Below are 72,089 nucleotides of genomic sequence, written 5' to 3' on the forward strand. Positions count from 1 at the left end.
CCTAGACAGGCTCCTGTAGCTTCTCCACCTGGCAGGATCCTGTAACTTCTCCATCTGGTAGGCTTCTGTATCGTCTCCACCTTGCAGGCTCCTGTAGCTTCTCCACCTGGCAGGCTCCTGCAGCTTCTTCACCTGGCAAGAACCTGTATCTTCCCCACCTTGCAGGTTCCTGCATCTTCCCCACCTTGCAGGCTCCTGTAGCTTCTCCACCTGGCAGGATCCTGTAGGTTCTCCATCTGGCAGGATCCTGTATCTTCCCCACCTTGCAGGCTCCTGTAGCTTCTCCACCTGGCAGGCTCCTGTAGTTTCTCCACCTGGCAGGCTCCTGTAGTTTCTCCACCTGGCAGGCTCCTGTAGTTTCTCCACCTGGCAGGCTCCTGTAGCTTCTCCACCTGGCAGGCTCCTGTAGTTTCTCCACCTGGCAGGCTCCTGTAGTTTCTCCACCTGGCAGGCTCCTGTAGCTTCTCCACCTGGCAGGATCCTGTAGCTTCTCCATCTTGCAGGATCCTGTATCTTCCCCACCTTGCAGGCTCCTGTAGCTTCTCCACCTGGTAGGCTCCTGTAGCTTCTCCACCTGGCAGGATCCTGTAGTTTCTCCTCCTGGCAGGCTCCTGTAGTTTCTCCACCTGGCAGGCTCCTGTAGTTTCTCCACCTGGCAGGCTCCTGTAGTTTCTCCACCTGGCATGCTCCTGTAGCTTCTCCACCTGGCAGGATCCTGTAGCTTCTCCATCTGGCAGGATCCTGTATCTTCCCCACCTTGCAGGCTCCTGTAGCTTCTCCACCTTTCAGGCTCCTGTAGCTTCTCCACCTGGCAGGATCCTGTAGTTTCTCCTCCTGGCAGGCTCCTGTAGTTTCTCCACCTGGCAGGCTCCTGTAGTTTCTCCACCAGGCAGGCTCCTGTAGCTTCTCCACCTGGCAGGATCCTGTAGCTTCTCCATCTTGCAGGATCCTGTATCTTACCCACCTTGCAGGCTAATGTAGCTTCTCCACCTGGCAGGCTCCCATAGTTTCTCCACAGGCAGGTTCCTGTAGCTTCTCCAGCTTGCCGGATCCTGTAGCTGCTCCACCTGGTAACATCCTGTAGCTTCTCCTCTTGGGAGGTTCAGGAACAGGGGAGAAATGGTTCTCCAACCTTGTCTCCTTTAGATTTAAAGGAATTTTCCATGTTATTTAAAAACTTGGCGCCACCAATAATGATAAAAAATAACAAAAAAATGTATGCTCACTTATTTAATCCCGGCTGCTCCAGCTCTGCACCGCTGTTCCTCCCTATAGGTTTTCTCTTTTCCCAGCTCCAGTATTGACGTTCTGTGTATGTCATGTGATTGCTGCAGCCAATCACTGTTCTTGTCAGTATACTGCATGAGAACACTCAAGCGAGTGACTGGCTGCAGCAGGCACGTGGGGTATACATACAGTCAGGTAAATAGATGGCCAGTAGGAAGGACAAGGGACAGGGTACTTAAATTATGTTCAGTAAATAGATGAGGATACATCTTTTTTCTTTTGCATCACTCTTGATGGCTGTGGCCAAGTTTTTTTAGAAAGTGAAAAACTCCTTTTATTTTTATTCTGTCACATGCAGAATTAGCATGGAGCCCATATCTTACCCGAGCAACAATATAATATATATTACAGACATGTTAAAGTGTACCACTATCTACATGCAGTTACAGTATAGCATAAATCTGTAGGTAAATCGTGTTACAATGCTGCCCCAGCAACTGACTGAAAGTGCAGCTACTGGGAGAAAGTGAACTTATTTCCTCCCAGGAGCCTCCGGCTTTCAGTCATTTAACTGCTTCAAGCTTCCAAAGACACCAAGTGGTTAAAGGAAGTGACCAGTGCACTTTTTTGGCGTTTTCCACTCTGAAGATTTCCTGTACATTATAATACAAATCAATGGGAAGGCTCAAAAGACGCCTGGAAGACGCCCAGGAGTCTTTCTTTGAGCACTTTGCCAGCCTTTTTGATTCAAAAACCGCTAGTGGTTGCTTCATTGTTTAATGGAGATGAAAAATGATCTGGAAAACAACAGCAAATAAAGATGTCCCAAAAAATACTGGAAGACTGCAAGAAAAAAGGCGAAAAAACATAACAGAATGAAAAAGTGCTCAGGAAATGACAAAAATAATCATTTTTTTGTCATTTCCTGAGCACTTTTTCATTTTTTGTTAAAACCCCCCCCCACCAATGATACAACTCTCCCTGAACTGTCACATATTGTTGAATGTATCCATAGGACCTCATTGACCAGACAGATGCCAAAAGAGTGTCCTTTTGTCATCTGTCAAATAGATAGACATCAGTGTGCCTTTTTGTTTTGCCACATAGGAAGTGTATTTTTGTTCCCAGGTAGAACAGGACAGCTGCTCCCTGAACATTTTACTGCTCTGATCAGTCTTTCTGCCTCTCCTTTTGGACATTTCTTTCATCTTAACTGCATGTTGAAGTTGGTCTCTTTAAACCATTATTTTCTGTTTTTACACTGCAGTGCTGCACATAGAAATATTCACCTATCTTCTGAATTTCTTCTTTATGCAGAATACCTGGAAAATGTGCTGGCAGATGCGCCCTCTTGTGGCCACATCACTTGTTCTGCTGAATGCAAGCCCCAGAACAGAAATGACCAACGTTACTGAATTCACACATTACAGCTTTTCTTACATTTGAGGCTTTGCAATATTTTAGTGCATTAGGCCAGCTTCCGACAAGCATATTATAGACTTATTTGTGCACCCGAATTACAGATGCAAGTCCTTGCCTGAACATGGGTCTACATACCTGAGCTGACACCTCTATTTATGATTTCTATCTTGTATTACTTATTTTACTCGCTATTAATTCCACAGCGCTTTACAGACATTATCATCGCTTTCCCCATTGGGACTCACAATCTACATTCCCTATCAGTATGTCTCTGGAGTGTGGGAGGAAACCGGAGAACCCGGAGGAAACCCACGCAGACACGGGGAGGACATACAAACTGGCTCTTTACAAAATTCATGTGAAATTGCCTTTAGTCTAATCTTTTAGCGAGCTTCAATGAACCCATGCTTTTATTACTTTTTTAAGTCCATCTATGTTTGCCTGAATTGTGGAGTTTTTTTGATTGAGACTTTTGTTGTAGAAAGGCTGCAGGAATAGCAGGAACATTTTGTAGAACAGTCCCTTTCTTCTACCCGTTCTTCCCCGTGCCATAATAGAACTTTATGAGAAGTAGATGTCTACATATTAAGTCAGAGTCATGTTTCTTATGGCTCATAGATAGAGATGTAGACAACAAAAGGTTTTTGTTTTATCACTCTTTGGTCATACTAATGCTCCCAGATCTGCCAATACTGAGTTTTAAGGCATAATCTAACAGGTGCTTTTAAAGGGAATCTGTCAGTACGATCAACCCTCCTAAACTGTCTATATGGTCATATAGATCATAGGAAGCTGAATAAAATGATACCTTGATATCTTAGATCCAATGTTTAATTACAGAGAAATCCATGTTTTTCTCATATGTAAATGAGCTGTTAAGATCTATGGGCCGGACATAGATCTCCCAGAAAATCTGTCTCCAGAGATTATTATAAATGAAAGTTACCAGTGTGAGGCATGTAATGGCTGACATCCTGCTCTCCTGATCTACATGTGTCACACTGGTAACGCCCCTTTTATTTATAAAAAATTCTGAAGGCAGATTCTCAGGGAGATCTATGTCCGTCCCATAGATATAACAGCTCATTTACATATTAAAAAAAGGGGATTTCTCTGTAATAAAGCATCAGATCCGAGATATCAAGGTATCATGTTATTCAGCTTCCTAAGACCTGCATGCGCATATTGACTTCTTAGGAGGGTTAGTCCTACTGACAGATTCCCTTCAAGGCTATGGTCCCATGATGAGTATTTGATGAGTTTTTGATGTTGCAGATTTTCTGCACCCATTAAGTAAAATAGGTTACTTGCATTTATTTTAAAATACGCAGCGAGAAAAACTCCCCAAAACCTCATTGTGGGAATGTAGCCTTAAGTAAATTAGGTTACTTGCGTTTTTTATATGCGTTTTTTATCGCATGTTTGACGATGCGGTTTACCACTTCTTGGTATTTAGCTTTGACTTTATTGATACAGTTCTGTGTGGATCATATGCATTTTTACCTGCAGATTTTCTGCATCTATTGCAGTTCTATGGAGATAATCCGCGCGTAAAAATCAGCGTCACCGCAAGAAAAATTGACATGTTGCGAATTTCAAACCTGCAATGCAGATAAGTTTAAGCTGCGCAAAAAGACATTTCTATAAATCCCATCCACTTTTCAAAAATACGCTACAACAAAAACCGACCAAAAACTCATATAATTAGCTATATGTCACACAGTCTCAAAGTTGTCACTATCAGATCTGTTACATGGGGATATACAGTTTCTAGTTGTTGCACAAAATTGGGAACTATTTAGATAAAAAACAAGCAAACAATAGAGAACACAATAAATCCAGAACAATGAGAAGAATGTATTTATTATCAAAAAACCTTTAAAACACCCTTTTCTTGTGGGTCCTTATGCTGTGACTCCATCCCGTAGGCAGTGGAGGAATGGCACAGTGGGATAAATAGACGGCACGCGCCATTAGAAGCTAACTGTTATTGTGCCACTGTTCAGTTCAGAAGTCAGATGTAGCAAACACACGGGCAACCCAGAGAGTAATCGTTGCCTTGAGCCTTGTGGTAATACTTGTTTCATCGTCCAAAACCAATAAACATCTGGAGAGTGGAGAGAAATAGAGCGCGTTCCTGGTCGTATTTGCTAACCACTGCTGTGGCTCTTGTGGTGCATTTCCAATATTATAGGATAAACTGGAAATTTTTTTTTACGTTTTTCCAAAAACAACTCCCCCCCCCCTGAATAATGTAAATTAGCAATAACTGAATTTTGACATGAAAGGTATATAAAGGAGATACCAATCTCAAAGATATATGAAATTGTTCTAATACAAAATAATTGATTTGTCAGAAGCAGCATTGGTCAGGGTCTGTGGAAACCTCGGGGAATATGTGTGCACCAACGACCAACGGTAATACTGTCTAATAATACTGTATATACGCCTCAACACTGAAATGGCAACACCAAGAAGGAAAAGTCATGGAGTTATGGAAATCACAAGATCAATAGATATGTCAATCCATCAAAATCACTCTGAAGGTCAGTTTCCGCAACATAAAACACAGTTGACAGTGAGCATGAGATTTCTATGAATCCCATACACTGTGTTATGGTAAAAATTTATACTTTGCTTTATTACTTAGACAATTCATATATCTTTGCTAATTTTGTATTTTAATATTAGCTTTATAAGTGTTATTCATAAATAACAGGGTGTTGTCTCTGATATAGAGATGTATTAAAGCCTTCCTTTGTTTCTGAACGTATAGTAAACTAGATATAGCCAGATCCTAAGGAATGCAGGAGAATACATAATTTATGACTTTGTCTTTCCCAACTTATCTTCCTTTTTAGGTAACGTAATATAAGCCACTCCCAATTTCCTTATGTTTGTGGTTTTTAATAAAAACTTGTAACCAGGCATCTGAGGGCAGACAAGTCTGGGACACACACAAAATTGGTTGTGTGTTCTCTTGTCTCCGATCCATCGACTCCCTGATTTGATCAAAACTGGCAAACGTTGAAATCTCTTGAGTTTCTCCTAAAACTTTCCATATAGGTTTCTCCATCAACTGAAAAAATACAGCGTGAAATACGCACCAAATACTCATCAACGGAACTTATCCTAAGGGCTCGCTCACACGACCAGATAACACGGCCGAGTACTATGTGATGTATTATCAGATAGCACTCTGCCCAATATTACACTATGGAGTGGTGCAGATCTGCGATTGTTTTCTCATGCCGATTCATGTGCGATCAGTGGGGTCTCAGGATCCAGACCCTCATGAATCTGGAGGCAATTAAAATGCCTGCTATATCTGGTAAATCAGGACCATAGTTTAGTTATCTTTTTGTCCTATAAACAGGAATTCTTGATAGTCTTGCATCAATCTGGTCGCATTAATGCCAGATTATTGGAATCTCTGCACTGTTTTCTATAGTTTAGAAATGTAGGAAAACAGTTTCATTTGCACTGGGAACTTTGTGTAGGATTATAGTTTTTGATGAGATCGTTCTTGATATAGTAGACACAAAGCAGATACCAATATTGTGACAGATCAGCGCATGCTATATAATTTTCTTGAAAATACTACTGATGCCAGTGCAACTTTTGTGCCAAGCTCTAGCTGTTGGAGTATATCTGACAAGTGAATAAAGCAGGCGAGCTGCATTATGCCCCCACCTCTCGCTGTAAGACTACTATTTCAGAATGTCAGCTTTGTTCATTGTGACAGATCGTCATAACTAGCGATATCAATCATCCGAATGTGAAAGCCTCGCAAGAGGCATTCTGAAAAGAGATTGATGGCAAAATTAAGAAGCAGTGAATGAAGTTTCTCTTGTACTTATTGTGGTTTATTTATCTAGCATTCCCCTCCCTGCCAAAATTGCTTTTGAACATATGTAATATACAGTCACAATATATGTCTAACGTGACTGGTAAAAAAGTACAAAAAGTTCTAAACTTACATATTCCCCATTGGCGAAACAAGCAACATTCAGGAGCATTTTTGTCATATATGTGATAAAGCCATGGCACCGTATTTAGTATATAGTACCAATTATAAGGATTTTGGCTCCTTTTTTTTCTACCATTTCAAGGCAGATCTGTATCTGCCAGGACAACAGAAGCTATATACAATTGAATATGGATAACTCCCCGACTGACAACCAAGAAGCTGGGAGTTTTATCAGATAAAAGTAGATTAGAATTTATATAGCTGGAGATTTGATCATTTTTGTAGGATCGTTCTGAATCTGGGTGGATTGCATTACAACTGTACAATTATGTTTGTTTTGTTGGTACAGTGGGGAAAGTAAGTATTTGATACATAGCAGATTTTGCAAGTTTTCCCACCTACAAAGAATGGAGAGGTCTGTCATTTTTATGGTAGGTACACTTCAACTGTGAGAGACAGAATCTAAAAAAAATCCAGAAAATCACATTGTATGATTTTTACATAATTAATTTGCATTTTATTGCATGAAAAAAAAGTATTTGATACAATAGAAAAACAGAACTTAATATTTGGTACAGAAACCTTTGTTTGCATTTACAGAGGTCAGACGTTTCTTGTAGTTTTTGACCAGGTTTGCACTCACTGCAGCAGGGATTTTGGCCCACTCCTCCATACAGATCTTCTCCCGATCTTTCAGGTTTTGGGACCGTCGCTGGGCAACATTGAGTTTCAGCTCCCTCCAAAGATTTTCTATTGGGTTCAGGTCTGGAGACTGGCTAGGCCACTCCAGCACCTTGAAATGCTTCTTACGGAGCCACTACTTAGTTGCCCTGGCTGTGTGTTTTGGGTCATTGTCATGCTGGAAGACCCAGTCACGACCCATCTTCAATGCTCTTACTGAGAGAAGGAGATTGTTGGCCAAAATCTCATGACACATGACCCATCCATCCTCCCTTCAATATGATGCTGTCGTCCTGTCCCCAAAGTATGATGCTTCCCCCACCATGCTTCACAGTTGAGACGATGTTCTTGGGGTTGTACTCATCCTTCTTCTTCCTCCAAACATGTCAAGTGCAGTTGATACCAAAAAGTTCTATTTAAGTCTCATCTGACCACATGACCTTCTCCCATGGCTCCTCAGGATCATCCAAATAGTCATTAGCAAACTTCAAACAGGCCTGGACATGCTTTGGCGTGAGCAGGGGCACCTTGCATGCTCTGCAGGATTTTAATCCATGACGGCGTAGTGTGTTACTAATGGTATTGTTTGAGACTGTGGTCCCAGCTCTCTTCAGATCATTGACCAGGTCCTCCTGTGTAGTTCTGGGCTGATTCCTGATCTTTCTCAGAATCATCCCTATGCCACGAGGCGAAACCTTGCATGGAGCTCCAGACCGAGGATGATTAACAGTCATCTTGTGCTTCTTCCAGTTTCTAATAATTGTGCCAACAGTTGTTGCCTTCTCACCAAGCTGCTTGCTTATTGCCTTATACTCCATCCCAACCTTGTGAGGGTCTAAAATTTTGTCCCTGGTATCCTTAGACAGATCTTTGGTCTTGGCCATGGTGGAGAGGTTGGAGTGTGATTGATTGAGTGTGTGGACAGGTGTCTTTTATACAGGTAACGAGTTCAAAGAGGTGCAATTAATACAGGTAATGAGTGCAGAGTAGGAGGCTTCTTAAAGAAAAACTAACAGGTCTGTGAGAGCCAGAATTCTTGTTGGTTAGTAGGTGATCAAATATTATTTCATGCAATAAAATGCAATTTAATTATTTAAAAACCATACAATGTGATTTTCAGTTTTTATTTTTAGATTTCTTCTCTCACAGTTGAAGTGTACCTATGATAAAAATGACTGACCTCTTCATGGTTTGTAGGTGGAAAAATTAGCAAATTTGGCAGTGTATAAAATACTTTTTTTCCCCCACTGAAAATGATCAGTTGCATCAGCTACGCTAATGGAAACCTCCACTGGTTATTATGGGGTCCAATTGGTGTCTATTTTGTATTATAGGAAAAAAAATCCATGCAGAATTTCCATTTAAAAACAAAGAACTCAGATGTACCCAAGATCGAACTGGCCCACTGGGACACAGGAGAATTCTCCGGTGGGCCCGGGGATTTGGCGGGCCCCTGAGCAGGACATAGAGGGGGCCTATTGGATTCAACTGAATCTTTGTCCTCGGACATACATTCAGTTGAAATATATTGCCCCGTCGCAGGCCGGTGGCCAACGTGTCTGTGCATGTCGCAGGCACGCATGAAAGTGACGTGCGCATTCACGTTAGCCGCTGGCCTCTGCTAGGTAGGCGGTCATTTTAACCTGAGTGCACCGGATCTGTAAGAAGAGGACGTTACATGGTGCCGGGAGCGTAGGCCGGTAAGAGGGATCCTTTTTTTTCTCTCCCTCTGTCACTGTGGATGCGGCATGATGCTTGGGCCAGGCCAAGGGACGTAGGGGCACAGCCAGGGCCAAGGGACCTAAGGGGCACAGCCAGGGCCAAGGGACCTAAGGAGCACAGCCAGGACCAAGGTACATAGGTGGCACAGCCAGGCCCAAGGGACATAGGGGGCACAGCCAGGGCCAAGGGACAAAGGGCCTCTATGTCTCTTGGCCCTGGCTGTGCCCCCTATGTCCCTTGGCCCTGGCTGTGCCCCCTAGATCCCTTGGCCTTGGCTGTCACCCCTAGGTCCCTTGGCCCTGGCTGTGCCCCCTAGGTCCCCTGACGCTGGCTGTGCCCCCTAGGTACTATGACCCTGGCTTTGCCCCCTAGGTACCTTGACCCTGGCTGTGATCCCTTGGCCCTGGCTATGCCCCCTAGCTCCCTTGGCCCTGGCTGTGCCCCCTAGGTTCGTTGGCCCTAGCTGTGCCCCCTAGGTCTCTTGGCCCTGGCTGTGCCCCCTAGGTCCCTTGGCCCTGGCTGTGCCCCTAGGTCCCTTGGCCCTGGCTGTGCCCCTAGGTCCCTTGGCCCTGGCTGTGCCCTCTAGGTCCCTTGGGCCTGGCTGTGCCCCCTAGGTCCCTTGGGCCTGGCTGAGCTCCCTAGGTCCCTTGGCCCTGGCTGTGCCCCCTGGGTCCCTTGGCCCTGGCTGTGCGCCCTGGGTCCCTTGGCCCTGGCTGTGCCCTTTAGGTCCCTTGGCCCTGGCTGTGCCCCCTAGGTCACTTGGCCCTGGCTGTACCCCCTATGTTTCTTGGCCCTGGCTGTGCCTCCTAGGTCCCTTGGCGCTGGCTGTGGTCCTTTAGCCCTGGCTGTGTCCCTTAGGTCCCTTGGTGTTGGCTGTGCCCCCTAGGTCCCTTGAGGGGACTAGGGGAACTTATTAGGGAATTAATGGGAACTTGTCAGATCCCCCATGCCCCCAACCCAGCAGCATTCACTTCTTTATGAGTAAATTCCCTGCCTAACCAGCCCTGTATAATGTTTTTTTTCTGTAAAAATTAGGTTTAAAAAAAGGATTTATATTGTCCCTGTTTCCTATGCTTATGAGGGCTTTGACTAGTTTTTGGGGCGTTAGTTACCCCTGACTAGTCAGCCCTCTTTCCATGTAATCACGGGGTTTAGAGGTGCACTGCGCATGATAAGAGATTCAGAAAATTGCTTCCGGTCATGCGCAGTGCGCTTCTGAAGCTGAGAAGCGTACACTTGGCTGCAGAGGTGCAGTGACGCTGCCAAAATTTGCGAGATTTGCAGGGACTGGTGATGACGACAGCTCCTGCAAATTATATTATGTTTTTTTTTATACCTCATTTTTACATCAAAACATTATACAGGGTGAGTTATGCAGGGAATTTACTCCTACATTTGTCAATGCTGCTGGGTTGAAGGTAATGGGGAACTTGACAGGTACCCTTTAATTACTGTATTTGTGCCAAAATGAGGAACATACATTATAAGTTTATGGTGGCAAGTGGGGGACATTACTACTGCTGTAATATAATTTACTTTTTAGGAGACTGTTTTCCATGGGGGGGGGATAAAAGGGAGGTCCTGTTACTGTGCAGGGCGGCACTATGTCGCTTTTTTCTTCAACTGGCATAATGTAGAAGAAGTGGGGAATGTGCTCTAAAAGAGATCAGCTATAAATAACTGTTATTTTCTGCAGAGACAAGTCATGGCAGGAAGAAGTGATGGTGGTCTGTGCAAGATGAAGAAGAAAAGCGAAGATCAAGGACTTCATCTGGAGATGCCAGTGGTGAGTCACTGTATCACATGTACATGCACATTTTACACTATATACAGAGCTCCTGTCTATAATGTCACCAGTATTGTATTACATGTACACTGACACTATATACAGAGCTCCTGTATATAATGTCACCAGTGATCACTGTATTGCCTGTACACTGACACTGTATACAGAGCTCCTGTGTATAATGTCACTGGTGATAACTGTATTACCTGTACATTTTTTCACCAACTATGCGGTAATATATGTGATTATCTTGATTGAATGTTTAGTAATACCCTGATCTATGATATTTATGAAATGTTCTATAATAAAATGGTGGATCTGTCCTATGTGGTGATTGGTCTTGATTTGTAAACCACACCATATAAGACCACCATGTTTGATATTATGTACACTTGAAAAAGACTCCTTGGAGTCGAAATGTTGTGCTTCATCTGGCGGAATAAAAGACATCTTTATTTCACTATCAAACTGGAGTGGACGCTGTCTGTTTCTATTGCTTGCTGTATTACCTGTACATTGACACTATACTGTACACTATACACTCCTGTGTATAATGGCACTAATGGTAATATTAGTATTGTGGTTTTTATTCATGATCAGTATTGTAGTATTTGGTCGCTATGAGGTGTTAATATGTGGTCTGGTCACAGTGTGGTGGTATTTCTCTCTTGTTTGTAGTATTATTCGATCACTATGTGCTGGTAATATGTGGTTTGACCATGGTGTGGTGGAATTTGTTCCCTGTATGTGGTATTATTCAGTCACTATGTGGTGGTAATATGTGGTCTGGTCACGGTGCGACGGTATTTGTCCCTGTATGTGGTATTATTCAGTCACTATGTGGTGGTAATATGCCTGTGTTTTACAGTAGATGCTCTACTATAATGGGGATAACGGCTAACAGATATTTGCATATAGCTGTAGGGTGGGCCCCAGGGTCATTTCCCAATGGACCCCAGACACCCCAGTCCAACCATGGATGTACCCCATAATAATCAGTGGAAGCTTCCATTTGTGTAACTGATGCAACTGATAATCTATTCCGTTTGTTCCCAAGATGGAACAGACAAATAGAATGTCCTAATGGAGATGTGAGGATATCTTGGGGTGCAGGCAATGTCAGGCTTCAGCAATCCAGAAATTCACAGACATGATAGTACGTTATTTTTTTCTTACTGTCTGGAGTCCACCATGACTTTGCATTCAGACTAGGTAGGCGATTGTGTGAATGTCACCATAAGCAGATCCTGGCTTCTTCTCTTCTTGGTAGGTAAGGAATCTTTGTGGTTTGGAGCACTCACTCCATCCAGAATGAACAAGCAAGAAGCAGGCCTCTACGTTTACCGCGTGTCACCTGATTAACTCCTTACTCAAAGCCACAAGTGTTTCCTTTTTAGCTACCCAAGGTTGTATTACCTGTTTAGTCATCTTTTCACTCAAAAATCTGTGTGTTGGGGTCCTCATGCTGCATCTGGCACACTGTAGTGCCCACTGGTCAAGCAATTTGTTTTTAAAGTTGTGCTCCTTTTGGGCCTCACCATCTAAACTCTCTATCAATATGTCTTTGGAGCATGGGAGGAAACCCACACAAACATGAGGAGAACATACAAGCTCCTTGTTGGGATTTGAACCTAAGACCAAAGCACTGAAGAGCTATAGTGGTAACCACTGAGCCACCCTGCTGTCACACACATTTTTCCTGCCTCCTTTTTCCAGTTAAACAGCATTTTTAAATGCACAGTCAGCATGAATTTTTGATGAAATCAAATCCACTTTCCATGAACTGTTAAATGCTGAAGATTTTCTGCATGAGAAAATGCAGCTTTTACGTTATGTGGGAACACATCCTTAGGCTGTGTTCACACACAGGGGCTCAGGGCTGTTGCAGTCTTTCAATGGCTACTGACACAATATCCAATAATTTTGCAGGGAAAAAGCTGTTTCACCTGCAAAATTAATGGATTATGTCAGGAGCTGTTAAAAGTTTGCAGCGGATCAGGGTTGCTGCTGTTTTGAAGCCACAGCATGTGAACACAGCTTTAAGGGGTTTTCCCATGAACAAAGTTAATTCTAATCAACATTTTAATCAGTCGATGTTTGAATAATAATAATTTCCAGAATTGGATGTGTTAAAAAAAAATGTTCCTGTGCTGAGATAATCTTATAAATGTGTCCCTGCTGTGTACTGTGTAATGGCTGTGTCTGACCGTACAGGAACATGGTCTGATCATACCACAGCTCCTGGGCAGGGGAGGAAGCAAAAGAGTATACAGACATTACAGCAGGGGATTGCAGCTGATTCTTCCTTTGAGGTAAAACATTGTTTAAAAACAGGAAGGGAAATGTTTTGCCTCACAGAAAGAACCAGCTGCAACCCCCTGCTGTAATGTCTGTATACTATTTTGCTTCGTCCCCTGCCCAGGAGCTGTGGTATGATCAGACCGTGTTTCTCATACTCTTATTATGATATTTTATGTGTTAAAGATCCTCCCACAGTTTCACCAGCTTTTTCAACCCGCCCTTCCCCCACTGCATTGAGAAATAGCTGGAAAAACTGTTGGAACAAGGGTTCACTAATCTCCCTTTAAATGTGAAATTGGAGACTTTTATACAGAAAACATATATGCCAACTGTCCCGAATTCACCAGGACTGTTTCAATTTTTTTGGAAACAATCTGGGCAAATTTGCAGAATGTGGGGCCAAAAGGGGAGGAGTTTACTCAAACCACACCCACAAGTGGATGATTCCAGTTGAGGTTGGGCAAAGCTTTGACAGGGCTAAAACATCCCTACGTCATTAATATGATTGTTGGTAACTATGAGATATCAATTATGTTATCTATCTTTACACGTGTCCAAGAGTCTAGAGCTTTTAGTCCAAACCAGATAGCTGTTTTGGAATATGGAGGCGCAATGTAAAGACTGAGCTTTTTGTGTTTTCACTTTTATGACCTTTCAATTAAAAGGGCTATAAAAGTACTATACTGTGTAACTACATTTCCAGATTCGTTTACCAGGTATCATGTTCTCCGCAGATGTACAGATACATTCCGCCACTATCCAACCCTCACCACCACCTATATCATTACTCCTAAGCTCTAAAATCACTACTTTGTGCTGGCGTTGTGCCATGTGTCCTAGGAAACACATTAAGCTCTGCTGTGGAGATGGGAGGCTGCATTTTCCCTGTAACTGGGACTAATATACCAAACCCAGTTACAGAGTAAACCAGGTAAAAAAAAGTATTTAAAGGGAAATGTAATCCAGTCTGCAGGTACCATGTTATAGAGCCGGATGAGCAGAGGAGATTGATATAGAGTTTTGTGAGAAAAGATTCAGTATAACCTGTGTTTTAATTGTTTAATCCTCTGCTTTTTCTGGGATTTTCGGTCCAGTAGGCGGTATCATCGTTGACTGACAGCTATCTATGTATGCACATGTATACAGAAGTGGATTAAGAGTAGCCAGGGCCCCGGGCAGTTTAGAAGGCGTGGCCCCCCCCCCCACAGGTACCCGATGTCTCACGTGACATGTCAAATGCTCCTCTTTGATAGATCATGTGATGGGTCATTTGACTAACACACAGATGCTTTGGTCACATCTGTAGACGGAAAATGATGGAAATTTTTTTCAATTATGTACAGCCCTATACATAACATAGCACTATATATAGTAGAGCAGGGGAGGGAGATTAATTTTCTTGAGCGGACACGTGATAGACTGTTGTGGAATTCGCACCAATAGGCTGAAATTAATTCTGCTCAATATTAATTATATTAACAAAATAATAAAAAAAATTATATTAATTGTATGACTTAATATTGAGAAGAATTAAGTATGCTAATATCCCCCTATATACAGTATGAGCCCCACACATAGATCCCTAGATACAGTATGAGCCCCACACATAGCTTCCTAGATACAGTATGAGCCCCCGCACAGCTCCCTAGATACAGTATGAGCCCCCGCATAGCTCCCTAGATACAGTATGAGCCCTCGCGCAGCTCCCTAGATACAGTATGAGCCCCACACATAGCTCCCTAGATACAGTATGAGCTCTTGCATAGCTCCCTAGATACAGTATGAGTCCCCGCATAGCTCCCTAGATACAGTATGAGCCCTCGCATAGCTCCCTAGATACAGTATGAGCCCTCGCACAGCTCCCTAGATACAGTATGAGCCCACACACAGCCCCCTACACACAGTATGAGCCCACACACTGCCACCTACATACAGTATGAGCCCCCATATAGCCCCTAGATACAGTATGAGCCCCTACATAGCCCCTAGATACAGTATGAGCCCCCACATAGCCTCCTAGATACAGTATGAGCCCCCACATAGACCCCTAGATACAGTATGAGCCCCACATAGCCCCCTAGATACTGTATGAGTCCCACATAGCCCCCTAGATATAGTATAAGCCCCCACATAGCCCCCTAGATATAGTATAAGCCCCCACATAGCCCCCTAGATACAGTATGAGCCCGCACATAGCTCCCTAGATACAGTATGAGCCCCCACATAGCCCCCTATATACAATATGAGCCCACACATAGCTCTCTATATACAGTATGAGCCCGTACATAGCTCCCTTCTCTGATCGACTGTTGGTTCCACAGCCAGCTCAGAGAATGGTCGAATGCAAAATGCAGGCACCCCCCTGACGTCTGTACCCAGGTCACATGCCCCCCTGATTCCCCTAGGTATGGCCCTGTACAGTCTATATGACAATACATGACTGGTATCTATAGTATAATCAGGGATGTGTCCTTCTGTCCGAAGCCTCTATAGACTGAGCAAGCGCAATACCTGCACAGTCTGGCTGCAGACAGAAAGACACATCCACATCCCAGACAGGGATGAGGAGTGTGGTGCCGGAGATTGCGGTCTGCGAAGGCACCATAAACACATACCTGTTCGGTCCTGTCATCTCTGGAGAGGCCGGGGGAGGAGTGTGGCACTGGAGTCAGCGCGTGCGCATAGTGCGATTTCCAGCGTCATTTTAGTGAAGACAAATGAAATGAACAGTGTCTTTGACAAAATGGACAGCATGCGCGTACTCTGGCGCCATTTTGTTGAATACACTTTGCACATTTGTATTCATTCTAATTAAACCGGATATCGCGCTATGTGGATATGGGGAGCATGGACCAGGATGAGGGGGGGAGCATATACCAGGATATGGGACCAGGATTGGGGAGCATATACCAGGATGGGGGAGCATATACTAGGATGGGGGACCAGGATGGGGGAGCATATACTAGGATGGGGGACCAGGATGGGGGAGCATATACCCAGGGCTGTGGAGTCAGAGTCATTGAGTCAAAGTCGGTGTCCATTTTGGTGGAGTCGAAATCTGAGTCGGTATAAAATGGACCGACTTCATCTTCTAAAATATATAATAAATTGTATACAGTAGCTCAATGCAGTTTGTGGGGAATATTTTTTTCAGAAGAATTTGGGAAAGTTATGAAATGTCCTATAAATGTCTGTCCTATTCCTGATCTATGGGTCTAGACTTTTAGCTGAGATGAATCTGTGCTACAGTAAATTCATCACTTAAACATGAGCCATGTATGAGGAAATCGGAGTTGGAGCCGGTGTCATGGAAATTGAGGAGTCGGAGTTGGAGTTGGAGTCGGAGGTTTGGCTTACCGACTCCATAACCCTGCATATACCAGGAGAAGCATGGACTAGGATGGGGGAGCATATACCAGGATAGGTGACCAGGACGGGGAAGCATATACCAGGATGGGGGACCAGGATGGGGAAGCATATACCAGGATGGGGGACCAGGATGAGGAAGCATATAACAGGATGGGGGGCCAGGATGGAGGAGCATATACCAGGATGGGGGACCAGGATGGGGAAGTATATACCAGGATGGGGGACCAGGATGGGGGAGCATATACCAGGATAGGGGACCAGGATAAGGAAGCATATACCACGATGGGGTACCAGGATGGGGGAGCATATACCAGGATGGGGGACCAGGATGAAGAAGCATATACCAAGATGGGGGACCAGGATGGGGGAGCATATACCAGGATGGGGGAGCATATACAAGGATGGGGGACCAGGGTGGGGGGAGCATATACCAGGATGGGGGACCAGGATGGGGGAGCATATACCAGGATGGGGGAGCATATAGCAGGACGGGGGCGCATATACTAGGATGGGGGGGGCATGGACTAGGATGGGGGGAAGCATGGACTAGGATCGGGGGGAGCATGGACCAGAATGGAGGAGCATATACCAGGATGGGGGAGCATATACCAGGATGGGGGCGCATATACCAGGTTGGGGGGGAACCATGGACCAGGATGGGGGAGCATACACCAGGATGGGGGACAAGGATGGAGAAGCATATACCAGGATGGAAGTGCATATACCAGGATGGGGGAGCACATACTAGGATGTGGAAGCATATACCAGGATGGGGGAGCATAGACCAGCATGGGGAAGCATATACCAGGATACGGGGCCAGGATGGGAGAGCATATACCAATAAAAAAGCTTGCCACCCGGGCATAGAACGGGTTCATTAGCTAGTACAATATACTGTGATACAGACATCAGATGTTATATACTATACACATTGTTATATCCAATCTGATGTCTGTACCACAGTATACCATACAGTAATCTGTATACTAGATGTGGTATATTATGTACAGGGATATACACTGTACTGATCACACCTGGACCTGCCTACAGGACCTCATATATCATAAATGGAGCAGTATAGTATGTGATGTCCTGTAGGTTCAGGGTTGATCAGTCAGTGCAGGATCTGCTCTGCTGATGACTGTGGTCTCTGCTGGGGCTCAGTGTGATTTATTGCAGGGCTGTGAATTTTCCTACGGATCTGGTGACATTGGGGCTGATGACCTGGCACTGACAGCGCAACCTGATCTGCAGCAAAGGTCAGATCTGCAGCAATATGTCACACTGAGGCCCAGCAGAGTGGCCTGACAGGTATCTGTGTGAACACATAAGGAGGGGATCAGCATCCTGCAGCCACCTCCTCACTCCAGACATCCTGCCCTGGGCCCGACCTCGTATTTACTATTTACCGCCATCCACTGGTACACGAGCTCCTCTCCGGCAGGCTGAAGTGAAGCAGCTCCAGGCGCTGCTGTGTGACGTCAGTCCTGGAGACCCAGCAAACAGCATGCAGTGCAGGGGGCGTGTCTGCCTCCCTGTTTCGGCCGGCGGCTAATGGTACAGTGCGGTCCCCCTGCCCTTGCCTCTGCAGAAAACATTATAATGAGGGCGATCTTGCCATGGGCCCCCCCGGAGCCTCAGTCCCCGGGCGGTAGCCCAGATTGCCCTCATTATAATCCGCCTATGCATGTTACAAGGAAAACTGTCAGTCACCGATAGGACCACCCACTGGACTGAAAATCCCAGAAAAAGCAGAACTCTAAATGATTAAAACCCAGATTATATGGAATATTTTCTCACAAAACTATACATCAATCTGCTCCTAGTGCCTGCGCATTGGACAGGATTTTCATAGTGACAGGTTCCCTTTAAATGTTGAAATGCTCTCCAAAGGTCTTTTATGAACTTAAGAGGGGCATAACAAGCAAAAAAAATAAAACTAAATAAATGTAAAGAAGGGAAAAAAGACCCTGCTGCCAATCCAAATTGCTGTTATTAGCCCAGCCCTGTCGAAATAAAACAATTGCCTGATATACAAAAATAATTATTACGGATACGGGAAGAAATTTAAAATACATTTTAATGGTCCTTTGTGGTCACAAAAGAAATATGAAAACCAGACACATATTTCCTTTTTTTTCCCACTGATTTTGCTCGATAACGGCAAAAAAAAAAAATAAAAAAAAAAAATGAAAGTAATATAACAAACTAGGCCGCACATATAGTGAACAAAAAACATACAAAACTTATTTGAATATCTGGACTGCATATACGAAAACCCCCAAAAATGAGACTGGTCCGGAACAGAGGTAAATGGCCTGGTCTTGAAATGGTTAAGAAGGGGCTGCCCACATAGTGGACAAAACTATAAGGCCACAGCCCCACTATCCATATTTGGTCAGTATTCGGTCCGTATTTTTTCTCAGGAGTGGGAGCCAAAACCAGGAGTGGGTGATAAATGCAGAATTGGTGACTTGTTTCTATTCTACCTTTTCTCTGATTGTTCCTCACCTGGTTTTGGCTCCCACTCCTGAGAAAAAATACTGACCGAATACTGATAGTGGGGCCGTGGCCTAACAAAGAACTCTGGGAGAGATGGCGTGGCACGGCAAGGGCATAGACTGGTAAACTGATTTGTGAACACCAAGCATTACCTGCATTTTTTTTAAACTGACAACCCCTTTAAGGGAGGAATATAAACATTCTTTTTCTTTCACCTAATATTGCAGCACACTACACTAAAATATACAATATGTGTATACAAATCCATGAAAACTGAACCTAGTCTAATTGTCAGATATTGGCCTAGGAGATCAGACTCCCTCACTAAGCACAAACTGCATCTTTATGTGGAGCTTGGCTGCCCCCTGCTGACAGAAAGAAATATAGCATCTTTACACTATTGTTTCATTATCGCACAAAAGAAGGAATTTCTTCACCTTAGTTATTTTAATGTCAGCTTTGCTGGGGACAGCGTTTACATTATTTTTACCCATTTTCATTGTGTCCTTATTTATTTTAGCATATTATTTTGTGAGTGCACAGTTATACGACTCATAGGGGCTGATTCATCAAAGCAATTTTGCCCGAATTTTGGTGTAAAATTTCTTTGCAATGTTGCAAAAAATTTTTTGTAACTGTTGACACTATCACATCAGTTTCTCTCAGCTCTGCCAAAATAGGTGGGATGACTTGTGGTGTTCCTTAGGCTGAGTTCACACGATGCGTTTTTCATGCGTTTCCGCGGCGTTTTTGCAGTTGCGTAAACGCCGCGGAAACGCATGAAAAACGCATGGTAGAAGGGCAGCAATGTTCCCCAATGGAAATCCGCATGTACTGTGCCCATGATGCGGATTTTTCTGCAGCGTAAACGCTGCGGTCAAAAATCCGCAGCATGTCAATTAATTTTGCGGAAACGCTGCTCTTTTGCCGCCATTGACTTGCATTAGACCGCATGGAATCCGCATCACTGTATATGTTGATGCGCTTTTCATGCGGTCTAATGTGCGGATGGTACCCGGGTGTGGATGAGAAGACTCTCATCCAGACCCAGGTACCATTAAAAAAAAAAGAATAAAATAAAAAATATATATATTCTCACCTTCTGACGGCCCGCGCTGCGTCCTGCTGGCTTCCCGCGCACTTCGCGGTTGAATGAAGGACCTTCGCTGACGTCAGAGTCATGTGACGGGTCACGTGACGCTGACGTCGGAAGGTCCTACAGTCTTCACTGCCGGCAGCCGGGACCGATGAAGCAGGACACCGGGGGCCATCAGAGGGTAAAGTATAGATTTATTTTTTATTTTTTGACATCACACACTATATAAATCCATGCCAGCTGCATGGATTTATATAGTGTGAAGTTGACAAGCACTTTCCAAGTGATGCTAAAATCGCTTGGGAAGCGCTTGTCAACCCGCATGCGGAAATGAAAGTCAAGACCGCTTCATTTCCGCATGTCCCTGGCAGGAAACCGCATGTACAATCCGCATGCGTTTTTTCCTGCTAGAGAGATGCAGAAACGCTCAGGAAAAAATCCTGAGCATTTCTGCCTCGTGTGCACATACCCTAACTCCAGAAATCTTACTCTAGTTTGGGACTGGAGTAAGATTTCTGGCCAGGTGCACTGAGGCACACGCCACTCATCAGAAACTCCTGATTCATTAAGAGGCGTGCTCTATAAAAATGATGATCATTACCACCTGTTTGGTAAAATTGGTTACTCATAAACCTGACCATAAGGGCTCGTTCACACGTCTGATTTTCTCATACGAGTGCGATCTGTGGTTTTCTCGGATAATACTCATACCTATGATAGTTCATAAGGCTGTGAACATGTCCGAATTTTTCTTCGGACCGAGTATTCCGATTTTGATCAAAATTGATTTTAGATTTCTCTTTTGTTCATTCACTTTGCATTTTGCTAATTGATAAAAATAAACTACTATTAAGACTTCTGTTTTTGAAAGCATTCTTACTTTGCAACATTTTTTCCACCCCTGCCATTTTTTCCACTTTTGCACAGTCCTGTATATAAACACAATAGATGCATACATATTTTTTAAAAAAAGTTTATATTGTCATAATGCCCCAAAAGGTGAAAAAAACACAACGTAAACACCAACATATCTTGCTGCAAGAATTGGCAAAGTGCAATTACCAAGCAAGATTCCCTTTGAAGTACAGCCACACTCACCATACCTTAAAAGGGTTGTTCATTTTTTGCTAAAAGTCTGAAGTAACTTCTGAACCTTCACAGTATGCACACCGCACACTGTCAGGATTCTCCAATGTCGGCAATTATGTGATATGCATACATCTGGCCACATTCCGACTAAACTTGCATGGCCACACTCAGTTCACTTATATTGACAGAAGCTGTGCACGTTTAGTAGGAATGTGGCTGGAAGTATGCATCTGGCTGACAACACCGGAAAATCCTGACAGCATGTGGTGCACATACTGCGAGTATTCAGAAGTCTGCAAACTTTTGACAAGAAAAAACAAATAACCCCTTTAAAAAGAAGAAAAAAAATGATATCACCATAATTCAATGGATTTTTGCCTCTCCCAATGCTTCTGTAGATATTCAATTTGTGGAAAATCTCATGTGCACATACCCTTAAAATGTTATGCTGTTTACTATAAATCACAAAAATAAAAAAAATCATAAATTCCATGACACATACACAACTCATAATTATGAGTGTACTCATTTTATTTCATTACTGTGCACATCTTACAATTATATTCCCAGATATACCATTCCAGAATTTCTTCTACAACCACGTTACAGTAATTTTTCAATTACATCTATAAGTCGTCTGGCCCGCATACAATACTGAATACTCATTCACAACTTGCTTTTCAGGTCAGCTGTGATTCGCATGCTAAAACTGCATTGGTTCTAGGACACTTGACAACAATTGTCCGGACGACTGTTTATAAAACATTGATAATCTGTAATTATATCATTGATTATACGAGGTGCTTCTGAAAGAGCTAAGTCTTATTCTTGGTACAAGCTTCAATCCTTAAGTATGCAAAGTCTGTTTTGTGCCCCAGGCCAAAGGCGTAGCTTCAAGCAACTAGGCAAAAGTCCAAGATCTGGAAAAGGCTCTCACCATTTATACTATTCTGAGCAGTACTGTGGTGTGCAGGGAGCCACAAAGGCAGTAAGTAGCCTTGGACCCCAAATTCTGAAAGGTGCACAAGATTTTTCCCTCTGTCCCCGCTGTTACTTCTTCTTGCAGGGGTGCAGTAAGTGCCGTCCGGCTGGCAGCAAACTAGATGATTAAAGCTGCTTTGACATCTAGGTCAGTGCCACAGATTCCTACTTAGAGCACAGCAGTCAAAATGGTTCTGTCAGCAGCTGCTGCGCTCTGCATAGGCAGTGACCAAGATAACAAAGCTCTCAGTGACGCGCCCCCGGGGCAATGGGGTACTCGGCAGCCGGGCCTATGGATGCTGGTGGGGGATATCACGGTGGCTGGCCCGGTCCATGGCCCAGGGCGGTCAACCAAAAAGGGAATTTGTAATTTGGATAGGAAAAATAAAATAAATAGTTTGTGACGCCACCTGTGGTACCTGGTAAGGTTTACCAGCGCTGCTGCAGACCTCCGGGGGGTGATGGGATGGCAGCTGAGGTGTTTCTACTCCCCACAGGTGGAGCGGGCCCCCGGGGCAGGGATGGTGTTTGATGGTGGGTGGTGATGCTGGGGCTTGTAGTGTAGGCGGATGGCACAGAAGGAGTAACTGACAGAGACAGGGGATTCACTTCAATACCTTTACTGGTGCGGATGTCAGGTACGGTCCAGGGTACTCAGCAGGATGGGTGCACTTCAGGACTTCTCCCCAGTGAGCGGGTATAAGGCCTCCTGGTCCGTGTCTGCCTCTCTGTATGCTCCTGGCCAGCCTGCAACTGGGCCTAGCTTATGTGTCGTGCTGTTCCTTCACCTGTCGCTCGGTAGTAGGACCTTCTGCTGGTAACCACTCTCCCTGGACACTGGGGCCTTGTGGTTCCTGGTCCTGTAATGGGTCTAGCTTCAGGTAATCCAGGGACTTGTAGTCCTCCTGGAATGCCGGTGATCCCTACTGGGTATAAAGGGACCCTGTAGGCATGGACCCAGTGTCCGGTTTGTATACTGGGGTGAGCCTATGATGCTCCTCTGCCCCATCAACTCCTCTCTCCTTTCTCCTCTTGCCTTCGGCCACACTCGGGGCCCTCAGAACTCAACTCGTGCTGTAGGCCTTGGCTCGCCTAAGCACAGCAGCCAGCGTGCTGCGTCTTCACTGGTCTCAGCGCCAGCACGCTCTCCAACAACTAACTGAACTGCCTGGCTCCACCCTCCATATATATATCCCTATCAGGGCTCCCTCTGGTGGTATGAGGTGGAAGGGTGGAGGTGTTTGTATGTAATGAGGGTCTCTTGTGGAGAAGTCCGTCTATGCACTCTGGGTCCTGTGGTACCTGTTGTAGCAGGGTGCCACATCAGTATGATGAAGTGAGGATTGTCATTACAGTGGTTGCCTATGAGGGTGGCACCATAAGACCATCTCATCTTGACTACATATGCAGCAACTGAAATGACAAAAGCTGCACCATCCTCTCCCACAGCTCTATGCCTGTCTGTCATTTGTAATTTTGTGAGAGGACAGACAGAAACCTGCTGGGGGAGCTGTTTCAAATGTAAAAAATGTCCTTTGTAAAAAAAACCCCAAAAAACAAAAAAAACACTAATATTAGAAACTTCAAGTTTTTACACACTTTTCTATCCCTAATTTGGGTTAGGGATAAGTCTAGGATTAGTAATAGTGCTAAAATTAAGGCTAGATTTAGGCTGGGTTCCTGGAGCAGTGCATGCGGCACTATGAAGTTTTCAATCAGCAGTTTTCCTCAGATTGGGCCATGGTGGGATTCCTGATGTCCTACCTAGAAGTAGATGCCCTGGCATGGCTTTACTCCATATGGGAAAAGGGGCTTCCTATCGTCTCGGACCTGCAGGCCTTCCTGGTGGCCAACCGAAAGGTCTTTGATGAGCCGAACTGAGAATCTTCTGCAAAAACTTCCCTTCCCAGCTACCAGGAGCAGACCAGACAGGTGACGCGTGTGAGGAAACCATCACATTTGGCTTTGTCCTTCCAAAGACCACTCGTTCCCCAGCCTGTTGAGGCAGCTATCCGTGCAGAATCCATGAAGGTTGACCTTGTTTGGCAGGCTGAGCAGAAGTCGGAACTCAGTTGTGAGATGGGATTGCGGTATCGCTGCGGTTGTGTGGATCATCCTAATGGTCTTTGTCCAATGAAGTCTAAAAAACTCCAAAACCTTGGGCCAGTGGGAGAGGCTGCCCTTTGTGGGAGTATTGCCTCTCCACAGATGACTGTGACTGTTTCCGTGGCAAGTGGAGGCTTCGGTTTGGCAGGAAAGCTTGTGCTGCAAGCTGTGATGAGTTGGTGTCTGATTCCCATCCAACTGCTCCAGAATCCGGTGAGGGTGTTATCAAGTGAAGGACGAGCCCTACTCAGAAACAGCCTAGTCATGTCTGAACAACTTGAGCTTCAGATAGGAGCATTACACATGGAGAAGATCACCTTCCATGTGCTGTCTGGCATACCCGTAAGTCGTCCAGAGCTGAGAACTCTCATTCTAATCAGGAGACCCCGTGTGGTGCTTCGTTGGGGACAGCCGAGTCACAAGAGGTATCTGGTTCCCATAGATCCTAGTCAGTCAGTAGTGTCGCCATCTTCTCCGCCAGGTCTGGTAGTCGCCGAGTCGCTGAGTGCTGGTGTCTTGAAAGAAAGGGAAGCGGAGGTGATGTCCCCACACAGTCCCGATGATTGTACCAATGATCTGCTCCCAGAAACCTCCCCTGCTCGTGGAAGCGTCATCTTGAAGACCAGGCTGAAGACAGGCCCAAAGCAGGTATCTTCAGTCTCTAGTACGTCTGGTGAAGAGAACGTCAAGGCAGAGGCATCCTCCAAGCCTCTGCAATCCACCAACCAGGCGGAGGAAAAGCAATTGGTCCTTGAATCCTCTGGGGTGGTAGCTGATCTCAACGAATGGAGATAGACTTCCCAATGCCCAATTCCTGTTACTACTGTTACACGCATGCCGCTAGGTTCAGATAGGACGGGACGGGTTTCATGAATTCTTAGGAATCCTGGGGGAACCGTTACTCAGGGCGACCATAGGTGGCAGCGTCTCTCAGGCAAATGATAGATTCAATTGCTGACCAGGCACATCTGACAAGAGTCTTTTTCAACAGTTTAAAAGTGGAATTTAATCTGAAGCACGGCCAGTGCAATTCAGGGACAATACAGCAACAATCTTCATTACAGTACAGTCTAAGTTTCTTGAGCAACCAGCTCCAGTAACAATACAGTAGTTTCTTCACAAGGCACAGTATTACAGTCTCTTCAGTAGCATAATTCAGCATAGATTAGATCTCTTAGCAGCACACTTCTATACATACACAACCACAGGCTTTTCCTTCACAAGGACTCACTAGTACACAGCATTCTTTATCCTCCATGGAGATGGAGGGGGTAGGGTTTGATGAGGGAGATGATCCCTGTGACACAATTCATTCCAGTCCTTATCTTCCTGCCTGACAATACTCTACACCGTTAGTTCAGGGAGTTTATCTGACATGTGTTTAGTTTCTCTCCTAATCTGAATCCTGTTCAGTTGCCTTCTGTCAGATACAGATAACACACTACCTTTCTCTTCGGCTTCAGCCAGACTACAATAACAAGTTCCCCACAATCCCCCTGGGCCCCTGCTAAAACACTCCCTGTCTCCTTTGACTGTGTTAACCCCTCTAGTTGCTGAATGCTTCTGAAGTACAACCCTTTCTGTCTCCTTGTGTTATTTGTAATAGTTGCTGGATGCTTTTGAAGTAACAGGACTACTTCTGGATGTTACACTACTCCTGCTTCATCCTATGCTGAAGATGGCTCGATGGAGAGAAGCATCCTAGTTGTGAAGATGGTAAGACGTGTCACTTTTCTTCTAGTGGACAGAAGTCATGGTCCTGAAGAGGTCTTGAGAGTCTGTGAAGAGGTGTCGGCCTCCAACTACTCTGTAGAGAGTCCTGGTGGGCTTGAAGAAGAGAGGGCGTAAAAGGGGGGAGGGTACTGTAATGCTATTGCCAGCACCCCTGCATGTTTCACCTTCCCCCCTCCATGCAGAGACACTGGCATACTCACTGCTCCGGCCTTGCGGCGTGGTCTTCTTCTGCTGACATGTTTCCTGCTTGTGCATACCGCACTTCCTGGCAGTGCGCCTAGTATGTGTGCACGTGCGCACTCCCCCGTTCTTAGAGGGGCAGCGTGCGCACATAGTAAAATGCCCCCAGCGAATAGGTGGGAGGCATTTAGTATCTGACTATACCTGCAAGATGGCTCCCAGCCAATTGCTGGGAGTCATCTTGTATTAAAGACTCTCTCCTCTGTAGGCACTCGCTGAAATAACAGAATTCATTAGTGTATAGTTTTTCTTTCGAGTGAGTTGTTAGGTCCCCTGGTTCCGGTGTGGCCAGGGCCTGATCATTTTACCCTGGTCCTGGTGCGACGAATCCAGTTCCCGAAGTCCCCTGATCTCGGTGCGGCTAGTGCCTGAACATTGTCCCATGGTGCTAGTGCGGCAAGTCCTTCTCCCCTGGTCTGTTTGCAGCCACAGCCTGAACCTGCTCCCCTGGTCCATGTGCAGCCTGAGCCTGAACCTGCTCCCATGGTCCATGTATAGCCTGAACCTGAACTTGCTCCCCTGGTCCGTGTGCAGCCAGCGCCTGAACCTGCTCCCCTGGTCTTAGTGCAGCCCATCCTCAAATCTCATCTCCTGGTCCATATGTTTCCGGGCTGCTAAAACCAGTCTCCGAATCAGCCAGAACTAATTAGTCTAAAAAGTGCCCTTGTCCTTAATCAGTGTCAGCTAATCTCACCCCTGTGGTCAGCAGCTCCAGTACTGGGTTCTGCCTAGGAGTTTTACCTTGCGGCTACCTGCAGCCCAGTCTGTCTCCAGTGAACACCAGGTAGCCGCTTAGCTACGCCCCTTCTTAGGCTGGCTTGGCCCTGTGGCATAGTGGGTTCACAAATCCATGTGCGCCTCCATGGGCATAACAAATATAAAGGGGTTGTTCACTACTTTGTGGTCCTACACTATGCAGTCCAGCCAATCAATTGTTACCAGCTCTGGCACACTGTTGATTAGGAGGTGATCTGCAGTAGCCTACAGTAGCCACTAAACAGTATGCAAGAGCTGGAAATGGCTAATTGGCGGCAGTGGAGGTGTCAGACCTGACTGACTTGGATCTGATCTGCAGATCCCGTGAACAACCACTAAGCGGTATGACCGAGAGATGGTGTTCCACTCCATACACTGGTTACATCGAGGCACTGCCAGAGATGGTAACAGCTTATAGATGGGGGTGTCAGGTGTTGGCCACCACCAACCTCATATTCATAACTGATCCTAAAGACAGAAGCTGAAAATGACTTTAATGTTCTTGGCCCTTCATGCCTAGTGCATATATGGAAGCCATGAATGGGAGACAGTACTCTGTTCTATACACATGACAAAATGAGACACATGGGAAGAGCTGTCTAAACGCATACACACCTTGGCAGACTAAGTAGGAATTTGGGATGACTAGCAATCATGGCTAGCTGCTGGTCAGAAGCCTAATTTCTGTAAAATTTAAGCATGTCCACAAAGATTCAAATTGCCATGGTCACGCTAGTTCCACCTTGTCTAAGCTATTAGGGTTGATTTACTAGGCTACATACACTTAATTTGTGGCAAAAAACTGCATTTCATGCCTTGCACCACATTAACTATTTGTCTTAGGCGCCTTTCAGACGTCAGTGTTTTGAGTACGTGTGGTGAAAGTTTCCACAGGTACTGGAGACATTGACACATGTAGACCTATTCAAATCATGTTCACATGTCAGTGTGCTTCCATGGACCATGTGTCCGTGGGCAAAACACACTTAAATGGCTGGTTTTTTTCTCACAGCACGGGACACAAAACGTCCCACACACGTGCACACTGTTGACACATGAATGACATCTGTGTACACGTACCAACGTCTAGGAATCAGCAGTACAGTTAGCTCTGTTCCCAAGAGCCGGGTGCTGAATGCTGCCCTCATCATTGTCCCCTGCTTGCGCGGTGATCAAGTTTTTAAAAAAAATTCTTTGCTAAGTTTTTTTCTTTTTTACAAATCACAAGCTATATTAAAAATAAAATATATAAATCTTGCACTTTTCAAGTTTAGACTCTAACTTTCTATTGTTTCAGGAAACCACATATGTATATAGTCACAATGGTCAGGCCTTGGCCATATCTTTTCAACTAAGGTGTCTAATGAGCATGTCCAAGGGTCATTGTAGAGGGAAGGGGAGCAGGCTCAGCTGTGACATCGTCTGTTGTGATTGCTGGATCTTGTGTTGTCAGCTGTGTATAGAGGTGTTACCTGTCATTATCATCCTGCCTCTGCTGATAAGGAGCCTGCTGAAAACACTTTCGAAAAAGTACACAGTATGAGTTTAATTAGCCCCAGTGGCCAGTGTGAGAATTGCAAGATTACAATTTTTTTTAAAATTAAGATTATTGTCTGAAAAAAAAACATTGGCAAACATTTTTTTTAAATACTTTTAACACAACAACCTAATTTATAGAATAGGTTATTTATTTTCTAATAATAGCTTGCCTTTAAGGGAAATATGCATTTTGGTTTACGCATTAACTCATTGATGTTTCACAGTTGGCAGACAAAGCAGACAACAAATACTAGATAGTAGATAAAAAAAAAACAAGAGTCTAAAAATGATGTCAATGTGTTGCACTTATCCAAACACCAATTAACGGACCACCAGAGATACGACTGTGCAAAATTAGGATTAGTGCCCACGATGCAGAAATAAAGCAGAAATTTTCCTGAGCATTTCTGCATCTCCTTGACAGAAAAATGCATGCGGTTTTACACGTGTTTTTGACGCGTTTTCACATGCGTATTTGCCATGCCTTTTTCCAATGCATTGTATAGGTATATACGCATGCAGAAACGCACAAGAATTGGTCATGTCCTTATTTTTTCTGCAAGTAAAATCTGCGCAGAAAAAATCCTGACCATGTGAACAGAACTAACACAATGTCATAGGAAGTCATGGGATAAGGTATGCAATGCGTTTCTGGAGCGTTTCCGCGCTGCAAATCCACACCAAAAAACGCACCAAAAGCGCATCGTGGGCACACAGCCTTACAGTGTAAAATCGAATAGACAGAGTTTACTGCATATCTTCATTTGTGAGAAGACAAGCCTTGGAGCAATATTTTATGCCTACTATAAGCCCTGCTATATTTTTCTCTAACATGCTATTGTGATTTCAGTAGACCTACAGAGCAAGATTGAGGTATTCATAGGCTATGTTCACACTGCTTTTTTGCTGCTTTTTTTTTGCAGCCAAACCTGATCTCTTGGCAGTAAAAAGCTGCAGACAAAAAGCAGGTTTTGCTCACTTTTTGGCTGCTTTTCTTGCTGCATTTTTGCTGTGTTTTTTTACTGCGCTTTTCAGGATCCCAAAGTCCAGCTTTGCTTTCACCATACAATCATGAACAATGCAAGGTGTTAAGGCACCAATGCAAGACATATGTGACACCATAAAACATTTTTGGAAAAAAGGCCAATTTAATCTAATTACTTAGTGGAAAAAGATTTTTATGTCTAAAAAAATAGTGACTATTCTGAACAAAAAAGTTCATGAGTTCATGTAAAAATACACAACTGCAAATGTAAAAACAGCAGAGAGCGTTGATTTGGTCAGGAATAGTTTACCTAAGATATTGGCTGAGCATTTTGTAGGTCGGGCACTGTTTACTTTCACACATTGGTCGGCCCTTGAGTTGGTCAGGTATTGTTCAATTTCACACATTGGTACACATTGTATACTTTACACATATCACTAATTTAATTAAATTGTACTAATCCTAACTGCCATTCTCGTGTTAGTTTAAACTTGAGAAAATCACAAAAATAAATGGATTTCACATCCTTCTGTACCTGCTTTTTTTTACTAAAAATGCAGAAAAACTGATGGCAATGTTTTTGCTGTACTTTTGCTGCTTTTTTGCACTTACTCATTGCTCTCTATGGGTGAAAAAACGCAGCAAAAATTCTGAAAGAAGTGACATACTGCAATTTTCAAAAAAGCAGCAGTTTTCCAATTCAGTCAGGAAAAAAAAATGTGTGTGCATGAGATTTCTGAAATCTCATATCTTTTGCTGGTACTGTAACAAGCAGCTTTTAATTTTCATAAAAAAACGCAGCAAAAACACACATCAAAAACAGAATGTGTGAACATAGCCATAGACTAGTAGCAACTTGTAAACATTGAAGGTGTATGCTGCCAGACACTGTTAGGGCTCTTTCACAAGTCAGTATCTTCGGTACGAGTGGTGACAGTTTCCACATGTACTGGAGACACTGACACTGGCAAATGAAAGGGTATGTTTACACCTCAGTGTGTTTTTGCAGACCGTGTGTCCGTGTGGTCCACACAGAGACAAGACCGTTTTTTGAGGACACACGGTCCACAAAACGTACCACATCCTTGTGTCATCCGTGTGACACGTACCGGCACCTGGGAATCACGCTGTTCCTAAGCGCCGGTGCTGAACGCTGCCCTCATCATGGTTCCCTGCTGGCACTGTGATCAGCACCAGCAGGGACCATGATAAGGGTAGTAGTAGTGTACTCTCAGTGTCCCCACTTGTGAAATTAAGAATAAAATAATAAAATCCTTATACTCACCTCTACTAGATCTCCCCTGCTGTCATCCATGCGACCGCTGCTGCAGGAGCTGGGGATAATGGGCCGCTGCGGAGCTGCAGCTCAGGAGCAGTGTCCTGTCACTCACTTCAAAGAAAACATCTAAAGTCACAAAATTTTTGCACAACTAAGAGTTGCGCCAAATGTTTGTGACTTTTCAAAGCAAATACTGAATGCCCCCACCCCCTTCTTCTTCCTATGTAACCCCTCCTGCCAGCCCACACCCACCCCTCATTAATGAATCCCTCTTCCATCAACCCATCGTCATGCTGGCCTCCGCCAATGCTCTGACTGATGCTCTTTTCTTGACTTTGGTATTGTCGATCAGTCCAGTGTGTTATCTGTAACCCCTGCCTCCCCCCTCTATACCTTCTTACCAACCCCCTATCCAAACAATCCCTGAATTAAAAACATGAAACATTAAATAATATTAATAATTTTTGGATAATTTTGGCCACAGCAGATAATTATATTCAAATGCTGATAACAAGATTGGTAAGGTCCTTTAAGTTACCAAAATCGGGTAATTACCAAAAAATATAACCATAAACCGTAATTACTCCCAGCCATTACCCCACTGACTCGGGAGCACCATAACCCAAAAGGGGTTCCTCTCAAAGCCAAACTTCCGAGGACTGGACATTCCATTGTCGCAAGTCCCCCCAAAAACCACCAGACAGAAGACAAACTTTTGCCAATTTGAGGAATCCATATCCCAATAAAATCCCTTGACCAATTTAAAACCAACTTCAAGGACCCCCCAACCACCACAACAAGAGCACTTTGAACCCCTCAAATGCTCAAGACCCCCCTTTCATTTAGTGCTATGGCCCTTTTCGATACCTTCCTGTAAGCATAGTGCCCAAATATCAATGCCCACCGCATTTAGGTGAACCCCGTCAGCCAATCAAAATTCCCCGTCCCCTTTTCCCAAATCAAAATATCGTACTGCAATGCCCCAATTCTGAATCACAAGCTAGATACTGCCCTAATAACCTTTATCCGAGCCCTGTTAACTCTCTCTACTGACCGGGCAGCCCGCCAGCTTTTTCGTGCAACTATATCCGACCACACAGCAAGTAAACCGGGGAAAGACAATAATAGGCACAATAAATCGTGTTTGATATCTCTAACCAGTTCCCTAAACATATGAATCCCCAGGTCACTGCACCCCACGTGTAAAACTAAGATGTCCGGTGCCCTGTCCAAACGAGCACTGCGATGTACCACCTGCAATACTGTATTGCAACCCATACTTTGAAAACCGACCACTTGATGATTGCCGTGCTTCTAGAAAAACAGAGCTGTCTAACTTCATTCCTTACGTCAGACCGCAGCGCTCCCCAATACACGTACGAATGGCCCATAATCCAAACCAAAACAGGTTCCGGCCCGGTAAGACAGAAGTAAACACAATCAAATCAGAACAGTGATAAACATAGCCTTACAACAAACCCCTTCAAGACTACCCCCATGCCACCTTCACCCTTTGACCAATCCCTTAGGTCTTACGTATGACTGATACCTCTGGGACTCACAATAACCAATTCGCATGACAATCTCCGGGCTTAACTGCAAGCAGCAGCCTCTGTCGTGGCCCGATGCAGAAAGAATGTGGGGAAAAACATGGAGAGTCTAAACCCAAAGCACTCAAACATTTCTGAAATATCGTGGTAAATTGGTATCTTGATAGAAATGAACCGTCGGCATGGCACAATAGAGGGCAATTGCCAAGGCCTAACAACGTTAAAACCCTTCAAACAACATAATGGACACATGACAGAATCCCGTATTGCCCCCAAGCTAATCCACCTTCCCTTTCCCACCTTGTCAGTTTTTGATTCTCGTATTCAGAATTCTACTCCTCGCGGCGAAGCTGCAACGGCAGCGACTATTAAACTGCCTGCACAATTCTTACTGGGGGAGCTCCCAAATTCTCAGAGCACCAAAAAATGCCAGCGAGAAAGTCAAGCGAAAGAGACAAATCTTAAATTGAGAAGTACAAACTGACTTCAATCCCCCCCTAATCGCTCTAGCAAACCAAAATAAACTGGCAGCCTGCTATCCCTACTCTTGCTGACCCTGTGAAAACCCTTTAATGTTTGTTTCTCCAAAAAAGTCCTTGTTAACTCCCTACGACTCCTAACCTGAAAGCCAAATGTCAGACCCGCAATTAACCGACTAACCTTTGCCGACAACCACTGATCCTTAGCTCCACTGCTTAACCAAAGTAACAACACTCCCACCTGATCATCCTCAGACAAGCTCCGACCGAAAGAACCCAACCAGTGCTCCCATTGTTGCCATACTGACTAATAAGCTGCATACAGTGCCTACAAGTAGTATTCAACCCCCTGCAGATTTAGCTGGTTGACACATGCGGAATTAACTTGGCATTGTGACATTTGTACTGTAGATCAGCCTGGAAGTGGGAAATGCACTGCAGCAAATTTTTTTTTTTTTTTTTTTAAACGTAAAAAGTTAATTCAGAGTGTAATTTATTATTCAACCCCTCAAACCACAAGAATTCTGTTTGGTCCCCCTAAAGTATTAAGAAGTAGTTCAGGCACCAAGAATAATGAGCTTCACATGTGTGGATTAAAGATCTCTTTTGCCAGCCTTTTCTGACTATTTAAGACCCTCCCCAAACTTGTGAACAGCACTCAGACATGGTCAACATGGGAAAGACAAAGGAGCATTCCAAGGCCATCAGAGACAAGATCGTGGAGGGTCACAAGGCTGGCAAGGGGTACAAAACCCTTTCCAAGGAGTTGGGCCTACCTGTCTCCACTGTTGGGAGCATCATCCGTAAGTGGAAGGCTTATGGAACTACTGTTAGCCTTCCACGGCCAGGACAGCCTTTGAAAGTGTCCTCCCGTGCCGAGGCCAGGCTTGTCCGAAGAGTCAAGGCTAACCCAAGGACAACAAGGAAGGAGCTCCGGGAAGATCTCATGGCAGTGGGGACATTGGTTTCAGTCAATACCATAAGTAACGTACTCCACCGCAATGGTCTCCGTTCCAGACGAGCCCGTAAGGTACCTTTACTTTCAAAGCGTCATGTCAAGGCTCGTCTACAGTTTGCTCATGATCACTTGGAGGACTCTGAGACAGACTGGTTCAAGGTTCTATGGTCTGATGAGACCAAGATCGAGATCTTTGGTGCCAACCACACACGTGACGTTTGGAGACTGGATGGCACTGCATACGACCCCAAGAATACCATCCCTGCAGTCAAGCATGGTGGTGGCAGCATCATGCTGTGGGGCTGTTTCTCTGCCAAGGGGCCTTGCCATCTGGTCCGCATCCATGGGAAGATGGATAGCACGGCCTACCTGGAGATTTTGGCCAAGAACCTCCGCTCCTCCATCAAGGATCTTAAGATGGGTCGTAATTTCATCTTCCAACAAGACAACGACCCAAAGCACACAGCCAAGAAAACCAAGGCCTGGTTCAATAGGGAAAAAGTCAAGGTGTTGGAGTGGCCTAGTCAGTCTCCTGACCTTAACCCAATTGAAAACTTGTGGAAGGAGCTCAAGAATAAAGTCCACATGAGACACCCAAAGAACCTAGATAACTTGGAGAAGATCTGCATGGAGGAGTGCGCCAAGATAACTCCACAGACCTGTGTCGGCCTGATCAGGTCTTATAAAAGACGATTATTAGCTGTAATTGCAAACAAGGGTTATTCCACAAAATATTAAACATAGGGGTTGTATAATAATTGACCCACACTTTTATGTTTAAAATGTAATAAAATTCAACTGAGCAACATAACTTTTTGGTTTGTAAGATTTATGCTTCTGTTCATAAAACCTACTCTCGTTTGCAGTTTGAAGGCTCTAACTTATTTGCATCTTATCAAACCAGCTAAATCTGCAGGGGGTTGAATACTACTTGTAGGCACTGTATGTACTACTTGCTAGGGATGACTTAATCAATGGTCCAACGGCTCGGATATCACACTTCAGAGTTCCGGGGGTACTCAAAACCCTTCTTCTCTGCATCCGGAGCCAATGACCGAAAATGATCTGCCTGGAAACGAGAAAGTGAATCAGCAAAGGAATTCTCTACACCTGAAACATGAGATACTGCAATATATGCATTAATAGAGAGACAGTGTAAAACCAAATGACGAAAAACCCGAATCACTGGAGGTGAATATGCCGTAATGTTGTTGATCGCCAACACCATCCCCATGTTATCATAGTTGAAGCGAACGCTCCTTTTCAGTAGTCCTGTTTTCCACAAAGTCACCGCCACCAGTATAGGGGAAATCTCAAGCAATGCAATATTTTTAACTAAACCAGCCCTAACCCGTTCTTCCGTCCATTCACCCTCACACCACTGGCCTTTAACCCCTTTCTTACATTGTGTGTAATAATGTGCGGGCTGTGCAGGCTATGCGGGCGCAATCGCCGCCAGGTGTCAGCTGATTCTGACAGCTGACACCCGGCACTTTAACCCCTAAATGCTGTGATCACAGCATTTAGCGAGTGAGCAGAGGGACAAAAGCCCCTCTGCTCTTGGATCGGAGACCCCACGACGTCATCATGGGGTCCCAATCATTGCCACGGTGACCCGATGTCATCATGATGACATCCAGGTCACCAGACACCAGCAAGTTAGTTTGATCATGTGCAGTGCATGAACGAATGTCCTATTGTAATATCTCTTAAATGTTGTGCTTTTGTCTTATCAATTCTCTGCTCTGAAAGCTTGCATATATATTTTTTCTGCTCAGCCAATAAAGGTATCACTTCGAGAATACTTTTGTCATTTTTGGGCATAAAAGTATTTACATCGATATTTCTGGCTAACACGGTACCACAATATAACTTTGTATTGTACATCATGACTTTTCATAGCAATTTACACAATTCTTCCAAAATTGGTTTGAAGATTCGGGCCTACGTCTGCAACAAATCCACTGTGGAAATGTTCCTTGAGCACGTACCCCGAGAAGCCATCCCCCAAAGAACAAAATGATTGGGCACGTTGAAACCCTATGACATTGACCAACACTTCTCTATCACGTATGACTAGTGATGAGCCAGCATGTTCGCTACTGCTCGGTGCTTGCCCGAGTATCTCACTGCTCGACATGCCCGGCACTCGCCGAGTATTTCCGGCGGTTGCTTGGCGGGAGCTCGGGTCTCCTCTCTGCATGTTTGGCGCTCTTTAGGGAGCCAATGAACATGCAGGGATTGCCTGCCACTCACTGTAATGCCGTAGCCATGTCGGTTGTGGCATTACAGTGATTGGCTGGCCGCACAGCGTCATCAGGTCTATATCAGACCTGGCGCCGCCATGCTCGTCACAGTCATTCCGGAATCAGACAGTGTAGGGAGAGCTGCTACTGAACTAGGGAGAGATTTGCTTGTTTCTAGTTAGTGTATGTGTACAGACTGTATTAGAGACACATATTCATCTCAACAAACAGTCCTTCTGAGGACTAATCCATCTGCAGAGATATCAGGCAGGCAGTGTATATAGGCAGGTAGGCAGTGTATATAGGCAGGCAGTGTATATAGCAGACTGCAGTGCACATAGCACAAGAGGCTCCATTCCAATTCTGCCTTTTGCTGCTGTTAGATATTTCTAGACAAAGGCTCAGGTCTCAGGGGCCAGGAATAATTTGTTTTGGATCTTAATCCTTATTATTTGCTTAAAAAGCAATCCAGAGAACACCCTTTTTCTGCGCCATTTGCTTGTGTTGGCACTGCAGAATACAACCAGGTCCTTTCCAAATTACAGCGCTAAAAATCCAGGTATTTAAAACTGTGTTTTCTCCGTCACATGGATCACATATACGTTTTCAGAAAATACTACCATTTCAGGTCTCAATTAAATTTTTTTTTCAGTGTGTCATCAAAGATTTTGACACCGGTTTGCTGTTAAAAATAGTTACCTACAGGCCAGGTATTTAAAACTGTGTTTTCTCCATCACACTTATCACATATATGTTTTCAGAAAATACTGCCATTTCTGGCCTCCATTAAAAATTAGTTTCAGTGTGTCAGTGAAGCAATTGACACCAGATTGCTGTTCAAAATAGTTACCTACAGGCCAGGTATTCAAAACTGTGTTTTCTCAGTCACACGAATCACATATATGTTTTCAGAAAATACTGCCATTTCGGATCTTCATTAAAAATTTGTTGCAGTGTGTCAGTGAAGCAATTGACACCAGATTTGTTAGGCGCCGGGCTCTTGCTGGATCAGAAATGGGTTCTGAGTCATCAGTGGATTTTGTGGTCTCCTATTCAGATCCAGCCAGAGCTGATGCTGCATAGCATCACCATCAGTCCCAACGCCTAGCCAATGCACGAGAGGTACAAGTGGTATCTTGTGTATTTGTGCCTAGCAACATGAAGCGCAGGTTGCGGAGAGAGACTAGGCTACTGCAGCCTAAGTCCAAGATGCATCGCACTGAGCATGCCCGTGACATGGCGGACCGTGATTGGTGGTTCAGGAACCAGCTGATCCGGTGACCTGGCACCGCCTGATTGGTCACAGGTGACGTCACCAATGGTGCGACAGTGGGGCAGGGCTTAGTTTTTAAAAGACCCTCCAACAAACATGGTGGCGTGCTCAGATCATTTGAGGGGTTAGGCAGTTTGTAGGTGCGTCGCCGGACGCTCATCTTCGGTGCAGTTAACGGAGATAGAGCGTACCACTATACCCGGTTCCGTGTGTTGTTAACACGGAAGGGTATCATTTTAGTTGGTTACTTCCCTTTCCACCCAGGAAGTTTTCGGCAGCAGTCCACCAGGCTGCATCGCGGACCCCGGGGTCGGTTGCGTTCCTATTTAATAAAGTTGTTTGCAACCGTCCCCTTAGCAGTATCTGAGCGCCAGGGTCTTGCCGAACATGGCAAGACCAATCAGCAAGACCAATCAGCAGCTGCAGCGCTATATACAGCAACTAGAGACCAGACTTAGATCTCTGGAACAAGCTGCCCCGGTTGCTGATACCACTGCAGTGGCTACCCAGGCGGCTTCTCTAGCAGCCAATATGATTAACTCGGCTGCGACCACTGCAAGTGCTCCATTGCCCCGCTTTGCCCTTCCAGAAAAATTTTCTGGGGACAGTAAATTCTGCAGGGGTTTTATTAATTTATGTTCCATACACTTGGAGATGATGAGGCATGGTTCCCCTCCGAAAGAGCCAAAGTGGGATATGTCATCTCATTACTCTCCCACCGGGCTCTGGAGTGGGCTACACCTCTGTGGGAGCGAAATGACCCGGTAGTGGCTAATGCGGGTCTTTTCCTTAAAACCCTAAAGAGTGTATTCCTGGGGCCTCAGGTTACGCATGATACGGCTCTCAAGCTTCTTGCGTTGAGCCAGGGTTCTGGCACCACCAGTCACTATGCCATCCAGTTCAGAACCTTTGCGGTTGAGCTGGATTGGGCTGAGCGGTTGCTAATCCCGGTGTTTTGGAGGGGGCTGGCTCGGCAAATTAAAGATGCCCTAGCTACCAGGGAGATTCCAACCTCTCTGGAAGAGTTAATTACACTTGCTAACTGAATAGATCTGCGTCATGCAAAACGCAAGTTAGAGCAGGAGGTTTCCAGACCTCGGTTCCGGTTGGCACCCACTTTCTCTAGGCCTATCTCCAAACCCGCGGTTCCCAACCCGGAGCCTGAGGCTATGGACATATCCCAGACTAAGTCTAAGCCCCCCCGTTCCCGACCTGCACATCCCTTGGAGTACCCCGTTAATAAGGTTTCCAAGCAGTCGGAAAACGAGGGTGTCTAACCACCATTGGAGGGGGTGTGTTAGATTCAGGGGTTTCGTCCTCCAAATTACTTTATGAGGTGACGTTGTCCTTCGGAACAACCATGGTTACTGCCAAGGTGTGGGTGGATTCTGGACTTGATGGCAATTTTTTGTCTTCAGCATTTGCCCAGAGGCATGCCATTCCTATGGAGTTACTGTCTAGGTCAATGAACATCAGGGTGGTCAATGGTTCTCTGCTGGATACACAAATCACTCACCAGTCTGTTCCCCTCACCATGTCGTTTCCTCAGGGTCACCGGGAGGTTATCTCCTTCCTTATTATCGACGGGGGATTAGATGAGGTGTTATTGGGACTTCCTTGGCTACGCCGTCACTCTCCACACATTGATTGGAGTACAGGGAGAATTTTTTCCTGGGGTAAAGATTGTGTGCCCCAGTGTATGGTTACAGCCGCCCAAGGGGCAGTCTCAGAGCCTTCTCCCGACTTGTCCGCTCTGCCTGTGCAATATCGGAGCTTTGCGGATGTCTTTTCTAAAAAGGCTGCTGAGACTTTACCTCCCCACCGACCGTATGACTGCCCTATTGACCTGGTTCCCGGCACTGAGCCCCCACGCGATAGGGTCTACCCTCTGTCTGTACCCGAAACCCAGGCCATGTCTGACTATATCAAGGAGAATCTGGCTCGAGGGTTTATCAGAAAATCGGTCTCTCCTGCGGGAGCGGGGTTTTTCTTCGTCCAGAAGAAAGGGGGTGATTTGCGTCCCTGCATTGATTACAGAGGATTAAATGCCATCACCATCAAGAATAAATACCCTCTGCCCCTTATTTCTGAGCTTGCGAGGGGCTCATATTTTCACTAAGCTGGACTTGCGAGGGGCATATAATCTAGTGCGAATCCGTGAGGGTGACGAGTGGAAAACAGCCTTTAACACTCGTGATGGCCATTACGAGTATCTCGTCATGCCTTTCGGATTATGCAATGCCCCTGCGGTTTTTCAAGATTTTGTCAACGCTATCTTTCGGGATTTGCTGCTATCTTCCGTGGTAGTCTATCTTGATGATATTCTTATTTTTTCTCTGGACCTCTCCACACACCGAGAGGATGTTCGCAGGGTTTTCGAGCGATTGCGAGCAAATTCTTTGTACTGTAAGCTGGAGAAGTGTCAATTTGAACGAGAGTCGTTACCGTTCCTGGGCTACATCATATCCAGTAAGGGATTGGCTATGGATCCACAAAAGTTGGTGGCGGTACAGAACTGGCAGGAGCCCCATTCTCTTAAAGTGGTACAACGCTTCATGGGCTTTTATTAACTACTACCGGCAGTTCATACCACATTTTTCCACCCTGGTGGTTCCCTTAGCAGCTTTAACCCGGGAGGGTGCCAATCTCAAGGACTGGTCTCAGGAGACATCCGAGGCGTTCCGGGAGATTAAATCCTACTTTGCTAGAGCTCCCATTCTCCATCGCCCGGATGTGGACAGGCCATTCTTCCTGGAGGTCGATGCCTCCTCTGTCGGAGCAGGAGTGGTTCTCTCCCAAAAGAATGAACAGGGTCGGACAAGACCATGTTTTTTCTTCTTCAAGACCTTCTCTCCAGCAGAGAAGAATTATACGATTGGTGACAAAGAATTGCTGGCTATTAAGATGGCTTTTTCGGAATGGAGGTACCTCTTGGAGGGAGATAAGCATCCTTTCGTGGAATATTCCGATCATAAAAACCTTTCATACCTAAAGACGGCGCAGCATCTTAACCCGAGGCAGGCCAGGTGGTCTCTTTTCTTTTCCCGATTCAATTTTTCCATTCATTTCTTAAAAGGATAAAAGAACCCTCAGGCAGACACTTTGTCCCGGTCTATGGATATGGCTGAGGATGAGGATGAGCCTAGGCTCATTATTCCGCCAGAGTGTATGCGGACACTGGCTCCAGTGTCTCTAAACCAGGTTCCTCCCGGGAGGACATTCGTTCCTCCAAATTTACAGAATGAGGTACTGTCCTGGGCACATGCCTCTAAGATCGGAGGTCATTTTGGGGTCAAGCGTACCACAGAGCTTCTCCAACGGTCGTATTGGTGGCCTCCGTTATCCCAGGACGTTAAGGAGTATGTCCAAGCGTGTGTCTCCTGTGCGAGAAATAAATCGTCCCGTCAGAGGCCGGCTGGTCTTCTTCATCCGTTACCCGTGGCGGATAGACCTTGGGAGCTGGTTGGGATGGATTTTATTGTTGAGTTGCCTAAGTCCCGGGGAAACACGAATATATGGGTGGTGTCTGACCATTTCTCTAAGATGGTTCACCTGGTCCCTCTGCCTAGGGTCCCTTCCTCCCGGGTTCTGGCTTCATTGTTCATTCGTCACGTTTTCCGTCTCCACGGGATGCCTGATAAGATTGTCTGTGACCGGGGACCACAGTTTTCCTCCCGGTTTTGGAGAGAATTGTGTAATTTGCTCAGCATTGAACTGAATCTTTCCACTGCCTATCACCCGGAGACCAATGGTCTGGTAGAACGCACTAACCAGACGCTGGTGACATACTTGCGCCATTTCATTTCGGCCAACCAGAATGACTGGTCGATATTGCTTCCCTGGGCAGAGTTTGTCTTAAACAACGCAGTGGCGGATTCCACGGGTCAGACTCCGTTTCTCCTAAATAATGGCCAACATCCGCGAGTCCCGGTTCCTATGCCGGTTTCCTCTGTGGAACCTGGGGTCAGAGATTGGGCTCTGGAGGCGCGGGAGGTTTGGGATCATACCCAGGAGGCTAGTTTGGCTTCCAAGAATCGGATGAGAGAGTCGGCTGACGCTCATCGTCTACCAGCCCCCGTATTCTCCCCGGGCGACAGAGTGTGGCTCGCGGCTCGCAACATAAAAGTATGCGCGGAATCCGCTAAGTTTTCTCCCCGTTTTATTGGTTCTTTTAGAGTCCTGGCCCAAATAAACCCCGTAGTGTACCGGTTACAATTACCTCGACACATGAGGATTCACGACACCTTTCATGTGTTGCTTCTCAAGCCGGTTCGTCTGACCAAATTTTCAGAACCACCCCAATCTGCTCCAGACACCAGGGGTGATGATTTCGAGGTACAGGCGATTGTGGGGTCTAAGATGGTTCGGGGGAAAGTTTTTTACCTCATACACTGGAGAGGTCATGGATCTGAGGATCGCTCCTGGGAGCCAGTGGACAACATTCATGTCCCCCTGCTCATTGAGGAATATGAGTGTCAAGTGGAGGGGGAGGTTAGAAGGGGGGATAATGTTAGGCACCAGGCGCTAGCTGGATCAGAAATGGGTTCTGAGTCATCAGTGGATTCTGTGGTCTCCTATTCTGGTCCAGCCAGGGCTGATGCTGCACAGCATCACCATCAGTCACAATGCCTAGCCAATGCACGAGAGGTACAAGTGGTATCTTGTGTATTTGTGCCTAGCAACATGAAGCACAGGTTGCGGAGAGAGACTAGGCTACTGCAGCCCAAGTCCAAGATGCATCGCACTGAGCATGCCGGGACATGGCGGACCATGATTGGTGGTTCAGGAACCAGCTGATTCGGTGACCTGGCACCGCCTGATTGGTCACAGGTGACGTCACCAATGGTGCGACAGTGGGGCAGGGCTTAGTTTTTAAAAGACCCTCCAACAAACATGGTGGCGTGCTCAGATCATTTGAGCTGGTTGTTTGTGGTGTGCACGCTTTCCTCTTGAGCTCCTCAAAGAGCCATATTGAGCGGGTCGGCTCAGTCCGGTAGCACGCCTGCTGAGTGCACGAATACCCGGCGGGAATCACACCCGCACACTAGCGCCAACTCCTATAGCGTAGCGCCTGTATCGAAGACAGGGCTACTGCTTCTTCCCCGGTCACACGTCTCCTTGCGGTTCTTGGAGATTGTGTGAACCGTTATACCCGCACCCTAGTGCCAACTCCTATAGCGTAGCGCCTGTATCGAAGACAGGGCTACTGCTTCTTCCCCGGTCACACGTCTCCCTGCGGTTCTTGGAGATTGTGTGAACCGTTATACCCGTTCCGTGTGCAGTAGCACGGAGGGGTTAGGCAGTTTGTAGGTGCGTCGCCGGACGCTCATCTTCCGTGCAGTTAACGGAGATAGAGCGTACCGCTACACCCGGTTCCGTGTGTTGTTAACACGGAAGGGTATCATTTTAGTTGGTTACTTCTCTTTCCACCCGGGAAGTGTTCGGCAGCAGTCCACCAGGCTGCATCGCGGACCCCGGGGTCGGTTGCGTTCCTATTTAATAAAGTTGTTTGCAACAGTCCCCTTAACAAGATTGCTGTTCAAAATAGTTACCTACAGGCCAGGCATTTAAAACTGTGTTTTCTCCATCACATGGATCACATATATGTTTTCAGGAAATACTGCCATTTCGGATCTTCATTAAAAATTTGTTGCAGTGTGTCAGTGAAGCAATTGACACCAGATTGCTGTTCAAAATAGTTACCTACAGGCCAGGTATTTAAAACTGTGTTTTCTCCATCACACGGATCACATATATGTTTTCAGAAAATACTGCCATTTCTGGCCTCCATTAAAAATTTGTTTCAGTGTGTCAGTGCAGCAATTGACACCAGTTTGCTGTTCAAAATAGTTACCTACAGATCAGGTATTTAAAACTTTGGTTTGTCCGTCACACGGATTACTTATAAGTTTGCTCCAAATTCAGTCATTTTTTGTGAGCGTGGAAGATATTGTCCTCCATTTAAAAAGGGCAAGGTATGTGGCAAGAGACGGGAAACGGGGATGGTGCATGCAGAGGCCGAGGCCGTGGGCAAGCTGAAATTGTGCCACAACAAACACCCACATCTTCTCGCTCGACCTTTCTGTCCCAATTAATAGGGGACCGCAAAACACCACTATTGAACACAGAGCAGTGTCAAATGGTTATTTGTTGGATAGCAGATAATGCTTCCAGTCACTTAGCCACCACCACCTTGTCTCCCACACGGTCAAGTCTCAGTAGCTGTGAGTCTGGACCGCATATTCCTCACCCTAAACCTCCTTCCTCCCACCATGCCGAGTGCCCAGAGACAACTGATCCCACACTTGGACACTCCGAAGAGCTGTTTACTTTCCCATTTATAGATTCGGGCCTCTCGCCCGGTCCACTTGAAGCGGGGCAAGAGGAGATCGCATGTAGCGATGCCCAAATATTTGAGCAGCCACCGTCAAACGAAGGCGACAGTGGGAAAGTGTCCCAAGAGGTGGACAATGATGAGACACAATTGCCAGAAAGTCAGGAGGAGGACCAGAGTGCGGAAGTGGAAGACGAGGTGGTGGATTATCTAGTAACTGACCCGACCTGGCAGGAGGACATGCAGAGCGAGGACAGCAGCACACAGGGGGAGGGAGGCAGAGCACCCCAACAGGCAGGAAGAAGCAGTGGCCGCAGAAAGAAGGCAGGCAACCGTTCCCCGTAACACCAACATGAAGGAAGCTGCCAGTACAACTGTTAGGTCTTCCCGAGTCTGGTTGTTTTTTAAAGACTCTGCAGATAACCCCAAAAAGGCCAGTTGCACTACCTGCCAGGCCAGCATCAGCAGGGGTGGTAAAACGACCAGCCTGACCACCACCAGCATGATCAGGCACATGGCAGCAAAGCACCCGACTTTGTGGGCCGATCCCCAGGGTCCAGGAACAGTGTCTGCGGGTAGCACCATTGCTTCTTCCGCTGTTGTGCATGCAAGCCAATCCCCTGTCCATGGTGCATGCGAAGATGCCTCCTGCCCTGCACCTGTTGTTGCACACTCTCATGTAGCAGCATCAGGGAGCACGTCCACGTCCTTGTCCCAGCGCAGCGTTCAGCTGTCCATACCCCAGTCCTTGGAACGCAAGTGCAAATACGCAGCCAACTCCCCACAGGCCACAGTACTAAATTCCCACATTTCACGACTGCTTGAGCTCGAAAGGTTGATTTTAGGCTCGTGGAGATGGAAGCATTACGCAACCTGATGGCGGCGGCCGTCCCTCGGTACTCGGTCCCCAGCTGTCACTATTTCTCCCGGTGTGCCGTCCCCGCATTACACAAGCACGTGTCCCAAAACATTAGCCGTGCCCTCAACAACGCAGTTACCGGGAAAGACCACCTAACCACGGACACGTGGACAAGTGCTCGTGGGCAGGGACGGTACATCTTGCTGACGGCACACTGGGTTAACATAGTGGAAGCTGGGACCCAGTCGGACCTTGGGACGGAACACGTCCTCCCGACGCCGAGGATTGCGGGCCCTAGGTCAATCAGGGTTGCCCCCACAGTCTACAGCTCCTGCACCTCATCCTCCTCACCCTCCTCCTCCTCTTCAGTCTCCATCTCCGAAATTACCACATCAGGCACAAGCTGGAAGCACTGCAGCACTGCCTCGGCCAAGCGGCAACAGGCTGTGCTGAAGCTAATATGCTTAGGTGACAAACCGCACAATGCTGAAGAGTTGTGGACAGCTCTGAAAAAGCAGGCAGATCTGTGGCTCACACCGCTGAACCTACAGCCAGGCATGGTCGTGTGTGACAATGGCCGGAACCTGGTGGCGGCTCTGAGGCGAGGCGAGCTCACACACATACCATGCCTAGCCCATGTGCTTAACCTCGTGGTTTAGCGGTTTCTCAAATCCTACCCGGAGCTGCTGGATCTGCTTGTTAAAGTACACCGCCCGTGTGCCCATTTTAGAACGTCACCTACAGCTTCCGCCGTCCTTGCAATGTTTTAGCAGCATTTGCAGCTTCTAGCTCACAGACTGGTATGTGATGTCCCCACGAATTGGAACTCTACACTGCAGATGTCGGGTAGGATTTGTGAGCAGAAGTGGGCAGTTGTTGAGTACCAGAATCAACAAGGCCGTCGGTATTAAGTTCAGACTCCACAGATAAGACCTCAGGAGTGGACATGGATGTCAGACATATGTACCATCCTCCAAAACTTTTAGGACTCCACCAAAATGGTGAGCAGCGATGACGCCATAATTAGCGTCACTATCCCGCTTCTCTGTCTTCTGAAATGCTCTCTGTTCACAATCAAAGAGGATGCATTGCAGGCGGCGCACGATGAGATGGAGCAAGGAACCATACAGGGTGATTACACACAGCCCAGCCTCATCTCATCCCAACGTGGATTGGGTGACAATGAGGAAGAGGAGGAGGAAAAACAGGTGCTCGTTTCATGCGCTATAGACGGTACTACCTGCACAACTTTCATACCGTCTGTTCAGCGTGGATGGCCAGAGGACAGAGAGGAGGAGGAGGAGGAGAGCATGGTCAGTTATCCTCTTGGTGAGGACATGGAAGTCTGTTAGTAGTCTGGCACGCATGGATGAGTTTATGTTACGCTGCCTTTCCCATGACCCTCGCGTTCTCAAAATTTTGGGTGACAGTCATTACTGGTTGGTGACACTTCTGGACCCACGCTACAAGGAAAACTTTATATCTCTTTTTCCTGAGGCGGACAGGTCTACAAAAATGGGGCAGTACCAGAAGGCCCTTGTTGCAGAACTTTTAAAAAAATTTCCATCTGAAAACGCTGGCGGCAGAGGTCACAGCTCATTGGACAACCAAGGAGTACAGGCGAGAGAGACACAACTTCAATCCAGCAGAGGCAGGGGAACACTGTCAAAGTTCTGGGACAGTTTTCTCAGACCCTCCCATCGCACAGGCCCTGAAGTGCGGGGTACTCACACAAGGAGTGCAAAGTTTGGGAAGATGCTGAGAGAGTACCTTGCCGACCGTACCAATGTCCTCCGTGATTCCTCTGTGCCTTTTAATTATTGGGTATCCAAGCTGTATACGTGGAATGAACTGGATCTCTATGCCTTGGAGGTCTTGGCCTGCCCTGCTGCCAGCGTTTTATCAGAGCGGGTTTTTAGTGCCGCTGGTGGAATTATAACTGATAAGCGCATCCACCTGTCACCTGAAAATGCTGGTAGGCTGACTCTTATAAAAATGAACAAGGGCTGGATTGGGCCAGACTTCTCAACACCACCGAATGATAGCAGCTTAACATAAGCTCAAATCCAGTGTCTTTTTTTGGGAGGTGTATTCCCATGCACCTCTTCACACCCACACATGGGTATATACTTCCTGATTTTGGCTATTTGCTCTTGTCCTAGTCCTCCTCCTTCTCCTCATCCTCCACCGCCATATCACAAGGGTGACCGTGGTCCGTGATGCAACACCCATATAATTTTTTTAAAGGGTGTTTATGATGCCCGTAAAAAAAAAATATATATACAGTATTTTCATGTATACGCCCCAGGGGCATGGGCATTCCAAGTATAGGAGACCCGCTCCTTTCTAATGGGAACATTTTTTTATGAGGCCCTCTAAGTCTCTTCCAAGGGGCATTGGAGTGCCCCCCAATTTTTGGCAGCCCTTGCATTCACTGCATAGGCCAACACTATGGGAGACTCTCTCCTTTCTAATGGGAATTTGTCGTTACTGTGGCCCTGCTCTATGTGTCTTTAAATTCTTAGTGGGGTTTTTCCTAAAATTGGTCAGCCGTTGGACTCACTGCATACCCTATAAATGTATAGCAGACTCTCTCCTTTCTAATGGGAATTTGTCGTTAATGTGGCCCTGCTCTATGTGTCTATAAATTCTTAGTGGGGTTTTTCCTAAAATTGGTCAGCCGTTGGACTCCCTGCATAACCTATAACTGTATAGCAGACCCTCTCCTTTCTAATGGGAATTTGTCGCATCTTGTTACTGTGGCCCTGCTCTATGTGTCTTTAAATTCTTAGTGGGGTTTTTCCTAAAATTGGTCAGTCGTTGGACTCACTGCATACCCTATAGCTGTATAGCAGACCCTCTCCTTTCTAATGGGAACATGTCGTACTTGTTACTGTGGCCCTGCTCTGTGTGTCTTTAAATTCTTAGTGGGGTTTTTCCTAAAATTGGTCAGCCGTTGGACTCACTGCATACCCTATAACTTTATAGCAGACACTCTCCTTACTAATGGGAACATGTCGTCCTTGTTACTGTGGCCCTGCTCTATGTGTCTTTAAATTCTTAGTGGGGTTTTTCATAAAATTGGTCAGCCGTTGGACTCATTGCATACCCTATAGCTGTATAGCAGACTCTCTCCTTTCTAATGGGAATTTGTCGTTACTGTGGCCCAGTGCTATGTGTCTTTAAATACTTAGTGGGTTTTTTCCCAAATTTTGGCAGCCCTTGCAGTTACAGCATGGGCATTACCTCTATAGGAGACCCGCTCCTGTATAATGGGAACATTTCTTTACTGAGACCCTCCTCTATGTCTCTTCAAAGGGGTATTGGGTTGCGTCCAAATTTTTGGCAGCCCTTGCAGTCACTGGATACGCAATAACAGTATAGGAGACCCACTTGTTAATAATGGGAACAACAAAGCATAGCCGGCTGATGGCTCTCTAACAATAGCGAGGGCCGACTGCTGGCCTTTTAAAAATAATAAGGGCCGTCTGATGGCCCTATAAAAATAGGCTTTATGACTTTCAGAATTCCTCCATCATAAATAAAACAGGATGTGTCTGATGATGTGTCACACACCACATTGCCAGATAAGGTTGTAAAATGTTAAAATGACATTTCCCGTTGAATGCATTTGTCTTAAAAAATAACGTAAAGAAAACAAAACAGTAGGATCTTTCTTTAGTATAAAAATCAGCGTCACCAATTTAACGTCAATGTAATCACATTGTTCAGCTCCTGCACCTCCTCTTCCATCTCCGAAATAACCACATCAGTCACAAGCTGACAGCACTGCAGCACTGCCTTGGCCAAGTGGCAACAGGCTGTGCTGAAGATAACATGCTTAATGTTTAATTGACAAACCGCCCAGCGCTGCAGAGTTGTTGAAAGCTGTAGCACAGCAGCCTGATCTGTGGCTCTCACCGCTGAACATACAGCCAGGCATGGTCGTGTGTGACAATGGGCAGAACCTGGTGACAGAGAAATGACAGCCGGAGTAGATACGGTTTCCCTCTATGCTAGTCCTTTAACCGAATATGACTGTGGTGAAATACAACTTCCACTGAGAAGCTGTTTCAGATTGAAAAACATTGAGCCCACCAGAGGATTTGATTCTGAGGGCTCGCCTTTCTTCCCCGCTCAAGAGCCTTCAGAATCAAATCCTCTGGTGGGCACAATGTTTTTCATGATAGCAGCTGCAATGTTAGCGCTATCATGAACTTTCCTGAGGTAGAAGCCAAGGCACACCAGAGAATTCTCTGGTGGGACCGTCGAATGCTGCCGAGAAGCAGTCCTGGCTAAGAAAAGTGTGGGGGAAGGTTCCCGGACACTCTATGGCTGCTTTTTTAATGTGAATCAGACGTGCTTATACATGTTATTTCCCAAACCGCATTGGAGATCAGGCCATTGCCCAACTCTGTAGTCATGAAATTAAATGTGCAAAGAAAAATGGTTGTGTGTCAAAGCACCACCGACCAGTGCGAGTTGATGTTGGACGGGCTGCCATTGCTTCTGCAACAAGCTGCATTAGAGGACTTCCTGGGAGAAATAACACCCAGGGTAGATACGGTTTCCCTGTATGCCAGTCCTTTCACCGAGCTAAATACAACTCTCAGCAAAAAAAAGCTGTGGACTGGCTCCGTACCATCCCTGGCCACATTCACCTGTCCACGTGTTTGTGGTTAGGCGGTCCTTCCCAGTAAGTGCACTGGCGAGGGCACGGTTAATGTTGTGGGACCCGTGCTTGTGGAAGGCAGAGACGATACCGGGAAAAATAGTGGCGGCTGGGGACCAAGTATTGACACCTGGTCGCCGCCCCATAAGATTATGGACAGCTTCCGCCTCCACGAGCCTAAAAGGCCACATTTCAAGTGCAAGCAGCTGCCCAGAAATCTGGCAGTTTAGTATTGTGGCCTGTGAGTGGGCGGGTTGGTGGTTGGCTGCATACTTGAGCTTGCATTCCAAGTAACAGAAAACTAAGTAGATGGTGGTCTCTATCATCATCATGGCCTCACCTTGGCATTATGAGCTCTACTGAAGGAGAAGCCAGGGCCCACCGGAGGAGTCTCCGGTTCTCTGGTGGGCCCGTCCAACCCTGCCGAGAAGCAGCCCTGGTTAAGAAAAGTGTGGGGGAAGGTTCCCGGACACTCTATGGCTGCGTTTTTAATGCGGATCGGACGTGCTTATGCATGAAGAGGACTTCCTGGGAGAAATTACTCCCAGAGTAGATACGGTTTCCCTCTATGCCAGTCCTTTCACCGAGCTAAATACAACTCTCAGCAAAAAAACCTGTGCACTGGCTCCGTACCATCCCTGGCCACATTCACCTGTCCACGTGTTTGTGGTTAGGCGGTCCTTCCCAGTAAGTGCACTGGGGAGGGCATGGGTAATGTTGTGGGACCCGTGCTTGTGCAAGGCGGAGACGATACCGGGAGAAATAGTGGCAGCTGGGGACCGAGTATGGATACCCGGTCGCCACCGCCATAAGATTGTGGACAGCTTCCGTCTCTATGAGCCTAAAAGGCCACATTTCAAGTGCAAACAGCTGTCAAAAATTTGGCAGTATAGTATTGCAGCCTGTGGGTGGGTGTCTGGCTGGCTGCATACTTGCGATTGCATTCCAAGGAATGGGGTAGGGACAACTGAACGCTGAACTGGGACAAGGACGTAGACGGTGATTGTTGCAAGTCTGCAACGACAGGTGCATGGCGGGAGGCATCTTCACATGCGCCAAGGATCACTTATGATGGGCACACTTTTAGGCAGTGACCTGGGAGTCAGAAATGCTTCCAGAGGTCTTCCCTATGCTGTTCCCATGTCTTTTCAGCACTGTATGCTTGTGTCTGATGATGTGTCACACACCACATGGCCAGATAAGGTTGTAAAATGTTAAAATGACATTTCCCAGTGAATGCATTTGTCTTGGTTGAAAGCAATGCAAAAGTGCAAAAATGCATCAAAAACGCTATCTGTGAACATAGTCCAAGGTGTGGTGGAGTATTTTTGGTTTTGGTCATTTATTTTGCCTTATATACAAGTCATTACCCTGGAAAGGATGTTCCTTAATATATTTCCCAGGAAAATCCATTTTGGTTTCGATTTTGTATGTTTTATTGTGAGTCCGTAAAAGTGGCGTAATACTCTGACAACTTTGTTGACAGCAGTTACCTGGGAGTCAAAAATGCTTCCAGGGGTCTTCCCCATGCTTTTCCCATGTCATTTGAGCACTATTCCCATCGATTTGGGCAATGTTTAGGCCCTCTGCAAACCGCCGGAGGGAGCCGCCTGAAAAATGCTCGAGTTTCCCATAGATTTACATTGGGCTTGTTGATCGGGTCGAGAACCCGAGTATTCCAATTTGCTCGACCCGAGCAACGAGTACCCGAGCATTTTAGTGCTCAATCATCACTACGTATGACCAGTTTTGGCATACTGTAGAGAAAAAATTTCCATCAGGTTTGGACTGGAGGGCAGTATCTTTACTATATAATTTTTACACTGTGCACTTTACATCTTTCCTTTACATTTCAGCAATGAATGACAAAATAAAGTAGATTTTTCAAATTGAAATCTAATTTAAAAAGTTGTCCTCATGATAATTAGGCTTCAACACTTTTTCATAGTGTTGGTTTCCTCCATTAAAACCCACAGTCATAGGCATGCTCAAGCTTGCGACTCCCTACAGGTGAAGAAAAATCAAAACATTTTTTGCAGGTTCATACAGAGGTGACCCCCACCCACACACAACCCCAGATGCATCTGCCTCTCTATAGACATGACCTTTCTTATATGAAGTCCTGTACATAGCAGGGGGTCAAAAAGAAGGCCAAGAAGATTGATAATCAAAATTTAGGTGATTTAGTTTGGAAAAAAACAAATTACTGTGTATAAATACATTGAACAACACTCTATCTGTATCCAGGACTATAACAAAGTGACATAGATGGAGATTCTTTACTGTAAGAGCAGTGAGAGAAGAGAACATTCTGCCAGAAGCATTTATAATGGTTAATGTATTAAAATAGTTTAAAAGGGGCCTGGATGTCTTTCTAGTGTGTGATACTATTACAAGTAAGGGCTCTATCTAGGATCTGTTTTTTTGGTACGCTTGCTATCCGTTAATTTTTGCGGATAGATCACAGATCTATTACGATCAGTGTACCCTATTTGTGTCTGTGTCTTAAAAAAAAATAATGGAGAAATGTCCCACTTTGATCCTTGTTGCAGATCAAAGTCTCCCATGCAACCCAATGGACCAATGAAAAATTTACTATTTAATAGGTAGGAGAAGCTAAGAAATATTTTCATTCATACAATAAAAACAGATGCAACAAAGGTTGTAAAAACTAATAGAAGGACCAAAACTGCATCCAGCAAATGGGCTGTTTTTCACGTATGAGAAAAAAACAAAACACTGATGTGTGAAACTGACCTAATATGTGCTAGACGACTTGAGATTGGTCATTGATCATGGAGGAGAACAAGTTCTTCCACAATTATGTGAAAAACAATCTTCCTATCCATGTTTTTTTTCCTTCCTCTGGATCAACATTGTAGTATAGATTTCTTCTGAACCTTTGTATCTATATCATAATGTAACAAATGATTATATACCAGTTTCCGCTCCAGTAATCCTGCTGTTATTCCCATCACATCAGCGGTCGGCGACACTTTAAATTGGTGCTTCATTCTGCAATTGGGGATGACAATTTGATTTTGCAAGATACCTGTATTTCTTATTGGACTGTTTGTCTATTAAGTGGGGAATCCAACGATAACATATTAGGCAACAGCTAAATGGGCAATCCCAAATGCAAACTCTTTAGCAGATTCAACGCACAGCTTCTTATAAAGAGACATAAGTGTTTGAAATGAGTATTATAATAGTTACTAAGTATGTATGAAATTAATCTACATGAAACACTCGTAGGGAAGTTAATGGTTAAGTTTGTGCTTGAGCTGGTCTAATGCTTCATTGGCACAGATTTGACCCATTGTGATCATTCACTTTATGTTGTCAAAATGTTGCCAGGACTACTCTTGCCACACACGGCTCCTTATTAACGATAACGTGACATGATAAATTAGTTTCCTATAACATTGCAAGAGATTTCCAAACAGCTCTTAAGGCTGTGTGCCCACGTAGCGTTTTTCAAGCGTATATGCTGCGGAATTTCCGCAGCGTAAACGCTTGAAAAACGCATGTAGATCCGCACCCCATGGTCCCCAATGGCATTCCGCAATGTCAGTGCCCATGCTGCGGATTTTTCCGCAGCGTATATGCTGCAGTCAAAAATCTGCAGCATGTTCATTAATTTTGCGGAAGCGCAGCGGAATCAATGTGCGGATGGTACCCAAGTTTGGATGAGAGGAGACTCTCATCCAGACCTGGGTACCAAAGAACCTGTAAAAAAAAGAATAAAATAAAGTTTATACTTATCTTATGATGTTTTCCCTCCGTCGCGCTGTTGTCTGAAGGACCTGCCACGTCATTGAGTCATGTGACCCACCACATGACTCAATGACGTCACCGCAGGTCCTGCACACAACAGCGTGAGCCGCTCAAGACTCCGGACGGGGCAGAGAATGCATCAGAAGGTGAGTATAAAGTTTATTTTTTTATTTTTTACCATTCTGAACAAGTTGTCAAGCACTTTTCCAAGTGATGCTTGGAGAAGTGCTTGATAACCCGCATGCGGAAATGCATGCAAAGACGCCTCACAAACGCTTCTACCTGGCGGGAAAACCGCATGTAATATCCGCATGCGATTTTCCCGCCAGGGAGAAGCGTAAAAAATATGCTTCAGGTCCGCAACGTGGGCACATAGCCTAAAAGAAATTAGAAATGTTGTTTTTAGTAATTCTGCACCTACAACTGAAATACATAAATCTCAGGAGCTTAAAGAGGTTGTTCCATAAGCAACATGTATAACTTATCCACAGCCGGTCCACAGTTATCATACATTTACCATCTAGCCGCTATGTGTGATCCGGCTGTTGAGATCCTTATCTTAACCCCTTCATGACCTTGGGATTTTCCGTTTTTGCGTTTTTGTTTTTTGATCCCTTTATTCCCAGAGCCATAACTTTTTTTATTTTTCCATCAATATGGCCATGTGAAGGCTTGTTTTTTTTGTGGGATGAGTTGCACTTTTGAACGACACCATTGATTTTACCATTTAGTGTATCGGAAAATGGGAAAAAAATCGAAGTTCGGTGAAATTGCAAAAAAGTGCAATTCTACAGTTGTTTTTTTTTCTTACCATGTTCACTAAATGCTAAAACTGATCTGCCATTATGATTCTCCAGGTCATTACGAGTTTGCAGATACCAAACATGTATAGGTTAGTTTTTTATTTAAGTGGTGAAAAAAAATCCAAAGTTTGTAAAAAATGTAAAAAAAAATTACACCATTTTCCAAGACCCATAGTGTCTCCATTTTTCAGGATCATGGGCTGGGTGAGGGCTTATTTTTTGCAAGCTGCACTGACCTTTTTATTGATACCATTTTGGTGTAGATACGATGCTTTGATCTCCTGTTATTGCATTTTATTGCAATGTTGTGGCGACCAAAAAAACATAATTCTGGCATTTTGACTTTTTCTCGTTACGCTGTTTACCGATCGGATTAATTATTTTTATATTTTGATAGATTGGGGGTTTCTGAATGCCGTGATACCAAATATGTGTATTTTTGATTTATTTTTATTGTTTTATTTTGAATAAGGTAAAAGGGGGGTGATTTAAACTTCAATATTTTTTACATTTTAAAATATTTTTAAAAACATTTGAATTTACTTTGTACTTGCTTCAATAGTCTCCATGGGAGACTTTAAGCTACGATCATCCAATATCTTGTGCTACGCATAGCAGGGCTTCAGCCCTGTTATGTGTAGCAGTAATGATCATATGCTATTAACGCCGGCCACTGGACGGTGCTCATAGCAGATCGGCGATGGCAACCACAGGCGTCTTCTGAAGACCCCTGGTTGTCACAACCCACCGGCGCCCCATGATCATGTGACGGGGGTGCCGATGGACGGTGTTAGTGATTGCGCTTCTGGCAAGAGTATTTTAAATGCTGCTGTCAGAGGTTGATCACGATTCCACCCACAGCTGTTAGGGGCCGCGTCATGTTAGCTGTCATGTGCCTGAAAAGATGCGGTCTCAGTGCCAGAACTCGCATCAAAGGCAGGGAGGCGGCCTATAACATACCAATACGTCATGTGTCATGAAGGGGTTAAATATGGGAAGCCCAAAGTCCCCTGTGTGAATGGAGCAGTAGTGAGCATATATGCACAAAGACTCAAGTCAAGGTGTTGGGTCCCCTTCAGGGGCACAGCCATAAATGTTTGAAAGTGCCAGTAACATTGTAACTTTACCTACCCACATATACAGTCTTCGCCAAAAGTGTTGGCACCCTTGAAATTGTTCCAGAAAATGAAGTATTTCTCCCAGAATATTATTGCAGTTACACATGTTTTGTTATACACATGTTTAATTTCTTTGTGTGTATTAGAACAACACAAAAAACTGAGAATAAAAGGTAAAGTGGACATAAGTTGGACACAACTTCTCCGCCATTACGGAAGATCAACTTTCCTCAACTTTCCTTTCTACTCACCACCTGTGCAATTGACCCGATCCCATCTCACCTCATCCCAAACCTCACCACAGTCTTCATCCCAACCCTAACCCATGTCTTGAACCTATCACTAACAACTGGTGTTTCAAGCATGTGATGATCTTTCAAACTCACCTGTGGCAAGTAACATGTGTGGGCAATATCAAAATCACACCTGAAAGCAGATAAAAAGGGGAGAAGTTGACTCAATCATTGCATTGTGTGTCTGTGTGTGCTATACTAAGCATGGAGAAAATAAAGAGGAGTAGAGAACTGTCTGAAGACTTGAGAACCAAAATTGTTGAAAAATATCAACAATCTCCAGGTTAAAAGTCCATCTCCAGAGATCTTAATGTACCCTTGTCCACAGTGCACAACATAATCTCACACAGCGGTGGTGCAGTAAGTGAGATCACCAGAGCTCATCAGCTGATGAACTCCTGTGACCTCTCACGGCAGATCAGCTCAGCTCACGGCAGCTCAGCGATTACGCTCCTGTGACAGTGTGTAGCCCGCTGTCATGTAGAACAGTTATATCTGCTGATGTGACTGTTCTACAAATGATCCGATCACCATGGGACACTCTGGATTATTTCATCACTTCGGACAGGTGAGGGATATGGTTGTTTTTTATTTTTGCTTTTTTACAGGTGACAATGGCTTCAAATGTATTAGGCGTTGGTGAGTATAAGGTTGCTTTTTTATTTTCTCTTTTTTTTACAGTGGACAATGGCTTCAGGGGATTAGGTGTTTGGTGAGTATACTGAGGTATTTATTTTTAAATAAATGATTAAAGCCGAGTGGAATTTTAGTTCAAAAGGATTTTTTAAGGCCGTGTGTTCCAAAACTTTTACTATGGGGTTAGTAATGGGGGAATCTTATAGACGCCTCTCCATTACTAACCTGGGCTTCATGTCAACTGCCAATACAAGGCTGACATGAACCCCAGCCCAATTACCTTGCTTGCCACCGCATCAGGGCAAATGGGAAGAGCGAGGCTAAGCACCAGATTTGGCACATCTTATTGATGCGCCATATCTGGGGTGGCTGAGGGCTAATGTTATTAGCCTCAGGGGGGCCAGTATCCATGGCCCCTTCCCTGTCTAGTAATATCAGCCCATAGCTATCTGTTTAGGCTTTGCTGGGAACATGTTGGCCTAATGGCGTCTTCCTAGGCTAAAAATACCAGCCCTCAGCTGACCCAGAAATGGCACTTCATATTTAAAGTGCCAATTCTGACACTTAAACCAGTGCCCTTGGTGTAGTTGCATAGGGGTAATGGGATTAGGTAATGGTATTAGGTGTCGCTGACACCAAGCCCTAGATTTAGTAGTGAAGAGGCGTCAGCTAGACACCATCATTACTAAACCTGAAAGTAAAGAGTTAAATAAACACACACACCGAAAATAAAACACTTTATTTGAAATAAAACAGGCAAATTCTTTAATAATTTAAATTAACCCATTATACTCAACCCAGGTCCAACGGTAATCCAAGGGTTAAAGTGATGTCACATGTTTCTTTTTTCAAATATCTTTATATAGCTCCAAAAAGCATTCATTGCTGTTCAAAAGCGCATCCAAAAACTCGCACAAAAAACGCATACAAAAATGTGGCAAAAACGGGCGTTTTCTTCCTGCAGCATTTTTGCTGCCTAGAGATATAGAAACGTTGCAGACATTTCTGCAATCAAATACTCAATGCACATACTCTAAGTGACATCTGCAGATTTACCGTAAGTCTGCTGCAAATCAGCAAGGAAAAAATAAGCAACGTGCGCGTGAGACTTCAGGAATCTCATTCAATTTGCTGGTATTAGGAAATCCTTCAGGTTTTATGATAAACCAGCGTAAAAAAAACGTGGCAAAAATGCAACATGTACACAGACGACACCCTAAAAGGTTGTGCCCACCATCTCCCTCTATTGTTATGCTGGGTTTCTCTTACTGCCTCTTTTACAAGATTCTTGAGATTTTTATTTAAGATAAACTATTTTTTTTTCTTTTTAGATAGCTTGTAATTTTTTTCTTTACATGCATTTTTGGCTGCATGCACAATGTAGGTGTCCTTCGATCTTTATAAGGTATTGTTGTTAGTTGTACATAGAAAAGGCATGTATATCATAGTTATGTATACTGTACTAACTCACTCACTAACCTGTAAAACAACATTATGGGAAGGAGGAGGAAGTCAACCAACAAAGCTGTAATTGATTTATAAAACCACACGGTTTTGCAGAATGGCCTCCTGCAGAGTGAAATCCATACCAGCAAACATTGCATTCTTCTGTGCTGAAATCTTTTACCTGGGCATTAAGGCCATCACTAATCTCTCATTATTTTTTCTGCCTATGGTAAATAAAATATATTTTAAGTCCAAAATTTACCTAACCAGCCTCAAGGCATTCTGTAGTGAGTCAGAACAGCTTGTCCATGACACACAACAACCGGGCCATTGCTGGTTACTAAGTTGTTGCTAAAGGGTTTCCATGTCTAAAAAATTGCAAACAAAACTGTTTTAGTTGCTACTAAGGTGATTGTGGTTAACCACTAGTTTACTTATGTCTCTGTCTTCACCTAACGTGACAAAAATCTTTTATATTCATCATCAGACAATCAAAATGGTAATATTTATGTTCTTTATTATAATTCTGGTAACTATAACCTCTCACGACTTGAGGTCACAGACAAAAGCTTTTTCCCTTTTTCACAAAGGAAATAGAACTAACAGGAGAAATGAGAAGTGACAAACTTAATCCTCCACTAAGTATGACAAATCTAACCCAAGTTGGGGTACAGAAACGCCTCAGTAACATTAAAATAAACAAATCACCAGGACCTGATGGCATACACCCACGGGTACTAAGGGAACTAAGTAATGTGATAGACAGACCGTTATATCTTATATTTAAGGACTCTGTTGAGACTGGGTCTGTGCCACTTGATTGGCGACAGGCGAATGTAGTGCCAATATTCAAAAAGGGAGCGAAAAGTGACGCCGGAAACTATCGGCCGGTGAGTCTGACGTCCGTTGTGGGCAAAATTTTTGAAAGCTTCATTAAAGAGGCAATTACGGAGCATCTTGATGCTAATAATCTTTTAATCCCGAACCAACATGGATTCATGAGGAATCGCTCCTGCCAAACAAACCTGATTGACTTCTACGAGGAGGTTAGCTCTCGAGTAGATCAGGGGGAACCAGTGGATGTCGTGTATCTCGACTTCTCAAAAGCGTTCGATAGAGTGCCACATAATAGGTTGGTATACAAAATGAGAATGATGGGGCTGGGGGAAAATGTCTGCAAGTGGGTAGCTAACTGGCTAAAGGATAGAAGGCAGAGGGTGGTTATAAATGGAATATACTCAGATTGGGTAAGCGGCACTAGTGGGGTACCACAGGGGTCTGTACTAGGCCCAATGTTATTTAATATCTTTATTAACGACATAGTCAACGGGATAAATAGTAAAATATCAATATTTGCAGATGTCACAAAGTTATGTAAAACAATTAATACAAAAGAGGACAGTGCAGACCTACAGAGGGATTTGGATAAGCTGGGTAGGTGGAGCATTAAATGGCAAATGAGGTTTAACGAGGAGAAATGTAAGGTCATACATATGGGAAGGAAAAATGGAAGTCACCAGTACTCACTGAATGGGAAATCATTGGGGAATTCAGAGATGGAGAAGAACTTGGGCATCTTGATTGATAGCAAACTAAATTGGAGTGCCCAAAGTCAGGCCGCTGCTGTAAGGGCAAACAGGGTAATGGGATGTATCAAAAGAGGTATAGCTGCAAAGGATGAGAACATTGTTCTTCCACTGTACAAAGCACTGGTCAGACCACACTTGGAATACTGTGCTCAGTTATGGGCCCCAATATATAGAAAGGATATAAATGAGCTTGAAAAGGTACAAAGGAGGGCAACAAAATTAATAAAGGGAATGGAGGGACTGCAATACCCAGAGAGGTTGGCAAAACTAGAACTATTCAGCCTGGAAAAGAGAAGGTTGAGGGGGGACATAATAAATGTGTACAAATATGTTAGGGGACAGTATAGAGATCTTGCCCGGGATTTGTTCAAAAGGAGGGATATTACGGTAACAAGAGGGCACTCACTAAGACTGGAAGAGAAAAGGTTTCAGCACCAGCATAGGAAGGGGTTCTTTACGGTAAGAGCAGTGAGAATATGGAATTCACTGAGTGAGGAGACGGTAATGTCGGATTCACTACACCAGTTCAAGCGGGGACTGGATGCATTTCTAGATACCAGGCAGATTTCAGCATATACTTAAAAATAAAATAAAATAGTAGGTTGATACAGGGATTTATTCTGACTGCTGGTTTCAGAGTCGGGAGGGAATTTTTCCTCAGGTGAAGATTGGCTAAATCATTTGGGGTTTTTGCCCTCCTCTGGATCAACTTTAGCAATTACAGAACTAACAGGTCGAACTTGATGGACGCAAGTCTTTATTCGGCTTTACAAACTATGTTACTATGTTACTATGATGAGGGCTCCATCACTATGGCATGACAAAAGTTTTTATTGTCAGGGATCCGAGTGATGAGGGCTCTGTCACTATGGCATGGCAAAGGTTTTTATTGTCTGGGATCCGGGTGATAAGGGCTCCGTCACTATGGCATGGCAAAAGTTTTTATTGGCTGGGATCCGGGTGATGATGGCTCCCTCATTTTGACATGGCAATTTTTTTTGTTTTTAATTAAGGTCTCAGGGGTAAAGTTTCTCCTTATGGAGAGTGACAAGCCAAACCTGGCATGTCAGAGTGAGGAGACTTATAAGCCATACATGCTCATTAAGTAATGTTTAACCCCTTCAGTTTTTTTGGGCCTTGAGGATTTTGTGATTATTTCACCACTGTGGTCAGACAACCATATTTTTTTCATTTCTCCACTGATGTAGCAACAAAAGGGCTTGTTTTTTTCGTGAATTTTTTTCTTAATAACACTATTTTAAAATACATATAATGAATTGAACAACATTTTTTAAGGGGAATGGAAAAAAGTTAATTTTTCTTGGGTTTTGCTTTTACAGCATTCACCATTGGATATAAATAAAATCTTTATTCTACTGGTCGTTGTGATTATACCAATGCAAAACTAGGGTAGGTGTACACTGAGTTTTTAAAACAAAAACTGAGCAGAAATGCTCCAAATCTCAAAACTCCTAAAAAAAAAATTAGGATTTGAAAACTTCATACAAAGATTCAGTGTGCACATACTCTATTACAGTTTTAATCATGTTTTACTACTTTGCACAATAAGAGCACTTAAAAAAAAAAGAAAATAAACTTGTTTTATTGTCACAGTATTCTCAAAGCCATAACTTTTTATTTTGACAGCTTTTTTTAAAATTTATCCTTAGTCCCATTATGGAGTCAAACATGCAATCACAAGATATATATTATAATACACTGTAAAAGTTTATGCAGATGGAATTTTTTAGTTCCCGCATCATTTTTGAAGTAGAAGATTCTTCAGGAAAAACTTGCTGCATCTTTTGTGATGTTTCTTTGGACGTCTTTTGTTGTGGTTTTACCTCTAGGTAACTCATGTCATGAAGTTTGCTAGGTGGCAATCATAAGTAATATCCAGCAAGGTGCATATATACATAAAGATTATGATTAGTAAGACTTACCCATAATAAAGTGCTAATGCAATCTCCCAGGGGACCGCCCCAACACGCGTTTTGCATTTGCTTTCTCATAGGGATACTTATGATTGCCACCAAGCAAAGTTCATGACATGAGTTATGTTAGATGCACAGGCACTTTGTCTCTTTTTGATAACATACAGTACAGATCAAAAGCTTGGACACATCTTCTCATTTAAAGATTTTTCTGTATTTTCATGACTATGAAAATTGTACATTCACACTGAAGGCATCAAAACTATGAATTAACACATGTGGAATTATATACTTAACAAAAAAGTGTGAAACAACTGAAAATATGTCTTATATTCTAGGTTCTTCAAAGTAGCCACCTTTTGCTTTGATGACTGCTTTGCACGCTCTTGGCATTCTCTTGATGAGCTTCAAGTGGTAGTCACCGGAAATGGTTTTCACTTCACAGGTGTGCCCTGTCAGGTTTAATAAGTGGGATTTCTTGCCTTATAAATGGGGTTGGAACCATCAATTGTGTTGTGCAGAACTCTGGTGGATACACAGCTGATAGTCCTACTGAACAGGCTGTTAAAATTTGTATTATGGCAATAAAAAAGCAGCTAAGTAAAGAAAATCGAGGGGCCATCATTACTTTAAGAAATGAAGGTCAGTCAGTGCGAAAAATTGGGAAAACTTTGAAAGTGTCCCAAGTGCAGTTGCAAAAATCATCAATCGCTACAAAGAAAATGGCTCACATGAGGACCGCCCCAGGAAAGCAAGACCAAGAATCACCTCTGCTTCTGAGGATAAGATTATCTGAGTCACCAGCCTCAGAAATCGCAGGTTAACAGCAGCTCAGATTAGAGACCAGGTCAATACCACACGGAGTTCTAGCAGCAGACACATCTCTTCAACAACTGTTAAGAGGAGACTTTGTGCAGCAGGCCTTCATGGTAAAATAGCTGCTAGGAAACCACTGCTAAGGACAGGCAACAAGCAGAAGAGACTTGTTTGGGCTAAAGAACACAAGAAATGGACACTAGACCAGTGGAAATCTGTGCTTTGGTCTGATGAGTCCAAATTTGAGATCTTTGGTTCCAACCACCGGGTCTTTGTGCGACGCAGAAAAGGTGAACGGATGGACTCTACATGCCTGGTTCCCACCATGAAGCATGGAGGAGGAGGTGTGATGGTGTGGGGGTGCTTTGCTGGTGACACTGTTGGGGATTTATTCAAAATTGAAGGCATACTGAACCAGCATGGCTACCACAGCATCTTGCAGCAGCATGCTATTCCATCCGGTTTGCGTTTAGTTGGACCATCATTTATTTTTAAACAGGACAATGACCCCAAATACACCTCCAGGCTGTGTAAGGGCTATTTGACCAAGAGGGAGAGTGATGGGGTGCTACGCCAGATGACCTGGCCTCCACAGTCACCAGACCTGAACCCAATCGAGATGGTTTGGGGTGAGCTGGACCGCAGAGTGAAGGCAAAAGGGCCAAAAAGTGCTAAGCATCTCTGGGAACTCCTTCAAGATTGTTGGAAGACCATTTCCGGTGATTACCTCTTGAAGCTCATCAAGAGAATGCCCAGAGTGTGCAAAGCAGTCATCAAAGCAAAAAGTGGCTACTTTGAAGAACCTAGAATATAAGACATATTTTCAGTTGTTTCACACTTTTTTGTTAAGTTTATAATTCCACATGTGTTAATTCATAGTTTTGATGCCTTCAGTGTGAATGTACAATTTCAAGAAAATACAGAAAAATCTTTAAATGAGAAGGTGTGTCCAAACTTTTGGTCTGTACTGTATATCCTCATGGGTTGTATAAGATTAGTGATTCCTACTATTGGGCATATTGAACTATATTTTCTCTTCTCATATCTTTTGATGAAGTTATGCTTTTGAACTGTGAACTTTCTGCCCATATATTCTCTCCAAGGGTGGCATTATTTGTTCTTTATGTTCACCTTTCTTTTATTTATATCTATATATAAAATATACAGTGGTGGCCAAAAGTATTGGCACCCCTGCAATTCTGTCAGATAATACTCAGTTTCTTCCTGAAAATGATTGCAATCACAAATTCTTTGGTATTATTATCTTCATTTAATTTGTCTTCAATGAAAAAACACAAAAAAATTGTCTTAAAGCCAAATTGGATACAATTCCACACCAAACCTAAAAAAAGGGGGTGGACAAAAGTATTGGCACTGTTTGAAAAATCATGTGATGCTTCTCTAATTCGTGTAATTAACAGCACCTGTAACTTACCTGTGGCACCTAACAGGTGTTGGCAATAACTAAATCATACTTGCAGCCAGTTAACATGGATTAAAGTTGACTCAACCTCTGTCCTGTGTCCTTGTGTGTACCACATTGAGCATGGAGAAAAGAAAGAAGACCAAAGAACTGTCTGAGGACTTGAGAAACCAAATTGTGAGGAAGCATGAGCAATCTCAAGGCTACATGTCCATCTCCAAAGACCTGAATGTTCCTGTGTCTTCCGTGCGCAGTGTCATCAAGAAGTTTAAAGCCCATGGCACTGTGGCTAACCTCCCTAGATGTGGACGGAAAAGAAAACTTGACAAGAGATTTCAACGCAAGATTGTGCGGATGGTGGATAAAGAACCTCAACTAACATCCAAACAAGTTCAAGCTGCCCTGCAGTCCGAGGGTACAACAGTGTCAACCCGTACTATCCGTCGGCGTTTGAATGAAAAGGGATACAGTAGGATACCCAGGAAGACCACTTCTTACCCCGAGACATAAAAAAGCCAGGCTGGAGTTTGCCAAAACCTACCTGAGAAAGCCTAAAACGTTTTGGAAGAATGTTCTCTGGTCAGATGAGACAAAAGTAGAGCTTTTTGGGAAAAAGCATCAACATAGAGTGTACAGGAAAAAAAAATAGGCATTCAAAGAAAAGAACACGGTCCCTACAGTCAAACATGGCAGAGGTTCCCTGATGTTTTGGGGTTGTTTTGCTGCCTCTGGCACTGGACTGCTTGACCGTGTGCATGGCATTATGAAGTCTGAAGACTACCAACAAATTTTGCAGCATAATGTAGGGCCCAGTGTGAGAAAGCTGGGTCTCCCTCAGAGGTCATGGGTCTTCCAGCAGGACAATGACCCAAAACACACTTCCAAAAGCACCATAAAATGGTTTGAGAGAAAGCACTGGAGACTTCTAAGGTGGCCAGCAATGAGTCCAGACCTGAATCCCATAGAACACCTGTGGAGAGATCTCAAAATGGCAGTTTGGAGAAGGCACCCTTCAAATATCAGGGACCTGGAGCAGTTTGCCAAGAAGAATGGTCTACAATTCCAGCAGAGCATTGTAAGAAACTCATTGATGGTTACCAGAAGCGGTTGTTCGCAGTTGTTTTGGCTAAAGGTTGTGCAACCAAGTATTAGGCTGAGGGTGCCAATACTTTTCTCTGGCCCATTTTTGGAGTTTTGTGTGAAATGATCAATGACTTGATTTTTGCTTCATTCTCTTTTGTGTTTTTTCCTTGCAAGCAAATTAAATGAAGATAATAATACCAAAGAATTTGTGATTGCAATCATTTTCAGGAAGAAACTGAGTATTATCTGACAGAATTGCAGGGGTGCCAATACTTTTGGCCACCACTGTACGTGTTGTAAGTTTATGATTAGTAAATGATGTTTCATTGATTATACATATGAAGTAGGCACTCCATATTTTCATTTTTTGAACAAAGCTTAGCTACAGTGGCTACAATGAATCTGAGACATATCCCCTGCCTCATTACTGGTTCAAGGTACTTTAGGTAAAAATACTTAAAATTGTTATTATTTTATTTATACAGCACCAACATATTCCACAACACTGTACAATTCAGATTGCACATGTACAAACAACATCTGTAAGTATAGATTAACATATTATTATTTTTATTTATTATGCTTTGCTTTTATAGCACCATCATAGTCCCCAGTGCTTTACAGACATTATCACTACTCCCCCCATAAGGGCTCGCAATCTAAATTCCCTATCAGTATGTCTTTGGAGTGTGAGTGGAAACCCATGCAAACACCAGGAGAACATACAAACTCCTTGCAGATGTTTCCTTAGTGGGATTTGAACCCAGGATCCCAGCACGGCAAAGCAACAGTGCTAACCACTGAGCCACCGTGCCGCTCATATAACTTCTTATTGTGGAATACTGGGTTTCTGAGGAACTCTTCTTTTAGAAAGAGTTTTTGAAACTATTATTATTAAGACTAAGAGCATGGGCACATGATGACTTCTTTCCAACAGCAGGGCTGCTGAAATTTTCTAGACGAAGCCTCTTCAAGAAAATGCAGGCGATCTTTTTCATGGGGCAGTTTCGCTGGCGGCTTCCACATCTGTTTTTCCGGCGGCTCTGCGGCCGGCATCTATTCTTTTTATTTAATTATATACAGTGTAATGAACATGTTGCATAGTTTAAGTGTGGCGCCCCTGAGGGTTCAGTCGCCACAGGGGTACTGCACCTCAGCTTGAGGTGTGGTATCTCCTCTTCCAGGTAAGGATGGAGCACTTCTCAGGACCACACTTTACCACTCAACACTACACCACTCCTGTCCTGAAGGGGGCCTAAATGCACCAGGGGGCTGCCCAGGTCCGGGATAGAGGAGATGTGGGGGAACCAAAGATAGGGGGAACCATGTAGTGGGTGAGGGTGGAGGACACACTTTTAGGAAACACATTCATTCATATTTAATCTACGGCCATCTTAAGTTCAAGGTCTTTGATTGTGGTCTTCTGCCAGGGTCCAGCAAGAGTCTGCAGCTGACTGAAGATACACGGTCCTCATACTCTGGCCTTGAGACGAGGAGTAGGTTAGAGTTAACCACTATCTCTACCGGATCAGGGTCCTGACCTAAGAAGGCCTTGGAGGGGAGCAGAGGAGATAGGCTCCACAGGCAAAAGGATCCCAGTGGGATACGGACTGCGCGGAGTCACCACCTGTATTCTTTACTCTGGCCTAGTCAGAGGGATTCCTGCTGCAAGAGGGGTGACCGGTCCCCAATATCTGACTTTGTTACTTCACGTCTCAGTCAGAAAAGCCCGGAGGCCTAGTGGATCCCGGGGGGATTCGGACGGAGCGGAGTCGCCACCTGTATCTCTCACACTGCATTTATCCAGTGGGACCCGGTCTTACAACACGTTCGAACCACACACAGTCAGGAGAAGACTTAGTGGGAGAACTTACCAAGGAGAGGAACACACCAGAGGGGTCTCGACAGGAGCTCCTGATCTACCTGGGAAGTGCTGAACCCCCATCCCGGTGGCCGCAGTATGCCATGTGTAGCAGAGAGAAGCTTTGCGGCTGAAAGTTCAACTGAGAGTGAGTAAAGACCTGGATGACTTCACACACCACCTCAGCCTGTTATTTCCTGCGCGGCACTGCACCCACCATTCCTTCTCACACTGCCCTGAGGCCTGCTCCACCTGTTGGGAGCCGTCCCATCTTAGCTGTCCATAACACCGGCCTCAGTGGACTGTGGCAGCGCTGGTGTCCATCCCCGGAAACCGCAGGTGGCGTAGTCGAAAATACCACTCATCCTTGAAAGCCCAATATTTTTATGTGACAGCCCTGGGCACGGAACAGGTCCAGGCCACGACTGCATCCCCCGTAACACCTACACTGACCCGGCTCCGAGTAACCCCATTTCCCAGGGAGGGCTAGAGTGTCACATAAGCACTTCAGGGTTTCCAAATCCCAAAGCGGTTAAAAGAAGTGGGCAGCACAGTGGGTCGGTGGTTAGGACTGTAGCCTTGCAGTGCGGAGGTCATGGATTGAAATCCCACCAAGGACAACATATGCAAGGAGTTTGTATGTTCTCCCCGTGTTTGTGTGGGTTTCCTCGGGGTTCTCCGGTTTCCTCCCACACTCCAAAGACATACTGATAGGGAATGTAGATTGTGAGCCCCAATGGGGATAGTGATGATGATATCTGTACAGTGCTATGGAATGGGATGGTGCTATATAAGCAAGTATAACAAATATGTGACATAGACAGAACATGTGCACAGCAATTGCCGTTTTGACATTGATGTGCACTATGCTCATTTCTTGTGGCATCTGAAAACAGCATTGTGTGTACATAACATGATTATTTGCTTAGCAAAATAAAAAAAAATAAGACAATAGAGCTCTACTATAGAAGTAAATCCGTGAAGGAGCTTTGTGGAGGTTAGACGTGATATTTCTCAGACCACAAATACTTTCAGCTCAGGCTTAATAAATAAAGTGAGTTAAAATTCAACAGAGTTATGTTGCAATGATGTAGGAAATTATTAGACCAGAACAGGTGCTATTAGAAAGTACCTGTGACCTAACTGTGCCGACTTCCTTCTACATCCCACTTCTCCGGGGCATGTTTGTGTTACCTGGGTTACAAACCTAGTCCACATTGCTGGGATATTTAACTTGGAGGAAACTAGAATGAACAGCTCATAGCTCTGCTGCCTCCGAGCCAGCGCACACAGGACAGCTGCACAGACAGCCAACATGGGTTGTAACTCTAGCAAGAGCACAACTGCTGTAGATACTTCTCAAAAGCCAGGAGAGCAAGCAAAAGGAGATGGAGAAGCCAATGAACATACTAATGACACTACGCCTGGGGCTGCTCAACATTCAGCAGGCAATGATCATGATGACAAAAAGAGCTAAGGCTTAAATGTCCCACTAAAAATGATCTTGAAGATGCCAATGTATTTATGCTTACTTGAATTCATCGAAGAACTTTATGATTTGCCCTTCATTTCCTTTGCCATAAGACTATGTATCAATATTCACATCAGCAAGATCATCAATGAAGAATGCTAAAACTGGTCTTCTGGAAAACAACAATTGCCTTTTAGAACCCTTCAAACACCTTCAGCAGAGGACCATCCAACAGAGAAGATCGTCCATATGAAGACCTTCCAACGATTTGCGGATAAGACACTCAACTCACGCACTGAATATAAAGGTGATGGACTTTTGCATCAATGTCGAAGAATTTTGGTCCTTGTTGTCTATGGACACATCTCGCTTTTAGTCCTTCAAACACGAGTTACTGTAAGCATTAGCAACTTCTGAAAATGTCAAGTCTGCAAAATATAATTTGTATGTTTTTTTTTTCATTCAAATTTTGTCATTTTATGTACAAGTATTTGTAATGTATATTAAATAATCAACTGTATAATCGAAAATGGGGTGAGGGGAAGAGACGATTCCTCTCAACTAAACATCCTAAGGCCAACTTTGGATAAATGTATATATTTAAGAGTGACATATCCGATTTCTATCCAGTGCAATGTCTTAACCAAGGATGAGTTACTTAGAAAGGCAAACAAATTTCTAACTTTTTTTCTTAAGTATAAGAGCATGTGTGGAATTCAAATTTATGTCCATGTACTTCTGTGTAATAGCTAAGATTCTGAATGTCATCATATTGGTCTGTTATTAGATTGAGGACCTTTAGAAATTAATTGTTGCTTTTTTTCTTCTGGATGTTAATTATGGCAATAGCTTTTTATTTTTTTTTTCTAATTAAATTGCTAATTTCCATTAGTTTTAAGAGCTTTTGATATTAAATGTTGGCTTGAGTGTGTAGATGCCTATCAAGATAACACTAAGTTTCATGCAAAAGTAATGTGTAGGTGATGTTATACTCAATGTATACTCAATGTAGCTGACAATGCCTCACAAAAATTGATGACTGAGAATATGTACAAATTATTATGAAAACAGTTTGTTTGCAGGTGAATGAGGGTAATAGAAAAATAAATTATATCTTCTCCCCTTACACCAATCTTTTGTCTAAATTATCACAGTTCTTGAGTTCTTGAAGACAAACTCCAGTTATAGAAAAAAGTTTTGGGTGTAATTTTCTATAATCAAATTCATTTGACATATTTATGTATATATCCAAATTTATCTGTAAATACATACAGTATACATATGTGTATATATATATGTATATATATACATATATATATATCTCGAGAGCAACACCTTTATAAAATAGAGTAATTGCCTGTGCCATGGAATCAATGAGACTAAGTATGCATATAAATAATATTTAAACCTCTACTATATATAACTATCTCTAATATCTAAACCTATACTATGTATATATATATATATATATATATATATATATATATAATGTATATAGATTATTTTCAGCAATATAAGTTTAGTCCGTATGCCTATGTAACATAGCTATTTGCTTATGCCCTGTCTATAGTCAGATGTTTGTGATAGAAAATTGCTGATCGAAATCCAATATGTATAGCAAAATAATGATACAAGCCTTTATGTGGCTTTCCCTTATACATGTGGACACATTTTACGGTAAATTGTTTTGTTGCCATCATATATCGGATTACACACATTATACATTTATTTGGTGGTGGAACCAGTGGTACGGCCATTTCTCCAAAGTGTCCCAGGAGCTGTTTTTCAACATGACAATGCCAGACTGTGAGCAGTCTGCATGGCCTAAACATGCTACCATGGCCTGCAGTGTCTCCAGACTTGTCTCCCATTGAACACATCTTAGATGTCATTGGTCGGCAATTGTTTGGCTGCTGCGGATCTTGATGATTTGCCCAAGTGCATTCAATGTGGCAGAACATTCCTCAGGCAACCATTAATAACTTTATTGATATCGGCTAAGGTGTGTAAGTCCTGGGATTTCTGCATTCTGTATTGGGAGCTCATACTCAATACTGAATAAATTGAGATGTTTTGTTTCTATATTTTTGTCATTAGCATATTGTTATCATATCTATCCATCCCATAATTTCCATAATTCCAGGACTTTTCCTTCTTGGTGTTGCAGTTTCAATGTTGAGTAGGGTAGTTAATAACATTTCCTGTATGTCTACTATATGCTGACATAATTTTTCAAATGCCTTTTTCCATTTTTAGGATGTTAGAAAACTTAAAAGTTTAGCAGCAAGTTTGTTCACTTTTTCAACAATTTTTTCACATTTTTTACAGATCTATTCAGTTTTGAATTGACTCTAAGGGGACCTATATGTCAGAAATATCCAAAAGTGATAGCCTTTTAAAAACTGCACACAATGTATGCAAAACCACGTTAAACAAATTTGTAAACCCTGAAAGTACTTAACAAGAATTAATGCAAAGTATAATGAAAAAATGTAAAAATTACATTTTTTTCAACTAAAATTCTCTTGTAGTCTAATATTTTTCATTTAAATAAAAGGTAATGAGAAAAAATGCACCCAAAACGAGACAATTTATTCTGAACTCAGCAATACCCTGCATGTGATCAGAATCTACTGTTTGGGCACGTGGCATGATATTAAAGGGAAGGTGCGCTATTGGAGTTTTGGAGTGCAAATGTGCCATGTTGCATTTGCAGATCCCTTTTGGTGCCAAAACAGGAGAATCTCCCCACAAATTACCCCATTTTAGAAACTACATCCCTAGGATGTAGGGATGTAATGATCATTTTGAACCCACATGGTGCTTCACAAAAAGTTTATAAATTTATTACGTAAAAATTACAAATTGTTTTTTTCCTTAACCTCTTTACTCCCCAAGGTGGTTTGCACGTTAATGAGCAGGCCAGTTTTTACAATTCTGACCACTGTCACTTTATGAGGTAATTACTCTGGAACGCTTTAATGGATCCCCCTGATTCTGAGAATGTTTTTTCGTGACATATTGTACTTCATGATTGTGGTAAAATTTCTTCAATATCACTTGCGTTTAGTTGTGAAAAAAACGGAAATTTTGTGAAAATTTTGAAAATTTTGCAGTTTTCAAAATTTTAATTTTTATGCCCTTAAATCAGAGAGATATGTCACACAAAATAGTTAATAAATAACATTTCCCACATGTCTTCTTTACATAAGCACAATTTTGGAACCAAATTTTTTTTTATTAGGGAGCTATAAGGGTTAAAAGTTGACCAGCGATTTCTCATTTTTCCAACAAAATTTGCAAAACCATTTTTTTAGGGACCACATCACATTTGAAGTCACTTTGAGGGGTCTTTATGACAAAAAATACCCAAAAGTGACACCATTCTAAAAACTGCACCCCTCAAGGTGCTCAAAACCACATTCAAGTACTTTATTAACCTTTCAGGTGCTTCACAGGAATTTTTGGAATGTGGAAGAAAAAAATGAACATTTAACTTTTTTCACAAAAATGTTACTTTAGAGCCATTTTTTTTATTTTCGCAGGGGGAAAAATGGACCCCAAAATTTGTTGTGCAATTTCCCCTGAGCACGCAGATACCCCATATGTGGGGAAAACCACTGTTTGGGCGCATGGCAGGGCTCAGAATGGAAAGAGCGCCATTTGACTTTTTGAATGTAAAATTTGCTTGAATAATTAGCGGACGCCATGTTGCGTTTGGGGAGCCCCTGATGTGCCTAAACAGTGGAAACCCCCCACAAGTGACACCATTTTGGAAACTATACCCCTCAGGGAACTAATTCAGATTTGTAGTGAGCACCTTGAACCCCCAGGTGCTTCACAGAAGTTTATAACATTGAGCCGTAAAAATAAAATTTTCACATTTTTTCCACAAAAATGTTATTCAGCCCCCAATTTTGCATTTTCACAAGGGTAACAGGAGAATTTGGACCATGCAACTTGTTTTGCAATCTCTCCTGAGTAAGCCGATACCCCATATGTGGGGGAAAACCACTGCTTGGGCATACGGAAGGGAAGGAGCACCATTTGACTTCTTGAATGTAAAATTTACTTGAATAATTAGCGAATGTGCCCCTGATGTGCCTAAGCAGTGGAAACCCCCACAAGTGACACCATTTTGGAAACTAGACCCCTCAGGGAACTTATCTAGATGTGTGGTGAGCACCCTGAGCCTCCAAGTGCTTTACAGAAGTTTATAACATAGAGCCGTGAAAATAAAAAAATCTAACTTTTTCCACAAAAATGATGTTTTAGCCCCAATTTTTTTATTTTCACAAGGGTAAGAGGGGAAAATGGACCCCAAAAACTTTTGTGCAATTTCTCCTGAGTACGCCAATATCCTATATGTGGGGAAAATATAGTGTTTGGGCATACAGCAGAGTTTAGAAGGGAAGGAGCACTGTGTGAATTTTTGAACGCAAAATCGGCTGGAATCGAGAGCATACGCCATGTCGCGATTGGAAAGCCCCTGATGTGCCTAAATAGTGGAAACCCCCCACAAGTGATCCCATTTTGGAAACTACACCCCTCAAAGATTTTATCAAGGGGTATAGTGAACATTTTGAACCCAGAGGCACGACACAGAATTTGATAACATTAGGTCATCATATTGAATAAGTTGTCAATAGTCTTGAGCGCAAGTGCTCGCTACTTGAGTTTGCA

This window comes from Phyllobates terribilis, unplaced genomic scaffold (genome assembly GCF_046119375.1).
Source record: "Phyllobates terribilis strain yellow unplaced genomic scaffold, ASM4611937v1 Scaffold_13__5_contigs__length_258822181, whole genome shotgun sequence".
Classification (NCBI taxonomy): domain Eukaryota; kingdom Metazoa; phylum Chordata; class Amphibia; order Anura; family Dendrobatidae; genus Phyllobates; species Phyllobates terribilis.